Source organism: Rhopalosiphum padi, chromosome 3 (genome assembly GCF_020882245.1).
Source record: "Rhopalosiphum padi isolate XX-2018 chromosome 3, ASM2088224v1, whole genome shotgun sequence".
Lineage (NCBI taxonomy): Eukaryota > Metazoa > Arthropoda > Insecta > Hemiptera > Aphididae > Rhopalosiphum > Rhopalosiphum padi.
The window spans coordinates 46352142-46424230 of NC_083599.1; the positions used below are offsets into that span (position 1 = coordinate 46352142).

Genomic DNA, 72089 nt, shown 5'->3' on the forward strand with positions numbered 1-72089 from the left:
AAATAAATATACAATTTAACAGCTGGTGTATGTGAGTCGTTCGGTGATAGCAGCGCAAACAACATTTATAATTAAGTCTTAGTCAGTAGATGTAGTAACCTATAGGTTAGCCTATTATATTTTACAACCTATGTTTGAGATAGGATTAATGATAATTTTTATTTAATACCTATATATATATATATATATTTAATTGATATCTTTATAATTTTTTCTTTTAATTAATGCACATTAATTGCTATTGTATAAATTACATAATGTAATTCAAAACTAGTATTGTTGAATTTATGACGATTGTATAAGTATAAAAGTTAAATATACAATCGGAGACGCCTACACAGAACACAGAAGTAGCTCACTATAGGTGCAAAGTACTTTTAAAATCAAAAAAGACGTAAGCGCTTCGTACTTCACGCTCCCCTAACTAAATTAAAAACATCATTTTGTATAAATGATTAGTTTGACAAGATATATTAATAAATGATTGCTTTTATATTTATTTATTTTTGCAATGAGGTTAAATATGTCATACTTAACCTATAATTATTAACGCGTATAAAAATGAAAGGTAATCAGTAGCAAATATAATTACAAAATATGATATAACTAAGGTATAAATAAAAATAATTAATAAAATAAATCCTCATTTGGATTCTATAAGAAATATAAAATAATTATTCAGGCCGTTTTGACCCAACAGATAAAAATGATAATATAATAATTTAACAAATAATAATACTATTAATGCCAATGCGTAATAATTGATAAGTACAAGTATATAAAGAAATCACATTAATTTAACATAAAAGTATAAATAATAAAATTTTTGTAAATGCACGGCCTTGTAGTGATCCTATAGTCTATTTAAAATGAAATCAAATTGAAAGAGTACTGAGATGGCTGTATTGATTCTCCTGTTTTACTTTCTATGATTAACTTTAAAGTCCTTTGCTCTAATATCCGTCAAATTTATCCATTTTTATTCCAAAATGCAACACCAATTATGCTCAGAATCAGCCAATCCTTAGAATGATACGTATGGCAAATAGTGATCCTAGCAAATAGTGTTTCTAAGTATATGGTTGGCGCATTCAATTTTTTTTACCTCTATATTGTTAAGAACCACTGATTTAACTAGTATTTGTATATGTTAATATTATTGTATGTATATGTGTGAGCCGTCGTCGGGCTCAAGGAATGTGCTGATGAAGCCATCGAGACCCGACGACTGGCCTGGACGCCTCGCGCATAGAACGCGAGTGCGGCAGTCCAGGATTGGAGACAGAGCATTACGTTTGCACAGAGCATTCAGAACCTTATTTTTTCATTAATATAGTTGTATGTTTATTCTTAATTACAAATACAGAAAGTTAACTTGTCCGAAAGTGTTTGTGAATTTATTTGTGAGGACATCTCAGGATCGTCCATAACAATATCATACAGTGCATATGGGTTTGCCAAAATAATTTTTTTTAAAACACTTGAATCTCCGTCTCCTATGAGCTTGTGATAGACTAAATTATGCATAGCCATGCTTTGTCGAAAACCTTCTAAAATGATGTCCGAATCCATAAATGCACTGGTACTATCCCAATTTTTATAACAAACGTGTTCTGTAGGTTTTTTATTTATTGAAGAAGATTTCATACAAACTGATCAATATTTGTTACGAACTCCGATGAATAAGCCCTGTTTTGTCCGATAACCAACAACGCACGCCTAACTCAAATAATAAATATAAAATTATATAATATTGTCAATTTTTATAAAATAATTATTATATATTATTATAATTTTTATATATTTGTCAATTTTATTTTGTCATTTTAGATAAATTATTAAAATAATAGCTTACTACTCCAGATAATGCGTTATAATTATGTTTGTAGGATCTTTTTGACCAAGTATGCTTGACCATCTGCAACGACAGTTATCAAGGGTATACCGTCGCTATTTATATCACCATTTTCTATTGCTAGTCGAGCTTCTTCCTTACCAGCCGCTACAATTGATTCCCATACTATCATTTCTGTTTTATTTGCTACAAATTCATGCACTTTTTGGTATTTTGTAATAGACATACAAGGCATATTATCTAAAATTGCAGAAAATTGTTCCAATTGGGAGTGACCTTGTCCTGTATTTAATATAGCAGTAACAACTGCGTCATTATAACGGTTAATTTGTCATTTAAGGTTGGAGATTCGGAATAAATTATTTCTTTTTTATTACACATTGAACATTCAAAATAAAATTCAGACAAATATCCTTTGCAAATTTCATGTGTAAAAATTAGATCTTTAAATGAACAACTAAATGGTGTGTGGTAAACTGCTGAAATAGATTTAAAATGATAACTTATGTCGACTATTCTTGGACCACTTAATATGTTATCATTATTTTGAACTCTAAAATGTAATTAAATATTTAGATTACTGACTATAGTTACTTATAATATTAAACACACTATTTCATGTTTTATTTACCTCAAAGTCGAATCGTTTTTTGACATTACGGTATTTAGGCTGAATGTTGGTTTTAGTATACGTTGTGAAGCTTCTGGCGATAGTGGATAAAAGTGCATACTTATGCTATCAGAATTTACCCTTTAATTATCAAAAAATATTATTGGTAAAACGTATGCGGATGCCTAACATAATAAAATAAATGAAATCATTTTGTTTCATTTTTCAAACTATTTTAAACATAAGCAAAAAAGTTATTATTCATAAATCGTAACTAAACAATTGGTTACTTTAAAAAAATATAAAACTATAATTTATAAAAAAATTACCTACATTACGCTCAACTTGAGTTTTCACTAAGTAAAACTAATGATAATGTGGTAAATTTACAAACATATTGGCAAAAAGAATGATATTCACATAAATTATTCACAATACTTATTAATATTTGATAATTACTCAGTAATTGAAGATTCATCGAAGTGCATGTCATTTATCTGATTTTCGTCAATATTATTTTGATTTTCATTAGGAAAAGTTACAGAATCAGTGTTTTCCTACGAAAAAAACCATAAAAACACAAAAGTACATTTTTTCTGAATTGTACCGCATTATACAAATTTCAAACTATATCTGACTTACCGTTTGGTTTATACAATTTGTTCGCCATTTAGTAAGCGATTCAATAAATCCTTTATTCTTTTTGGCAATCTTATTTTTTTTTCTTGTCGATATGTCGTTCGTTTTTTAAAGCACGTATAATTGAAATATATAAAACAATAGCATGATAGTACAGAGCAAACGAATAAGTTGTAACTAATATAACATTATAAATCTGCAGTATTATATAGGATCATAGACAAGTAGGTAATATAATATACTAATAATATTATAATATACAATTAGATTGTAATCGTGAAATCGTAATCGTTATAGTTTATTATTGTAGGGCCGGTAGTAAATTTATAAATAGTTATTTCTATTATTACGGTGTTAGTAGAAATAAACACTCACGCACGCTCATAAACATGTCAACGTGTACAACATCGCGCGCGCGAGGAAATTAAATCGACCGTTTTTTTGACAAAAACATCCAATCTTTTGTCCATCATTCCGATGAACTTAATAATGCGATAATACTTTTAAAAACTGATTTTAATTCGTTATTATGTCTTCTTGAGATCGGCCGAGCCACTTTTTCGAATTTACAATTTTAATTCAGTGTAATTAAAACTTACAATTTTTTAAATTTCACAATTTCTAAATCCATATTATTAAGATAAGGGGCCGAAATTTTAAAAAGTGGCGTGGCCGATCTCAAGATGACATAATAACGAATTCAAATCAGTTTTTAAAAGTCTTATCGCATTATTAGGTCCATCGGACTGATGGACAAAAGATAGGTATGTTTTAGTCGAAAAAACGGTCGGTATTGAATCCCCTTAAATATACATATGGGACGCCCACATAGAAGCAGCTAACTATAGTCTATAGGTGACAATTGCTAACAAACATTGCATTCCGAACACAAATTTCATTTCATACACCATGAAATTAAAAAATTTAATCTTTATTTTGCATTTTTTTGCATGTTTAAGACTATTCCTTTCAGTCTCGTCATGTACGCCGTCAACGAAACACCGCTAATTCGTTGTTCCGCTTTTATTACCACTTGTGCGAGTTAACACCTCTGAATCTTTTCGTTGAAGTAACAAAATACTCGTCTTTTCTCAACCTCAAACAAAACATCTACTTACTTTGATCGAATCCGTGAAAACCCCGACACCAGCAAATTGGTATTATATTTATTTGCTTTTAACTCGGATGGCTTCTGCACGCTTGTCTCGCTTGTGTCTCCGGCCTACCGGCTTGTCGGTGTATTTACCAACCGTTGCTAGCTATCTCAAATCGACGATACCCGATTCAAGTTCAGCAGGTATTAATAAAAATTCCTTCTCGTACTAATGTTCTGATTCAAAATAATTCTAATCGGCCTCCCGAGCCGACCGATAAAAGCGTGAATAAGAAATTATACATTAATATGAACAGCGGCATACGTAATCACTAGGAAGGTTCCGACGACCAATTATGGTCGGTCTATTAACAAATCTAAACGCCTCTCCTCGCCAGGTTTTTCTACAAAATCTAAAGAGCAAAAAATCTCTAAAATAAAAACCTCCAACTTTTCCACGCCAAATCGCTACGAGGTACTTAAAAATGCGGATATTCCCGATACCATGGATACGACTGAACAAACTAACGAAATCTTTCCCCCAACTCCACCACCAATTTTCATCACTTTACCGGTAGATTTTTGCAAATCTATACTATCGATCACGGGCGCAAACAGTTTCGAATGCAAATCGTCTACCAAACACCTAAAACGCACTATGACCAAAATCAAATCCTACCGCCTAATTCTAAATCTGCTGAATGAAAAAAAATTAGAATATTATACTTACCAAGCCAAAGCTTCGATGTGAGAAACATTTCTAATATCCAGTCTGGACTATTAAAATCTCCTCTTCCGCTTTCTTTGTCGACCTAGACCCGGCTCTCGAAAACACAAATATCTTCAAACTTGCCTCACTTTGCTACACAAAAATTAAAATCAGAGAACCTCACTCACGGGGGGACCTTCCATAATGCCATAGATGTCAGGATTACGACCACACCAAAACTTATTGCAATCGCGATCCTCGTTGCGTCCGCTGCAGCCAAAGTCACCTCTATGGACTTTGCGAAAAATCAAAGGATACTCCTGCTTTCTGCGCTCTCTGTGGGGAAGCTCACCCTGCAAATTATAAGGGATGCATCAAACACAAAACACTATTGCGATCAAGAAACTCCAAACTTAAGATATACCAAGTATCTACCTGCATAGAATCAAAACTCTACTGCGCGGCTGTACTCCTTGACATGGCTCAGGCCTTCGATAGGGTAAGGCACGAAGGACATCCTCTTCAAAATCAAAAAAAAAATTGCTCACTGCCATTTACTACCTTCTTTTAAAATCATACTTTGAAAATCGCACCTTCTGTGTTCACATAAATAACAGCTACTAGTCAAATTTCCAAATACTAGCTGGATTCCCTCAAAGAAGTGATATAGCTCGCTTCCTATACTCTATATTCGCTCACGACACTTCGATTTCTCCACATACAACACTGGGTACTTACGTTGACGACACGATAATCTTGGCCTAATGGGCTAATGCCCATCGAAAAGGATATTTTGATTGACTCAGATGAATTGATTGATACAATTGCTAACTCATCTAGTCAACTAAAAAAATTATTGATATAAAGAAAATCAAATGCACAATTCATTTTGAATTTGAATCACATAAAAAAAATATATTAAGTTATGTATAATGTGAGAAGGTATTATTTATATTTTATATTATGTAATATGTATATAATTTTTTAGAATAATAAATTATTAAACTAACTTAATTCTTGACTTAATGGATGGTTTATTTTAAATATGGTACCTTTAAAAAATTATAATATTTTACGCTACTTCGAAGAAAAAATTTTATAATTTTATCAAAAAACATTTTTGGGGGCCCTTCTGAAGAAATGCATCCGGGGCGCTTTAGGTACCAGGCTGACACTGCTCGCTTCCTATACTCTATATTCGCTCACGACACTTCGATTTCTCCACATACAACACTGGGTACTTACGTTGACGACACGATAATCTTGGCATCCCATTATGACCCTCAGGTAGTGACTCAATGGTTACAAAATCATCTTAACTCGATTCAATCATTGTCAAACCACTGGAAAATTAAAATAAACGAAGTCAGATCATCCTTTATCACGTTATCTCTTAGACCAGGTGACTGCCCTTCTATATCGTTCAATAACAACCAAATTCCAATCACCCCGACAATAAAATACCTAGGTTTGACACTCGACAGATGCCTAACATGGGCTCAACACCTTAAAAACAAAAGAAAAACAGTCAACTCCTGACTCCACTTCCTCCGTCCACTTCTACGATCTGAGACAGTCCAACATGGGGCTCTGCTAAACCCTCCAACACAAGAACAATTCAGGCATTCCATTCAACCAGTCTGTAAAAAATGCCTTTGCTCCTTGGTACATCACATATAATAATCTCCACAAAGATCTAAATATTCCGCGTCTTAAACGTTCCTGGCCAAGAGATCACCTAATTTAATACGTCGGATGGCACTATTGCGAGTGCCCTCCCTTATCTGTCAGTCTCGCCATAAATATTTATATCAAAATGTATTTAATGTACAGAAATGTTGTATAGACTGTAATTATATTTTTTTAAATAAAAGAAAAAAGAAAAAAAAGACTATTCCTTTTAGAGCGGTTTTTGATATTTTTATGTTTTAAGTCATTTTTGTATCTTTGTACACATTTGACCTTATTTATTAATTATTTCTAATTTTGTTTAACTTTGAACCAGAAAATGTATATCTGTATATATAATACATCGTACCAACCTATATTTTCTATAGGTACTCAAAAGTCGTACAATTGTGACTATTTAACAGTAAATTACACCTGGACTGCAGTAAGGTTCTCATTTAAAACCGTTTTTAAAAAAGTAGCTAATCCCCTAATGGAAATTTATTGATTTATAATTAAATTTAGAAATGACAATAGTCTGATGGTTTAATGTTATACGAATGTTAATTTCGTTACTTAAATTAATACAGTGTACTCTCGGTTATCTGAGGAATAGGGTGGCAGAGCGTCCACGAATAATCCGATAAATTAAAATTACGAATTAAACGTATCAACAATTACCCAAAAATTATTAATATGTATTAAACAAGCGTATTTAATTTTACGTCGGTATACAATGATTGGCTATCACAACCCACTTAAACCGATAATTATGTTTATGTATAATATAAATATTTATTTTGTTTTGTATACATAAAGGTACATAGATGATTCTGCGGAAGACAACGGATATTTCACAACGCATCATCCAATGAACCAAAGTTTTTGCAAATATATTTTATTGGTGGTCACGTATGCGAAGTACGAAAGCGAATGGCAATAGACAACTATTTAACAACGATGATCGCAATATTAGTAGTAATGATATAATTAATCACCACACTGTGAGTGTGTAATTGTTAATAATATTAATCTAAGTTTTGACATTGGTGGTTCTGATAATAATATTAATAATCTTGATATTGTTAATAGTACCAATATACGTTTGGCGATGGTAGTGGTTATGCTAATAATATTAATGATGATAATTTAAATTTTGATTATATTTTTGAAAATAAAGATCTAGATGATTCCGATAGTGAAGAAAATGTTGTTCAATCGATCAATATCTGCTTTTCATTACTACAAATTGAATCTTTCTAGATTACGCGTTAACTCGAGTAAGTGAAATACATTGGTCATATGACGCATTGCAGTATCCCCTAATATTCTGTCGTGTTTAGAAAATGATTATTCAATTGACGTGTAACAATTCGATCCAGTAACACGATTCCTTTAAGAAAAACTGCCTTTTACTTGAAATAATTAATACATAAAAATCGAGTTCCTCAGTTTCCTTTTAATCTTAAAGAATTTAAAATACAATTAAAGGGTATTAATTAAATGAAATAACAATTGAACTATCCAGGTTCTATAGTATTCATGATACGGTGTATTTTATTCAGTCTCATTGGCCATTTGTTTTCTTTTTGCACCATTCTGTTGCAGTCAAATATCTCTTTTCTAAAAACAATGATAAAAAACTAGATTAGATCTTACATAACGCAAGGATGGGCAAATAAATGATTTTTTTTAACTCCTTAAATTAAGATATTTTAAAATAATGAAGTCAAGTTTAGTAAAGTTTCTCATAATTTTTTCATAAACTTTGAAAATAAAGTAACAACATAATTTATAATTAAAATTTTCTAATTTGCAAAAATAAAAATTCCAGACACATAATATTATTTTATAGTTTTTCTTTACGCACAAGAAAATTACTGGGAAATTTAAAATGATAAATCTAAGTACTATCTGGCTATCAAAAAAACTAATTTTCTAAAATAAATCGTAAATTTCTGCATTATTCTTTGGACGAAAATTAGCTTGATTAAGATACTTTTGAATAAAATTAACTCGAAGTTAACACATTAATTATAAAAATAAATAAACTTATTAAGTTAAAAGTTAATTTTAAAAAAAGGTAATGAGATAATTAACTTAACGTTTTATCTTAATTTTAAATTTTAATTCGTTAGTTACAAGCCTTGTGTAAAAGTATTTAAATATTTACTTTACAATATATATTGCCAGTTACATTATTTTGTGAAATATAATACTATTAAAAATAAATCAGTTTAATTGACTGATTAAATTATTGCATTGTTTTTTATTGGATCTAATGTTTTGATTTAGATATCAATGCAAAAGTATAGTATATATTAATTTAAATAAAGTTACAATTATTAGAATAGTCTATTCCATAATCAATGTTATAGAGTAATATTATATCGTTAATTTATTATTTATCTTAAAACTGATAACTACTATTAAGTATTATTATTGATTTGTATCAAAAATACGTACTTTTTTGCACTTTGCTAAGAATATCACTTAGATATATATAATAACTTTTTTGAACACCTAAAACACAGAATCATATAAATTAAAATATTTGTTGTACTTTAATTCGTGTAACTATACTGTTGCCGATTCGACTTTTTTTTTCAATAATTTATTAATATAATAAATAATAGTAATGAACCAAAAATAGAGGTTCTATAATTGTTAGTAGAATTATTTTAAAAATAGTTGAGAAAAATTTATTTTTTATGTTTAATATATTCTGCTTTAGACTTTAATTTGTTTTTACCATTACCATTTTGTATGAATTCACCACCTAATAATTGAAATAACAGCAAATTTAGTGATACATTTTTTCAATGTCTATATTAATGAACCTTAAGATTCAATATATGGTTATATCAGACATAAAAATAATATGTACAAGAAAAACTTTAAAGCTCAGATATTTGTAGTTTAATGAACGGTGGAGCAATTAGGATTTATAAATAAAACATTATTGTACAGCTTCAGAGAGAATGTTCATAAGATATGGAAGCAAAAAACACAGTTTAAGATTTGTGTCATTTTACTTAATATATCAACATACTTAATGGAAAAATATGTAATAAATTATACTTTATTTATTCCTCCTATATGGGCAGAATAATCCGATTCAATGTTAGTCGTGAAATATTTCAATCGAAACTTAATTCTTTATTTTATTCAAGCCATTATATTTTAATTTCCTAAAAAGATAAAGAAATTGCAATATGGTGTTTGTATTAAGATTAGAATATATGGTATTGGTCACATTATTACTAGTTTTTTAAATTTCTTATTCGTTTTAGTTAAACAAAACTCGTGTCCTGAAAAAAGCCTAGGGACACAACTCGTTTACAACCAAAAAAAGTTCATAAAAAATAAACCCTATGAAATTGTAAAAATAAAATGTAAAAAGACCGATTCAATAATACAATGATGAGAAAAATATCTAATCATTTTCCCGAGTATTTATTCAAATTCAATTTTTTTTTGTGGTTCATTCTCACCCACACACATACACAACATAGTATCATAACATTCTAACCACGGTCTGTGGTGGTTTGGATATACATATATACTTATCTATGGTAGGAGTCATCAAATGGCGTTCCACGAATTATAAACACTGTGTACTTTGAATTTTTATGGCACACAAGAATTTTCCAAATTCTTAATGTGGCCCGAGTAAAGTATTAATTGATAACCCCCTGCTCTATGCCATACAAATTCTCAGTAAAATCATATAGGAGAAATCAAAAACTTATACGAAGAAAATAATTTAGACTTATTTGGTTCTTTCTATATTTTTAATCATTTATTTTCTACAATTTCTGAGCTGTATTAATGATATATAAGTAAAACCTATACAATATTAATTAATCAATAATTTAAGTTACATATTATATTATATGATAATTTTCTTACGATTTTCATGTAATTTAATCATATTAGTGTATGGACTTTCAACTAAAAAATACATAATATTCATATTATACAGATATTTAATGACTTTTTTCAATATTATATATATTATATATGATGTTTTATTTAGATTAATCAAGGAATTTTTATCATACGACATAAATAATAAATAACTAAGTATTAAACTCACCAAAAAAATTATTTAATTGTATTGATGCTAAAAATGCATAATTTTACAATTGTTATGTTGTACACAAACGCCATTAAGTACTATACTAATGGTAATGAATAACAAATTTAATATAAAAGTTTATGTATTAGGCAGTTTGTTTATTATAAAAATATTTAGTAACATTGTTTGTCTTACTTTCACAATCTAAATGTATAAAATAATTGTAAATTAAATCACAATTTTCAGATTAATTGTATAGTAAATTACTACCATATCCACCATATCAGTGAATCATATACTAATTTTAAATTAGGTATAATAGCTAAAATAATATTAGTATATTATATTATTATATTAGATTAAATAAACGTAATTAATTGGTTATTATTATAAATCAAAAACTATTACAATTCTACAATAGTGTTATAATGGATAATTCACAGAACAAATATGATACTGTTATTTTATTTATAATATGTAGAACTATAATACATTTGTAGTAAATCTTTAAAGGGTTAAGTCTGGTCTGAGCAAAGAGCCCAATAATAGTTATCTAACCGTAGATCGCGTTCTTAGTATGGGTACATATCGTCGTTTCATTATGTTCATTGGTTTAAAAACAAATAAAAACTCTACACTGTAAACAATATTCTATTTTGTAGTGACTATAAGAAACTATTAGTTAATACTACTTATAATAAGTGGACTTACCCTCTCCTACTGTAAATTTATAAAGATATATATTTAATAAATATAAAATCAATTTAAATATTTTTAATGGTTATAGGTATTAAAATACCTCTATTTTAAATATAATCGATAATAAAATATGTCTTAAAGACTTAATTCAAGTTTACACAACCTTACATTACATCTTTATCTGTGTACTTTTTTAAACAATGTCACAATACCTACTACAAAGAAAATAAATATGATTTTGTTACTATCGAATTACAAGAAATGTGGCCATGCTATTTTTTTTTCAATTATCATACCTTTATAATGTAGTATCTAACAACTTTATATCGAAAAATACCAAATAGTATTAACTATTATACAACACAACAACAGTTGTGGTAATGACCGAATACATAAAAATTAATGAATTAATACATTTGTGCTATAATTATTGTCTAAACATTCTACGTGAATGCAATAAAATAGTATTATATAACTATTAAAAAATTAGATTAGAGAAAGTTGACATCCCATTGCCTAAAATTACGTTAAACGATGTATTAAATGTTAATAAATCGCTACTTTTTTTGTGTTGGGCAACCAATGTAGTTAGAAAATTTTATCGGGAAGATAAATGCATCCTAACATTCGCGTAGTTCACTTTATGTTGAAATTAACGAGGTAAAACATTTTTCCAATCAATAAAAATTTGGTAAAAATGTATTTATGACTTTGGTCGGACTAAATAAGTCCGAAATCTATATTGCCTCCTTAAGTAACTCTTATTAGAGACAGCTTTTATTATACTTTATGAATTATACTACAAATATCATATTTCCTATGTGCATAAAATATATTTCCATGAATTAAATTAATGCAAGTACTGAAAATGTATAGTTGATTAAATCTATATTATTGTAATTTAAAAATATAATAACAAAAATATTATTAACAATACCAGTTAATAATTTCAATCTTGTTGTTTGATCTATAAATGTAAATGTTTTATTTTTAAGTTTAATATAATGATTCGTAATAAATATTTTTCACTAAAATATATTATATTCTAAAAAGAAAATAAAACAAAATAAAATGTTCGTTTAACTCAACAGCATACGTTTATCTATCAGTGGCGTGCTGACGGAGGGATCAGGGTGTCTATCACCCACTTTGGATTTTTTTTTTGTAATGGTACATTATCTACATGAAAAAACAATTTAGGGTCTGTGACAAGTGAAAAATAAATATCCCCCCTCCTTTCAAAGAAGCTGAAAATGCCATTAGTATCTATAGATATTTTATCCAGGGTAACACTTGATAAAAACTGATTACACACTAACAAACCAAAATGACAGGTAGTAGATTTAAAAAAACTATGAGATCATAAAAACAAATAAATAGCAACCGATATAAAAAAAAAAAGCGTTTTAAAATACTCTACAGAGACGTAGAGTTACACTTGATACTTTTTTCAATTCCAATAATCACAGCAAATTAAAACGATATCAAGTTTAATTAATTACAATAAACAGACTGGGCACGTTTAATAATAATAGTCTGTGAGCTCGGTGAACGTGCTGACAGCAATGCCGGCGCCGCTAGGGGAAGACAAATGGGACAAATTTCCAGGGCCCCGCAATTTTTAATTATCATCTTAATACCGTGAGACACATTGATATTTTACATAATTACAATTTAAATTAACAAATTATAAGTCTGTAAATGTATTATTCTATACTACACATCACACATGTATAATATTATAATGGGGTACTCTGGAATACCTAATGGCTAATACCTTGTCCAGGGCCCCGCAATACTTAGCGCCGACACTATGTCAGCAGTAGGTATTGCTAGTAAATGGGTAAAGAAATGTATTCGAAGGATATGGACAGGACCGTTGAACAAAACATTACATGCGTGCTAATGTACAGTTGGGGTGTGTGTATGTATTGTGTATAAATAAAGGATAAAATATATGTAAATCTATAAAAAAGAAAAAATGTAAAGATATAATAACTACCTATAATAAATAAGTTATGGCCCTGTTCGCCAAGCAAGTTACATTTATAAGAAATAATATAAATAAACAATTGCCTATTTGACATGACATAAACAAATTTCATAAATAAACATCACAATAATAAAATGCTTGCCTGACATAGCCAAATTATATAAATTATAACAAACGACAAATTAATTAATAAAAACATTCTCAGTATTAGTATTCAATGGTCAGTATATGTTAGCAACGGCGTTTCGTTATTTTAATGAAAATTTACTTTACTTTACCAACACGAAAAAAAACTCATCCATTCGTGTGTGTGACAAAATATGTATGAAAAATAATGGCAATTAGTGGTTTAAAAATAAATCGAAAGCAGTGTCGATTTGCACCAGTATTATAATAAATCAAAAATAATTAATAAAATCACAAAGATAGATAATATTGTATTATAATATATTATAAATATTGTTCTGAATTGTGTGTGGCCAGTCGATGACAAAATATATAAGCCATACACCCATATGTCTTATTGTGCTATCGTCGTGGTGGTGTGAAGGTAATAATTAGGAGTTTCGTGATTTATATCATATTATTTATATTATTTTGTGTATAAGGCCTAATGCAACTGGCCAGTGGTCTGCCGACCAATACTGTGAATTATTATTTTATTATTTATTTATTTATTATTGTTTATATGTATAATTAGGTTTCTAAAAGCATACAGAAATTTAAAAATATTTTAACTAAAGTCATTATTGTATTTATAATTATTTAATGTTTAAATTTAATAATATTGGATCTATAATCGAAAAGTAACGAATGTTTTGCAAAAGATTTTTCTTTATTTTTTTTTTGTAAATTAAAAATTCTTAACCATAAAGATTTCATAATTTTCTATGAACAAGCATATTTTTAAAATATTTAGTTAAATATCGAGTTATAATTGTTGATTATCTTAGTTATAAAATAAAAAACGCTTTTCGAATATGTGGACTGTATAACGTATATTTTGCTTTTTACATAATTATAATATAAAATAGGATCGACCGACGGGGCGAATACGTGTTTGGTCGCAGGGTGCCACAATAGACTGCGTAATAATAACAAGTACAAGGTAATAAAAAATGACCAACTTGGTCTATCGATACGATCGACGCGACAGTGCTGCGGTGTGGGTCATCTCTCGTCATAACATTCAAGCACGTCTATCGTTAATGACATCGAATAATATAATAAAATAAAAATAGAACAATACCAAACAACAATAATATATTTTACATAAACCTTAGTAATTCGTTATAAAAAATTGTAATGTATCAGGATGCTTCTGAATTTATAAACTTTAAAATGTTATATTTCACGTTAATACCATTACTTACCGAGGTTATTGCAATACTGATATGGAGACATTGGAATATCTGTAAGAAAATGAAATATAAGTAAGGTTTTTTTATTGGGGGTTAGATACATTTTGTAAACAAAAACATTATAATTATACGGGAATCTCAAAATAATGCAATTACTAGGATGAATATAATGAATTTTGAATGTAAATAATTATAAAAACAATTACATTATTCATACTAACCACTCTCATCACATCCGTTTTGTTTAATATCTTCGAAGAAATCATATGTAACACCTAGTAAATAATTGTATTCATATTGTAATTACATTAAACATAAATTTTATATTAATACTATTATTTCTTAGTTGCAAAAAATATTATAGAACTAATATTGTAAACTATTTATTAGAAATGACTAATGAATCTAATATTCTAATCTAATATATAAATTGTTCTTTATAATTATAAAATAATTGTCTTAAATTGTCATATTAAATCGATAATTGTCTACACCAAATAGTTGTAGGTCAGGATGTATAAACATATTATTCAAGAAAATTTTTTTTTATAATAAAATATACAAAATAGTATGACTTATAAAAATTACTTAAATGATAATTGGTTATAGTTTTATTTTTTGGATTTCAAATTACAATAGGATATTGAAATAAAAAATTAAATAATTGATGAAAATAATTTTTTTTCAGATTAAACAAAGTACAAGTCGTTTGGAACAAACTCTCTATACAAATATTTTTTTATTTATGCTAAAATTTATTTAATAAAGCAAAAATACACTTAGAATATATTTTTTATAAATTTAAAGTCATTTTTATAATTATTTTTTTTTGTTTTTCGAGTCATTTTTAAATTTTGTTATGGCATTTGTTGAGATTTTTTAAAGAATTAAAAATCCCAGTCCGATCCATAATATACACATATTAATTTTGTTTTATTATACTTCCACGTTATTAAGTACAGAATTTTTATAAAGTATCCTCTCTAATCATCTCTCTTTCTTTTACTACATTATCTTAGAGTTTATTTAAATTTATAGTCACCACTATTATATAATAATAATAATAATAATATATGTGAATCTATATTAGAATATGGCATTGGCATGAAAAATCGAAAATTATTTAATTGTTAACGCATCTAACAATTCTAACACATTGCCAACTAAAATACATAGTTTACGATAATAAATGTAAAAACTTACGTAATTTGTTGGAATCCTGTGTATGATTAATTCTTACAAAGAAATCATATACCTCTAAAGATTCTGTTTTAAAATATATTAATCAGCACACGCAGAGTATCACATAATTTACGAAAAGAAATGTTTTTTGTAATGTATATATTGGTAAAGACGTGAATATATAAAGTTCCATTTTAATTTTAATTTATCGATGATTATCACTAAAAAACTCACCAAAATTCATAAAATAACAGTAGCTTAAAAATCCAATTTCAACTGTAAAAATAATAATACAATACACGTTATAACTAATGGTTAAGTTCATTAGATGATTTTTCTAAATTTGATTCAATCATTATAAAATAGTATAAATTTGAACTGATAACTAGTAATTTTAAAATTAGGTCCATAAAAGATTGTTGAAATCATAAACTTATTACTACTCACATTCAAACCCGACGGTTTTTAAAGCTTCTATTGTTAAAATACAAGCATTACAAATTTAATATCGATTAACATAATACTATTGAAAATAATGAGGTATATGAATTAGATAAATTAGATAATATTAATTTTCAAATAATTATTGCCAATGTGTGTTTTTAGAGAGCTAAAGGTTGTTAAATAGAGGATGCGATTTACAAATAATATAGGTAAAGTTGTATTTGGTTACATTATTCTTCAAGCAACTTAAAGTTATACCTAACAGTACAAAAATATTAATATTCAATTCCAGATTAGTCAATCGAATTACAGAGTTAAACTAGATGGGACGCAACAATTATTATGGGCCGTACAAGTCACTAAAATATAGTAACAGTTAAAATTCAAGAAGTGAAGATTTTATGTTGTATTTGCGTAGTTACATTGACCATAGTGCATGATTGTAGTTTGATAATATTATATATGGACAATATGGTATAATTACCCTAGGGGCGAAAAAGTAATGAAAATTGTATTTTGAAAAAATTGTAAAATATATTATTTACTAATATGATATGCCTTATTACCAATGCAGTCTAAAAAAAAAAAAAAACGAAAAGAAATTAATGTCACTAAAAAAACATAAATAAAAATTGTTCATATGTATTTGTAATTCTTTTATATTATCAAGGCTAGGCATTAACGAATAAAAGTTAAAATTATGTTTAAACTTTAAACTAATTAACTCATTGCTTTTTTCAAATGAACTTTTAACTTAATAAGTTACTTTCTTTGTTAATATCAACTTTCAAGTTAATTTTAAACAAAAATATCTAAATTAAGATAATTTGTGTCCGAAGAAAAATGCAAGATTTATTCGGAATTTTTTTTTAAAAAGTTAGTTTCTTGATATCTAGTTGGACTTTGATGTATCATTTTAAATTTCCCCAGTAACTTACTTAAGCGTCAAGAAAACCTTTCATATAAACAATATTATGATAACCTATAAGAAAACTTATATTTGGATTTTAATAAACGAATTAACTTTTTATATCTACTATTTTTATTGATTACCTACCAATAACTGTAACTTCTAACCACATACAAGCAGGAAAATATGTTTGGAGTTAAAAGTTGAAGAAGTGGTGAAAAAATATTGTACTTGCATAGTTACATACACCTTAGTACATCAGTACATGAACACATGATTGTATGTTATTGATATAAAATATAGACAATATGGTATGTGTACCCAGAGGGCAAAAATATAAAGTAAAGTTTGTTTGAAAAAATTGTAAAATATATTAATTATTAATATGATATGCCTTACTATTGTAGTCCTCTAAAAAAAAATTGTAAAATTACCATTTAAGATTTTAAAATTGTATAAATATATTGGCTTATTAATATCTAGGTAATATTTGTATTTAGATGACTTAATTGTAATCATATCTGTTCTGTATTATATTTTCAGCAAAATCACAATAATTGAATACATTTATATTTATAAGTATAAATCATTACTTCTATGATATAATGATACTTGTGTATTTCTTACTTAATATCTATTTTATCTTTTAATATTTTTTTATTTATAAAGTTATTTTTGTTACCTTCTTTGTTGGAATCACTATAGCTTATAATACTTATCGCTGTTAATATTATTGAAATTTTAGAAGAAATCATTATTATTGTTTAGATTATTATAAAGAACAAGAATATACTTTATTATTGAAAGTTTAAAGATGATGTGATTATTTTCTGAAAATATACGGCTGTTTATTAACGATTAAGTACACATTACAACCTTATGTTGTATTAAGCTTTAAAAAATACTTAACAGCAAACAACATTAAATTAAGCCAACAGATTTCCACACACATTTTTACATATTCCTTACACATTTAATATAAATAAAAACGATTTTTAACAGCACTAAAGAGAAATCCAAAAAATGAGGTCATATTTTTTGCTATATCGATGGCTGTTTTATTAATCTTTAAATCATTTTAATATTATATTAATAAGCGATACGAAATAGTATTACGTAAAAGCTATGTTAAGAAAGCAATTATGTTATAATTATACAAACATACGATTTTATAACTAATAACATGACAAAAAAATGATAAAAATAATATATTTGTTGTAAACTAAGTTAAGATGATGTTTCCGCAATATAATAAGTTATTAAACCAATAATTATAGACGTTCATTAAATATAAATAACATTTAAAATTAACTTGATTCTCAAAAATGTATATAGTATATACAATAATATGCATTATATTCAAAATATGCCTTTACAGAATACTATTAAAACATACTAATAAACATATCAACGAACACATTTGACCTTATTTCTATCATCATTACTATTACTAAATATATTGTTACGATAAATTCGTTTAAGTTATTTTTTAGACAATCTGAATTATATATAAAGTTAGGTATCAGTTATCGGCTTATAAAAATTAAAATGGGTACACATCAAATGATATTTATAAAATATTTTGTTTTTAAAGTTATTCCGTCATTCCAAAATGTATTACAATTCAAGACACAAATATAATTTTAACATAAAAAACCCATTGGTTTTAGTAATGTATATTGGATAAATTTGAAAATGTGTTAAGAAACAAATATAATATAAACTTCAAAAACCTATTGAAATCTATTATATGTTGTACAATACTCGCAAAATCAATAAATTATTGCTTTTGTAATAATTTTTTTTCAATGAGTTTAAATATGTCATACTTAATCTATAATTATTAACGCGAATAAAAAATAAAGGTAACTGAAAAATTCCTCGACCATTCTCTAGAAGGGATGTTAATTCTATATAACTATAAAATAAGTAACAATAAGTTATGGCCTAGTTATTAGTAAAGTTAAAGTAAAAGGTGTAAGTAATCAGTGTACATGATGATATATATTCAATAAAATTGTTTTTTATAATTTATAAATAAGAAACTAGAAAGACATATTCACTCTTTATGTGATTTACATACTAATTTAAATAAATAGATTAACTTTTTTTAAACTGAGTTAAGTTAACTTTTTTCTCTATTTTAGAGTTCAAAATAATGATAACATATTAAGTGATCCAAGAATAGTCGACATAAGTTATCTTTTTAAATCTATTTCAGCAGTTTACCACACACCATTTAGTTGTTCATTTAAAGATCTAATTTTTACACATGAAATTTGCAAAGGATATTTGTCTGAATTTTATTTTGAATGTTCAATGTGTAATAAAAAAGAAATAATTTATTCCGAATCTCCAACCTTAAATGACAAATTAACCGTTATAATGACGCAGTTGTTACTGCTATATTAAATACAGGACAAGGTCACTCCCAATTGGAACAATTTTCTGCAATTTTAGATATGCCTTGTATGTCTATTACAAAATACCAAAAAGTGCATGAATTTGTTGCAAATAAAACAGAAATGATAGTATGGGAATCAATTGTAGCGGCTGGTAAGGAAGAAGCTCGACTAGCAATAGAAAATGGTGATATAAATAGCGACGGTATACCCTTGATAACTGTCGTTGCAGATGGTGCTTGGTCAAAAAGATCCTACAAACATAATTATAACGCATTATCTGGAGTAGTAAGCTATTATTTTAATAATTTATCTAAAATGACAAAATAAAATTGACAAATATATAAAAATTATAACATTTTTGCTCTTAGATAATAGGTATTAAAGAAATATTAAAGCTATTAGACCTGTATTTTCGGATAATTAATATTAAATATAGAAAATGAAAGCGCTTTTGACTCATCGATAAAAATGTATAAGTATAATAGTGTATTAATAAAATAAATAACTATATAAAAAATAGCTCGCAGCTTTGTTGGTGCTCTACTAGGCTTGCAGCTGCTACCTATGCCTAAACGAAAAAAAACAGTGATTGCCGCAAGTGGTATAGAAATATTTATATTTACTTAAATTAATACTAACAGCCCTTTTGGTGTTTACGCGACATCGTAGAAAACCAGGATGACATAAGGCACCGATATGTAATTTGCATAATCCTTATATCTATAAGAGAACAGGTCTTTTTTATATTCCAATTTTGTGTCCAATTTTATTTTTTCACAAAGATGTTCCGAATACTCTTCTGAGTGTCACCAAGTCACCCGCTTTTTCATATTTTTTTCTCTGTGTGGTGGGGGGGATAAGGGAGATTGTATTTTTATATTCTAATTTGGTGACGATAGTATTTAACTTATTAGTGGTTACTTATAATAAAAAAAACAATTTATATACGAATCCACGAATCCTTTATTTAACAGACGAGCAAAACCGGGTTATTCAGCTAGTATATTATATATTTCATGAAAGACACAATTAAAATACAAAAATAAATATACAATTTAACAGCTGGTGTATGTGAGTCGTTCGGTGATAGCAGCGCAAACAACATTTATAATTAAGTCTTAGTCAGTAGATGTAGTAACCTATAGGTTAGCCTATTATATTTTACAACCTATGTTTGAGATAGGATTAATGATAATTTTTATTTAATACCTATATATATATATATATATTTAATTGATATCTTTATAATTTTTTCTTTTAATTAATGCACATTAATTGCTATTGTATAAATTACATAATGTAATTCAAAACTAGTATTGTTGAATTTATGACGATTGTATAAGTATAAAAGTTAAATATACAATCGGAGACGCCTACACAGAACACAGAAGTAGCTCACTATAGGTGCAAAGTACTTTTAAAATCAAAAAAGACGTAAGCGCTTCGTACTTCACGCTCCCCTAACTAAATTAAAAACATCATTTTGTATAAATGATTAGTTTGACAAGATATATTAATAAATGATTGCTTTTATATTTATTTATTTTTGCAATGAGGTTAAATATGTCATACTTAACCTATAATTATTAACGCGTATAAAAATGAAAGGTAATCAGTAGCAAATATAATTACAAAATATGATATAACTAAGGTATAAATAAAAATAATTAATAAAATAAATCCTCATTTGGATTCTATAAGAAATATAAAATAATTATTCAGGCCGTTTTGACCCAACAGATAAAAATGATAATATAATAATTTAACAAATAATAATACTATTAATGCCAATGCGTAATAATTGATAAGTACAAGTATATAAAGAAATCACATTAATTTAACATAAAAGTATAAATAATAAAATTTTGCAAATGCACGGCCTTGTAGTGATCCTATAGTCTATTTAAAATGAAATCAAATTGAAAGAGTACTGAGATGGCTGTATTGATTCTCCTGTTTTACTTTCCATGATTAACTTTAAAGTCCTTTGCTCTTCTATCCGTCAAATTTATCCATTTTTTATTCCAAAATGCAACACCAATTATGCTGAGAATCAGCCAATCCTTAGAATGATACGTATGGCAAATAGTGATCCATCATTGTTTAGTATTTTACCTTTTATTGTGTAATTCATGTTTTTTATTTAAGTATAATTAGAATTGTCACTATTGTTATTGTTGTTATTTATTATAAAAATTTTAATTAGTATTATATCATATTATGTATAATTGGACTCAGCCCATATTGTTATAATAAATAAATAAATAAACAAAATAAAATCGTTTTTAGACTCTCTTCATCTGTGAAAAGATTTTGGAGTGGTGAGACTTTGGATAATTTGATTTTAATGCTATAAAAACAAAAAAATGTCTTATCATCGCCTGTAGAAAACCGTCGGAGAACTTTTTCAAGGTTCAAACTTTTGAAAATGTTATAATATTATTCAAAATTCCATTTTTATAACATTTTTGCTCCTAGATAATATGTATTAAAGAAATATTAAAGCTATTAGACCTGTATTTTCGGATAATTAATATTAAATATAGAAAATGAAAGCGCTTTTGACTCATCGATAAAAATGTATAAGTATAATAGTGTATTAATAAAATAAATAACTATATAAAAAATAGCTCGTAGCTTTATTGGTGCACTGCTGGCCAACAACTGCTACCTATGCTAAACATTAAATAAAATTCACACACAATAAATATAATTCTAACGACATAAATGAATGATAATACGGTGACAAATATAGTACCGCCGAATATATAGAATAATTTAATATGAACGTGGCATAAAAAATAAAAAATAATGACAAAAATATGCGGTGATTAGCACCCACGCAGTGTAATGTAAAAATATTTATAAAAAAATAGATAAACCGAAAAAACAGCGATTCGCGCATGTAGTAGTGATAGAAATATAAATAACATTATTTACCAGAGCGCATTAGGGGCCGATACGTAATTATAGCATAATCCTTATATATATATAAAATAACAGGTGGCCAATTCTTGAAATGGTGATATAGTTTGTCGCATGCGATAAAAATTTTATCGCATAAAATTAATTAATTGGTATTCTTGAAAAGATGTATGGCTTTAGTCGAATGAAAAAACATTCGACTGTTTGTCGACTGGGTATAAGTCGGTGACAAACATTAGTCGCATGATAATTGATATTCATTTTCCGATAAATTCATTTTAAAATTACAAATAATAAAGTTTATGATAAATTAATAAACTTTCACCTTTGATTTTATAAAATGGCTAGCTTTGACGAAATGGCTATGTTGTTTGCAATTAATAATGTTGAAGATCATGAACACTTACTTAACGAACGACAAACGCGAATACCTGAGATGATTTCGGATCCATTTCTTCTAACAGATGGATTGTTTATAAAAAATGTCAGACTTTCTAATAATCTTGTTAGAAATATAATTGAACTTTTACAAACTGGTATAGTTTCAAAAAGCCGTTCTTGTGCAATTGATTTGAATACAAAAGTAAGTGAATAATATTTTTTTGTTCCAATTATTGTGAATAAACAATTTTTTTTCACAGAGATGTCTTAAATACTTCTGAATATCCAATTTATATACAAATCGATTATTTAACACGTGGGGGGGATTCGATACCGACCTGTTTTAAAGAGTTAAATATAGGCAATTTCTATAGTACGTGATTGCAAGACATGGTTATGTGTGTGTAGTAACTGATTATTAGTGTGAGTGACTCCCGCACCATCACTCATCTCATATAAGTGTATTGTGTATGCGGGTAATTACGACTGGTTATTATCGGCAACATGAGTAATTGGGTAGCCCGGCGCATACGAAACGATTGATGTCAATAATAATTTGATAATGAACCTGTTAAACATTACATTTGTTATAGCACACCTATAAAACAATAACATAAACAAAAGTCCATTTAATTATACCTCAACTTTAAACGCTTGTCTTTTAAAACTTTCCGTAAGACTCCAGGAACCACCCCCCCCCCCCTTGAACTTTTTCTTCTAGTCATTTCTACAATGCGATTAATATAGTTTCTAAGTATATGGTTGGCGCATTCAATTTTTTTTACCTCTATATTGTTAAGAACCACTGATTTAACTAGTATTTGTATATGTTAATATTATTGTATGTATATGTGTGAGCCGTCGTCGGGCTCAAGGAATGTGCTGATGAAGCCATCGAGACCCGACGACTGGCCTGGACGCCTCGCGCATAGAACGCGAGTGCGGCAGTCCAGGATTGGAGACAGAGCATTACGTTTGCACAGAGCATTCAGAACCTTATTTTTTCATTAATATAGTTGTATGTTTATTCTTAATTACAAATACAGAAAGTTAACTTGTCCGAAAGTGTTTGTGAATTTATTTGTGAGGACATCTCAGGATCGTCCATAACAATATCATACAGTGCATATGGGTTTGCCAAAATAATTTTTTTTAAAACACTTGAATCTCCGTCTTCTATGAGCTTGTGATAGACTAAATTATGCATAGCCATGCTTTGTCAAAAACCTTCTAAAATGATGTCCGAATCCATAGATGCACTGGTACTATCCCAATTTTTATAACAAACGTGTTCTGTAGGTTTTTTATTTATTGAAGAAGCTTTCATACAAGCTGATCAATATTTGTTTCGAAATCCGATGAATAAGCCCTGTTTTGTCCGATAACCAACAACGCACGCCTAACTAAAATAATAAATATAAAATTATATAATATTGTCAATTTTTATAAAATAATTAATATATATTATTATAATTTTTATATATTTGTCAATTTTATTTTGTCATTTTAGATAAATTATTAAAATAATAGCTTACTACTCCAGATAATGCGTTATAATTATGTTTGTAGGATCTTTTTGACCAAGCATGCTTGACCATCTGCAACGACAGTTATCAAGGGTATACCGTCGCTATTTATATCACCATTTTCTATTGCTAGTCGAGCTTCTTCCTTACCAGCCGCTACAATTGATTCCCATACTATCATTTCTGTTTTATTTGCAACAAATTCATGCACTTTTTGGTATTTTGTAATAGACATACAAGGCATATCTAAAATTGCAGAAAATTGTTCCAATTGGGAGTGACATTGTCCTGTATTTAATATAGCAGTAACAACTGCGTCATTATAACGGTTAATTTGTCATTTAAGGTTGGAGATTCGGAATAAATTATCTGTTGGCTTAATTTAATGTTGTTTGCTGTTAAGTATTTTCCACGAAAAAGAGCTAAAAATCCATAAAATTCGTTAAAAATCATTAAAAAATTTATTTATTTTATTAATACACTATTATACTTATACATTTTTATCGATGAGTCAAAAGCGCTTTCATTTTCTATATTTAATATTAATTATCCGAAAATACAGGTCTAATAGCTTTAATATTTCTTTAATACATATTATCTAGGAGCAAAAATGTTATAAAAATGGAATTTTGAATAATATTATAACATTTTCAAAAGTTTGAACCTTGAAAAAGTTCTCCGACGGTTTTCTACAGGCGATGATAAGACATTTTTTTGTTTTTATAGCATTAAAATCAAATTATCCAAAGTCTCACCACTCCAAAATCTTTTCACAGATGAAGAGAGTCTAAAAACGATTTTATTTTGTTTATTTATTTATTTATTATAACAATATGGGCTGAGTCCAATTATACATAATATGATATAATACTAATTAAAATTTTTATAATAAATAACAACAATAACAATAGTGACAATTCTAATTATACTTAAATAAAAAACATGAATTACACAATAAAAGGTAAAATACTAAACAATGATGGATCACTATTTGCCATACGTATCATTCTAAGGATTGGCTGATTCTCAGCATAATTGGTGTTGCATTTTGGAATAAAAAATGGATAAATTTGACGGATAGAAGAGCAAAGGACTTTAAAGTTAATCATGGAAAGTAAAACAGGAGAATCAATACAGCCATCTCAGTACTCTTTCAATTTGATTTCATTTTAAATAGACTATAGGATCACTACAAGGCCGTGCATTTGCAAAATTTTATTATTTATACTTTTATGTTAAATTAATGTGATTTCTTTATATACTTGTACTTATCAATTATTACGCATTGGCATTAATAGTATTATTATTTGTTAAATTATTATATTATCATTTTTATCTGTTGGGTCAAAACGGCCTGAATAATTATTTTATATTTCTTATAGAATCCAAATGAGGATTTATTTTATTAATTATTTTTATTTATACCTTAGTTATATCATATTTTGTAATTATATTTGCTACTGATTACCTTTCATTTTTATACGCGTTAATAATTATAGGTTAAGTATGACATATTTAACCTCATTGCAAAAATAAATAAATATAAAAGCAATCATTTATTAATATATCTTGTCAAACTAATCATTTATACAAAATGATGTTTTTAATTTAGTTAGGGGAGCGTGAAGTACGAAGCGCTTACGTCTTTTTTGATTTTAAAAGTACTTTGCACCTATAGTGAGCTACTTCTGTGTTCTGTGTAGGCGTCTCCGATTGTATATTTAACTTTTATACTTATACAATCGTCATAAATTCAACAATACTAGTTTTGAATTACATTATGTAATTTATACAATAGCAATTAATGTGCATTAATTAAAAGAAAAAATTATAAAGATATCAATTAAATATATATATATATATATAGGTATTAAATAAAAATTATCATTAATCCTATCTCAAACATAGGTTGTAAAATATAATAGGCTAACCTATAGGTTACTACATCTACTGACTAAGACTTAATTATAAATGTTGTTTGCGCTGCTATCACCGAACGACTCACATACACCAGCTGTTAAATTGTATATTTATTTTTGTATTTTAATTGTGTCTTTCATGAAATATATAATATACTAGCTGAATAACCCGGTTTTGCTCGTCTGTTAAATAAAGGATTCGTGGATTCGTATATAAATTGTTTTTTTTATTATAAGTAACCACTAATAAGTTAAATACTATCGTCACCAAATTAGAATATAAAAATACAATCTCCCTTATCCCCCCCACCACACAGAGAAAAAAATATGAAAAAGCGGGTGACTTGGTGACACTCAGAAGAGTATTCGGAACATCTTTGTGAAAAAATAAAATTGGACACAAAATTGGAATATAAAAAAGACCTGTTCTCTTATAGATATAAGGATTATGCAAATTACATATCGGTGCCTTATGTCATCCTGGTTTTCTACGATGTCGCGTAAACACCAAAAGGGCTGTTAGTATTAATTTAAGTAAATATAAATATTTCTATACCACTTGCGGCAATCACTGTTTTTTTTCGTTTAGGCATAGGTAGCAGCTGCAAGCCTAGTAGAGCACCAACAAAGCTGCGAGCTATTTTTTATATAGTTATTTATTTTATTAATACACTATTATACTTATACATTTTTATCGATGAGTCAAAAGCGCTTTCATTTTCTATATTTAATATTAATTATCCGAAAATACAGGTCTAATAGCTTTAATATTTCTTTAATACCTATTATCTAAGAGCAAAAATGTTATAATTTTTATATATTTGTCAATTTTATTTTGTCATTTTAGATAAATTATTAAAATAATAGCTTACTACTCCAGATAATGCGTTATAATTATGTTTGTAGGATCTTTTTGACCAAGCACCATCTGCAACGACAGTTATCAAGGGTATACCGTCGCTATTTATATCACCATTTTCTATTGCTAGTCGAGCTTCTTCCTTACCAGCCGCTACAATTGATTCCCATACTATCATTTCTGTTTTATTTGCAACAAATTCATGCACTTTTTGGTATTTTGTAATAGACATACAAGGCATATCTAAAATTGCAGAAAATTGTTCCAATTGGGAGTGACCTTGTCCTGTATTTAATATAGCAGTAACAACTGCGTCATTATAACGGTTAATTTGTCATTTAAGGTTGGAGATTCGGAATAAATTATTTCTTTTTTATTACACATTGAACATTCAAAATAAAATTCAGACAAATATCCTTTGCAAATTTCATGTGTAAAAATTAGATCTTTAAATGAACAACTAAATGGTGTGTGGTAAACTGCTGAAATAGATTTAAAAAGATAACTTATGTCGACTATTCTTGGATCACTTAATATGTTATCATTATTTTGAACTCTAAAATAGAGAAAAAAGTTAACTTAACTCAGTTTAAAAAAAGTTAATCTATTTATTTAAATTAGTATGTAAATCACATAAAGAGTGAATATGTCTTTCTAGTTTCTTATTTATAAATTATAAAAAACAATTTTATTGAATATATATCATCATGTACACTGATTACTTACACCTTTTACTTTAACTTTACTAATTACTAGGCCATAACTTATTGTTACTTATTTTATAGTTATATAGAATTAACATCCCTTCTAGAGAATGGTCGAGGAATTTTTCAGTTACCTTTATTTTTTATTCGCGTTAATAATTATAGATTAAGTATGACATATTTAAACTCATTGAAAAAAAATTATTACAAAAGCAATAATTTATTGATTTTGCGAGTATTGTACAACATATAATAGATTTCAATAGGTTTTTGAAGTTTATATTATATTTGTTTCTTAACACATTTTCAAATTTATCCAATATACATTACTAAAACCAATGGGTTTTTTATGTTAAAATTATATTTGTGTCTTGAATTGTAATACATTTTGGAATGACGGAATAACTTTAAAAACAAAATATTTTATAAATATCATATAAATAACGATAGAATTGATGTGTACCCATTTTAATTTTTATAAGCCGATAACTGATACCTAACTTTATATATAATTCAGATTGTCTAAAAAATAACTTAAACGAATTTATCGTAACAATATATTTAGTAATAGTAATGATGATAGAAATAAGGTCAAATGTGTTCGTTGATATGTTTATTAGTATGTTTTAATAGTATTCTGTAATGGCATAATTTGAATATAATGCATATTATTGTATATACTATATACATTTTTGAGTTTTATATACTAGTATAGTATACTAATATTACCTTAGGTATAGGTATAACCTATACCTAGGTTATATTATAACCTATATGGGTTTATATATAAACCCATATATACCTAAGGTATATTATACCCTTAGGTATAATAATACCTAGATATTAATAAGCCAATATATTTATACAATTTTAAAATCTTAAATGGTAATTTTAAAATTTTTTTTTAGAGGACTACAATAGTAAGGCATATCATATTAATAATTAACATATTTTACAATTTTTTCAAACAAAATTTACTTTATATTTTTGCCCTATGGGTACACATACCATATTGTCTATATTTTATATCAATAACATACAATCATGTGTTCATGTACTGATGTAATGGTGATATGGACTAGTGGAAATCATTAAAAATCGTCATTAACTACATTAAAATCGGTGAAAATTCATAAATTTCATCAATTAATCCACGAAAAAGAGCTAAAAATCCATAAAGTTCTTTAAAAATCATTAAAAATACTCAATTACTACATTAAAAACCGGTAAAAATCCATAAAATTCGTGAAAAATCATTAAAAATCGTCATTAACTACATTAAAAAATCGGTGAAAATTCATAAATATCATCAATTAATCCAAGAAAAAGCGCGAAAAATCCATAAAGTTCACAAAAATCATTAAAAATACTCAATTACTACATTAAAAACCGGTAAAAATCCATAAAATTCGTGAAAAATCGTCATTAACTACATTAAAAAATCGGTGAAAATTCATAAATATCATCAATTAATTCACGGAAAAGCGCTAAACATCCATAAAGTTTATTAAAAATCATTAAAATTACTAAAATTACTATATTAAAAACCGGTAAAAATCCATAAAGTTCGTTAATAATCATTAAAAATACTCTAATACTACATTGAAAAATGGTAAAAATACATTAAAATCCGTGAAAAATCATTAAAAATCGTCATTAACTACATTAAAAATCGGTGAAAATTCATAAATTTCATCAATTAATCCACGAAAAAGAGCTAAAAATCCATAAAGTTCTTTAAAAATCATTTAAAATACTCAATTACTACATTAAAAACCGGTAAAAATCCATAAAATTCGTGAATAATCATTAAAAATCGTCATTATTTACATAAAATATTGGTGAAAATTCATAAATTTCATCAATTAATTCACCGAAAAGCGCTTAAAATCCATAAAATTCGTTAAAAATCATTAAAAATACTCAATTACTACATTAAAAATTGTTGAAAATTCATAAATTTCATCAATTAATCCACGAAAAAGAGCTAAAAATCCATAAAGTTCATTAAAAATCATTAAAAATACTCAAGTTACATTTGTTATTTTTTTTTATCCCAGATTATATTATATTATATTATTTTCAGTGAATCTTATAAACTGGGTCAAATTCCGATTGCTACTCAATCACATCGAGTTTTCACTTTTTCCAGCAGGTATCAATAATCCCCAAAAAAAGTACAACCCGTAGTTTTCGCTTTTTTTTATGTGGCATTTCTTAACCCATAAACAATTTGACGCCGATTGTTGCAATTCATAGAATGCTACAATAGGTTTATACAAGAATACGAGTATACACACATATACTCGTATATATATAAATAATATTAATAATATATAAGAATTTTATGAACACATGGTTGTACACCATTATATATTGTATATGCGATTTCTTATTTATTTTCATTACTTTGTGTTTTACACTGTTGGTTACTACATTGTAGATGGTAGGTACATTACCTGGAATATCTGCAATAACTCAATAGATATTAACAGCCCGTCTCAGTGACGCCGAAATAGGGTAGGAGTCGTCTATATAAAATGAAAAAATCACTTTCGGATGTTTTACTATTTACTTGGCAAAAACGTGTGTACAGTGAAACCTGTATATAACGGACAGTCACAGGAACAAAATAATTGTCCGTTATAGACAGGTGTCCGTTGTAGACATGTTGTAGACATTTTCGTTGTATCGACGTAAAATATTTTCTTTATTCTTTAAAACTTCGGCCACTTGCGTTTTACCAATGCCAAATTTGTCAGCAAGTTTACGAATAGACCAACCTCCGTTAGAGTCTTTAAAACGAATAATATCCACCTTTTGTTTTAAATTTAAAGCTTTACTCGGCACGGGAGGTGGCATTGCTAAATAATACAAAAAATAATTACATTGTTTTACAATAATAATAGCACACTCTGATTTTTTTGCAAATTTCAATGATAATATTATCAATAATACAGAATACAATGTTATGAAATGTTACGTTTTCTAGTTAGATAAGATTTCTAGATAGATTGGAAAACAAAATTATGCGCTCAATCATACGATGGTGCTGCAGCTATGCAAGGGGAGTACTCAGGACTACGCACATATATTCAGAATGAAAACCCCAAAGCAATTTATGTGTGGTGTTTCGCACACTTACTTAACCTAGTTATTGTCGATACATTGGATTCTACAACTGATACAAAAATATTTTTTGGGGATTTGCATGGAATTGTAACATTTATGCGAGCCAGAAAAAGAACTGCTTCATTTTATGAATGCCAAAAAAAATTAAATATTGGATCTAAAGCTAAAGATAGAATTCGAAAAATCAAAAATTTTTCAGATACACGGTGGACGTCTCATGATCTTGTTATAACAGTAATACATGATAAGTATGAAGCTTTAAAAAAGACTTTAGAATTGCTATCGGAATCCACAGACAGAGTAACTGCTTCAAATGCAAAATCATTTTTATTAATAATTTCTTCGTTTCATTTTGTATTGGTTCTTAAGCTAATGAAAAGTATATTTGCAATAACTACACCGACTTCATGTTATCTGCAATCAAAAAGCATTGATTTTATACAAGCCATTAAATTGGTAGATGAAACTAAAAAAAGATTATTAGAATTGCGTTCCGACAAATATTTTCAAGAACTTGTACAAAATACAAAACAATTTTCCAATGACCAGAATCTCTGTGAAAATGATTTTAAAAAACTCAGAACGAGGAAAATCAAAAGAATGCCTGGAGAAAATGTACAAGATGAAATCAGTTGCTCAGCATCAGACAGGTTGGTAAATTATTTAGCATTAAATAATACTATCAATAAATACTTGTGTTTTAAATATGTAACTTTTATTATAGGTTTAGAGTGAACACATATTACAAATGTTTGGACCAAATAATTTCATCTATAGACAATAGATTTAATAATGCTAGAGACATACTTAAAGATCTTGCATTACTATCCCCAGAGCGGTTAATTGAAGCTAAACATAAATCTGAAATGGATCTTCCAGATAAATGCTTTTTAGATTTGTCTACATGGATTGCTGATATTAATCCATATCAACTTAAAACTGAGTATTTATTATTTAGTAAAAGCTTAAAAGAATTGATTATTGGAATGGAATTCCCAGATAATCAATCTAATAAATCATCTGATATTAACTCTGATTTGAAAATTGATTTGAATTGGAAGATGAACAGCTAAATATTATGAGTGAACCAAAACAGAACATAACACTTGCAAGTATAATAAATGTTCTCTCAAGTTTTGACATTATGAGTGCCTTTCCAAATTTGTATTGTGCTTATAAAGCATTATGTACAATTCCAGCTTCGTCAGCTTCAGCTGAAAGAAGCTTTTCAAAGGTATAATAATTGCATTATAATTTTTTCTATTAACTGGTAATATTGAAATTCTAACTTTGTTCCATTTAGGTTAAATTGATCAAAACTAGACTTAGGTCGACAATTTCCCAACAAAGGTTGGAGAGTTTGATGTTGATCTCTTGTGAAAGAGACATACCAATCGATATTAATGAAGTTATAAACAAATTTGGATTGTCATCAAGTGTATTGAAAAAAGAATTAATGTTTGGATAATTTTAATAAAACAGTATTTATATAATTAATAAAAGTTATTTTTATTGTAGTTCCTGTAAGATGAATTTTTAGAAAGATAAATTGGCTATAGAATTATATTGGGGGGTGTGGGGGGCGTAGCCCCCCACGGCTCTGTACAAATTTAATAGGTGGGTCGTGTGTTCTGCAGCTAACATTTTCTTGCCTCACTGTCGAAAAAGTTCGCGCCGCCACTGCTAGTTTATACGTATGCGATGCGCCGCTACGTGCAGTCTATGCCCTATTATATAGATTATTAAAGAGCACTACAAAAAACAGGTTAGGATTTCGAGCCTAGTTTTTAAAATATATTATACTAGTCACTTTAACCAATAATAAATTGATCGATAAATAAGTTTTGATTTTCAAAATTTTAGTAAGTGTTTTACAAGCGCAATTGATTTACTGACCTTAAAATATAAGGTGCGCAATTGGTACACTGACCTTAAAATATAAGGAGTGCAATTGGTATACTGACCCTACTCAAAAATTTTATGTTAGGCGCAACTGGTCTATGCCCATTTTTATCAACTTTTACTTTTGTAAATATAGGTGTCTTTTAATTTTCATATCATATTTAAAGTACAGCCTAAATAGGTACCTATTATATTATATTATTAATAATTTTTTGTTAATATTTGTTTAGATTGTTTAGAATAAACCGAGACTATAATCTGAATTCCCTAAATTCTTTGTTACATTTGAATGAAATAATTTGTAAAGTACTTCAGAAAGAACTAACTGAATCAAGTAAATCGTCAAAATTCAATCAGTAAGTTTTATTGAATATTATTAATGTTTGGACGTGAGTCCAAACATTGATCTTTGATTTTAAAAGGATTTTAAGTGCAGCACACATTCAAGCTTCATAGGAACAATTTATATCGGTGGAGAACGATTCCGCAAATTTTGCGGGTAAAGATACGATTACAAAAGATATCCGATGAATTAGTCACGAATACAAAAAAAAAATTAAAATAGTAAATACCTAAACAATAAATTGAATAAATAGTCAACAACAACATACATGAGTACAATTTATTAGCACCAGCCTACTACAGTACAGGACACACATAAAACTGTTTAGTTGTTTTAACCACCAAATAAGTCAATTCCGTGCACATTCGAGCGTTAGATTTCGCCTAAGGATGAAGGAGTGTTAATTTGACTACGCTATGTAGTTAATAGTAACCACTTGGTTTAATAATCTATGTTAGTTAATACAACGCCAGTTTCAGTTCTAATTTACTTCATAAAAAGTATCGGTATAACTACATCAATAATGTTATCTCAACTATTTTAAGGAGTTAAAATTAATATTACTTTTATCCATCTATTGCAAAAAATTTTAAGAACTGTCAAGGATTCGAACTTCGATTGGGGAAATATCTAAGTTTTTCTAACTTAACGCCTAACTTACTGAGCCACTACCTATCTTAATATTAGTTGTGGAAACACTGTTATCTAAATAAAGTCATATCTACAATTTACCTGTGTAATTATAAGATATTATAAAAAAAATTGTTGTAGGTAATTAACTAATGAACATACGCAGATATTTGATCACATTTTGGGGGGCTTAACATGTTTGTCTGATCCATGTAAACATATATTTTTAAACTCTTCAACCATGCGGTGTGGCTTGATTACATTTTGAGAAGGATTAAGCCCCCAATATTCACCTATGCTAATGAAGCAAAATAAAACGAATACGAATTGCCTCTCAATATATAATAGGTACCTTAAATTGTATCGTTCGCAACACGAATAATTAAGATATACAGGATACGAAATGAAATAATTAAAAATTATTTTTATTTAAAAAAAATAAATGCAGATAAAAAATTTAATTTAATTTAATGTTACAAATTAAGTTAAATAACAAATAACAAGCTTAATATAATATAACAGGTATCTTTCATTGCATACTTTTTTATGCGATTAGATTCAAATAAAACAAACATTGAAAACAACTTAAAAGTTAAAAAAAATAAACATTGAGAACAACTTAAATTAGTGCACTATCAATTATCATATCAACTAGGCTAGTCACAACAACGTGCATCGATGTTTATTTTAAGAGTAAAAATAATTCAGAATAACTCATTAACTTGTAGTCATTTTAATCCTCAAAACATGTTAAATTAAATAACCTGGATTCTCAAAATAACAATTTTTACGAGTTATTTCAATACCTTCAAATAGTTGAAATATTATACTTAGATTAACGCTCTATTGCAGTTGATTTAACCTACAAATGCAGTTTACTTCAATTATAATGCTTGACAGTTGACAACATAGTATGTAGTTAAAACAACTGTCCCATTTCTATGTGTGTAGGTACGCGACTACTCTTATCACTGTTTCAATAGTTAATAAAACTAGTAGGTAGGTACTAGGTACATACGTATTATAAAATAGTACTGGCCCAATTCGTTTATAGTCTATTAATAATTAAATTTATTTTTATATATATTTATTGCATTTTTTTTTTGTCCACATTAAGTTATTTTTTTAATGCATATTTTTCAAATAATAAGATGATGATTATTATTTAAATATATGTAATAAATAAATAATTTCAATAATAATAGTATACCATTAACAACATCTATCTATTGGTATTTGTTAAGAATTTAGTTTTATTAGTCAACATCAACCGTTAATTTCTATTCTATTCTATATATTGTATAATATTAGCAAATTAAATAATTATTTATGTATCCATTTTTTTTTATTGAGGTTAATAATATCATAACTAATTATAAATAACGATTTATACTAAAAATGCTTAATACATTAGAAGTGAGTTCCTCAGTTTTATTTTAATACTATAGATTTTAAAATACAATTAAATGGTGATAATTATAAATATGATAGCAATTATTCAACTATCTAGGTTTTGTAATAGGTACTCATGATATGGTGCTCAACGTGTTTTTATTTCTTTATTTCTGTCTCAGGATCATATTTGTTTTTGCACCATTGTGTTGAAGTCAAATATTGTTTTTCTAAAAACATTAATACAAAACAGTTTTACATTTTATGCCTTGTATTTTTTTAAAACATATCATTTAATTTAATTATTAATATAATATTTAGCAATTTGTTAAGATTTTTGTTATCAATGAATTTAATAAAACACTATATAGATACGGCCGTGAATGTTATAGCTCAAATAAAAAAAGAAATTAAGAAACAGCTCAAAAATACTAAAGGAATAAGAACAATATTCAAAAATATAACCATCAAGATTCATTAGAGTCAATTCAAACCTTATATTTTTCTGATGGACTACAACAGAATTATTTATTTTTATGCATTTTGAATTTGAATGGGATCTAAACTAGGGTAACACAAAAATAAAATAGAATAAAATGGGAAATATTAGTTACCCAACTATGTATAGAAATAAAAAAAATTTCAATTATGTTTTGATGCAGCTGATAATGTTGTTTTATATCTGAACGTCTACCATGTTCTATAAAAAATACGGATTCTCATGTTGTATATATTATTTATTATAGTAAATATATATACGTATATTATATACGTTTTATTACCTTTACGTAATAAAAAAGATATTATTTATCATTAACTTATTTTAATTTCTTAGTTTTTAAATCAAAATTATAGCATATATTTTTAATTTCATATTCCAAATCTAAGGTACAATAATAACCAGAAACCTGAGTATTTGTTTATGTAATATATATGATATAAATATTAAAAGTTTTGTTTAAATATGATATTTGTTAAAATTTAATTTTGATGCATCTAATCATCTAAATACTTTGAATAGTACGTACTTTTTTTCATATTTTGAAGAATATTGTTATGATAGTTGAAGAATTCTTTTTGAAGACCTGAAATATAGAGTTTATGTAAATTGTTGGAGCATACTATTTGCCTCCCAAAATATACCTATCAATTGCCTCCCATCCTTATCATAAGTAAAATGGTTAATCTACACTATATTTGCCTCTGATGATCAGGTAGTTAAAAATTATATACGATTTTCCTCACAATAATTTAAACACTGGTTGCCTCCCGTATAGACGTAGGTAGTGGTTCATAAATTATTATAGTCATTTATTGTAGTAACATAATATAAAGATATTTAGAATAAATAAATAATTGTTCTATTATTAATTAAAAAAAATCTTAGATAATAGGTACACAATACTATAATTAATCAATAAAAAAGATATTTTATAGTTTATTCTGTTATAACTTATAATATAAGATAAAACAGATAAGTCATACACTCATACTTATATGTAATAATTATAAATTGTTTTATATTAAATCATTTTAAGTCATAACTCATTAAGTCTGTAGTTACAAATATATAGAACAATTAAAACATTGCATATAATTAATATAAAATAATAAGTAGGTAAGCTAATACAAAACATGTGGTAGTTCATAAAAAAAATATAGGTAATATATATTAAATTATCTGTAAAATATTTGTATAAAAAATTTTTTGTTATAACATTGTTAGATTTATATTCATTAGCCAATATTTATAGGTACTCAAAATTTGATATATTTTTTTCATTCAACTTTTTTATTTGAGTATCAATGAAAATGATTTTGTTTCTAATTTGTAATTTGTACTGTGGTTTAGGCTTACTTTAACTTTGTCTTAATATTACTGTGTCGATCTAAATTAATTTTAAGACTTCGATAAATTTTAATATACCTATTAGGATTATTAGATTCAAAATAGCTATTAAATTTGTTATGAAAAGATTTACATGCATTGGTTGTGCGCTGAATGCTTGAACTTTTTGCAGCCCATAAACCATGAGGAACAATTAAATCCTCTGATATATATGTATCCATGGCCGTATTCAGGGGGGGGGTTTCAGGGTTCAAACCCCCCCCCCCCCGAAATGTCATCAAAAATATTTTTATTGACTTTCCTCGATAATCCTAAACATCGCGTAAATTAAAAAAAATATATTTTCATCTATATATATATTTTTAATTTTAAAACCAAAAATAGAATGTAATTATAATAAATATGTGACGTTATCGTATCGCCAACTGAGGTTTATAAACACAACAATGAATGAATGTTTCGTGACAAGTGTAATTTCGTTATTTTTAGTATTCTTTTATTTCGTTTGTGTAACTTATCAGAAGACGTTCGTTGATAATTTTTAATTCTAACTGGTAGACGGGCGTATTATTTCTTCATTTGGATTCCTGACATCACTGTACACGGCGAAAATCAGTAAGTGTTTCTACTACTATTATACTATTTTCTACTATTGGAAACCGACTATTTTTATTTTGTTTTTGGCGTTTTTGCGTACGAAACAAGCACCGTGTTTAATGTGGTTATTATAATATTAATATCAATAATAATAATTATTACTATTATTTGTTTTTTGTTATTATTATACAGTACTATGTTTAGTATATTATTACGTTGAGGACGAGCATCGTCTTTAGAACGTGATATACAAAAATTTGCTTTAGAACATCGATATATTGTCGAAATGACCGTCTGTATTTGTTCAATAATCGTACGGCGTTAAACGCGATGTTCGTCCCCGACGTAATCACATGCTATAAATAGTGTACTATGATCTTAATATTAAAACAGAGACCTTATCTAAAATTGCATTTGTCTCCAATGTGTTTTAATGATAAAAATGTTATTTTATTAGAATAAACCAGTTTTTATGGGCCATAGATTTAACTATGTTAGTATAATATTATAAATATAATATAAGTAGATAAAATGGAACATTTTTGGATTTGATGATAAACATGTTTTTCAATCAATTATTTTTAAGTATATTTTTTTAGTACACATTTTTTTTAGTTTATTTTTGGATCTAAAAATCTCATATTTAATCCTATCTAAACTGTTTTTTTAATAATTGATAACTTAAAAATAAAATTTTAAATCCTTTTTTTTAATAGTTGATGTAAAATATTTTTTTTTAGTATTTATTAACTGAGAATTTATGTATGAAAATGAAACGAGTTCAAAAACAGTTGAGTATTTCAGCATTTACCCAAATAAAAAGAAATAAAACAGACAATCCTACTTCTGAAAATGTATCAATTGACCAAGCTAACTTATCAGAACTACCTTCAATTAGTAACAATGATACTGATAATCACAACATTGCTTTGACTCCTAATTCTAATAATAGTATGTCTAATGATTCTGATAAGACTCTCACAGCTGGGGAAAATGATATTGGTAATTATGTGCATAATTTAGAAATTGATGATTTAAAAAAAGAAGAACTTTTAAAAACTCCATGGGTACCGCATTCGACGTATATTTTCCCTGTTAAAACCAAAAGAAATTTACGATTTCAATTATCTTGGATAAAACGATTTCCATGGCTAAGTTATTCACAAATTTTCGAATGAGCATTTTGTAGACCATGCGTTTTGTTCGCTCGAGAAAAAGGAGGTAAAGGTGGCCATCAACAATTAGGCGCACTTGTTTCTAAAGAGTATGCTAAATGGAAAAATGCTCTGCAAGATTTTCAATTACATGCTAGTACGTCATATCACAAATTGTGTGTTGAAAAATCTGATAGTTTTTTAAAAGTGAATAAAGGAAGATCTAAAAACATAACTGAACAACTCAGTATTGAACGTTCTAGACAAATAGAACAAAATAGAAACATTTTACTTTCTGTTATAAAAACAATAATTCTTTGTAGTATGCAAGAAATTGCTCTCCGAGGTTCAAACGATTTTGGAAATGTAATGAACATAAATTCTTTTAACGACGGAAATTTCAGAGCACTTTTACGCTTTCGCGTTGATTCTGGTGACACTATTTTAGAAGAACATTTGAAAAATGGTCCAAAAAATTCATTGTATACTAGTCCTAGAATTCAAAATGAGATTATTTCGATTTGTGGTGATATAATTAAGTCAAAAATAATCCAAAGAGTTAATGCTGCCGAGTGCTTTTCTGTGTTAGCAGACGAAACTACAGACATTGGAAGAATTGAGCAAATGTCTGTATGTTTGCGTTATTATGATCAAGGCGATAAAAAAATACGTGAAGACTTTTTAGAATTTACACCTGCTGTCGATCTTACTGGAAAAGGACTAGCAACTTTAATAAAAAGTAGTTTGCAAAATAACGGCATTAACTGCCAGTTTCTAGTTGATCAAGGCTACGACGGTGCCTCTGCAATGAGTGGTTATTTACATGGTGCTCAAGAATACATAAAAAAAGACTTCCCCATGGCTCTTTATGTACACTGCAGTGCTCATTCACTCAATCTTGCGTTGGCAAACGCCAGCTCATTGCCCACAATAAGGAACTGTATAAGCACCATTCAAACTGTCGGAACATTTTTTCGCTCTTCTGCTCAACGTAGTGAAGTATTGAGAATATCTATCATCGAAACTCTTCCACAGGCAAGACATAGCACGTTAGTGGCATTATGTGAAACACGCTGGGTTTACAAGCATGAAAGTGTCTTGCGGTTCAAAGAACTATATCCAGCTATTATTGTTGCATTAGAAAAATTAGAATCTTCAATAAATAAAGAAACAGCTCAAAAGTCTTGTCAGTTATTAAGTTCAATTAAAGACGCTAAATTTGTTATACCTCTCATAATAATTGAAAATATTTTTTCCTATACGTTAACATTGTGTAAACAATTACAGACAATAAATGCTGATTTGGTTGAAGCATGTAATCATGTAGATGATGTGTTAGCAATTTTGGACGAAATGAGAGAAAATAACAATAAACATTTTTCAGACATGTTTTCCGTTGCTGCATTAATGATGAATAAAAATAAAAAAGAAATAGATTTTCCTCGTTTTGCTAATAGACAAACACAGCGTAATAATGTACCCGCTAATAGCTCTGAAGAATATTACAAACTTAACATTTTTTTGCCATTTCTTGACCATATAACAATACAGCTTTCTGATAGATTTCAGAAACACAAATTTTTAATAAAATCATTACAAAAAATTATTCCGAGTAAATGTATACATTCCACTAGTGAAGAAATGAATGACTGTGTACAGTTTTATTCCCAGATATTGACAGAACCTACTGTTTTCAAAGCTGAATTTTCAATATGGAAATCAAAGTGGCTTAAAGAAGAGTCACGCCCTAATACAGCAATTGAAGGGCTTGACAATTGTAACATACTTTTGTTTCCAAACATATGGAAACTCTTACAAGTCTTAGCAACTATACCTATGTCAACGGCGACACCAGAAAGAACATTTTCTTCTTTAAAAAGATTGAAAACGTATCTTAGGAATTCGACTGGTGAAACTCGTCTCAACGGATTAGCATTAATGTCAATACACAGAGAAATAAATGTTGATCCAGAAGAGGTACTAAGTCGGTTTGCAAAACAGTCGAGGAGAATGATGTTACTCTAAAAATTTTGGTTTGTTATAAATTTAATAAAAAAAAATGTTGTTAAAATATACAATATAAATAAAAATAAAAACTTATGTATTTGGAATAATGAAGTTAATTTATTCTTGTATTATTGGTACCTTAAACAATGATAGGTGGTTATATTAAATTAAAATTCTTAAAAATGATGTTATAGTTTTATATTATAATGAAACCCCCCCCCCCCCCCCAAAAAAAATTAATCCTGGATACGGCCATGTATGTATCTACCAAATAATCTGCATATTATGTTATTTTATAAAGGCTGTATGGCTGCAAGTTCCACTGAATTCATATCTCCGGCTTGTAAAAATAAAATCGTACAACGATAACACGAGACACGAGTGTTGGAAATCAACTAAAGATAATAAACTCAATAGCTTATAGTTATATCAGTCTGGCTCAAGTCGGGTTTTTATTATATCTTATCACTTATCAGTTATCATTACACAAAATAGTATAATATTATCTTAATGAAAGTCGTATAGACTATACGTCTATAGGTATGAATCACTGTAATGCACAAAAGTCGTATAGACTATACGTCTATAGGTATGAATCACTGTAATGCACAAAAGTCATAAATTACGACTTCCAAATATCTAACTTATTTTGATAAATGAAGTTTGAAAATGTTTGGAACCACTTATACATTTATAACCTGCTCGTTGGGAGGCAATCAGTACTATATTTTTTTCGATTACGATAAAATTTAGGGAACGTTGGGAGGCAACTGGTATAATTGGTATATAGTCGGGAGGCAATTCGTATTAAAATTATTGACCTTTTTGACTTCGGGAGGCAACTAGTGTGTCCTCTAAATTGTTGTCTTTGGATAACAAATTTTGGCATAACAAAATAAAGTAGGTAAGTACATTAAATGTATCACATCAAATGCAACTTGTTTACAGAGTGCCGGGTGCTGGGTTTCTACCCCTACTTGGGATTTATGCCAAGTACGTGGGGTTTTTTGCAAGTAATTGGGGTTTATGCTAAGTACCTGAAGTTTATGCCAAAACTATAAAACTATAAAACTATAAAACTATAAATCTATTTATTATAATATTAAAAATTATAGTATTCTGTATGATATTCAATTTTCAATTCTATAAAGTAATATTTTTAAATATTATACCTGTAAGTTCTTTTACAATTTTCAATTTTGATTCTGTTATACGTAATTATAAAATAAGTTATTAATTGAGCTAATTGGAACTATAATATTTATTAAGCTTTTATCATGATTTTAAATTAGTGTTAAGTTTTATTTATTTATATTATAAATTTCGATTTTATTTTGTTATTACTGTTTTCTTTTATATTTTCAGGCCCTAAAAAATTATATAACAATACATTTAGTTATAGATTTTGTCAAAGTATAATTTAGTTGGTCTTAAGATTCAAAGTACAGTCTTATAAAACTTATTAAGAGCCACGAGGATTTTATACCTGCACATGTTGTCTATGTCTTACTAACGTACATTATAGGAAATTTGCATTCAGCAGAAACATTTTGTGATGTTAGCTTTAATATAAATAAAGTAAATTTACGTATCATCAAATGTAAAGGTAAGAATATTATCTAGGAAATTTTATATTATGCTTTTCTTAATATTATCATTTTTAAGTGAGTTAAAGGTATGTAATATCTTACAACTTTAAAATGTTCATAACTTACATTGAAATGATAATATTAATTAAGTCCTAGATATGACATTTCCTAGATGATATTCTTACCTTTACATTTGATGATAAGAAAATTTACTCTAATATTAAAGCTAACATCACAATATAAATTCTGTTGAACGAAAATTGTCCCTATTGTATATTTGTATGTAATAAGACAGTGACACATACCGCTTCTGCTAGATCATCAACCGATATCTAATCGATATTTATTACCAATAAATAAACTTAATTCCAGAACAATCAAAGACTAATCGCTAATAGTAATAATAATAATAATAATAATAATGATAATTTGTATACACTTTGAAAGTGGTATAAGTTTAAAGTTGAGTCCTGGGTATAAAAATAAGCACTCACGAATTACCTCCCATCTGACCCTCGAATTACCTACCATGAATTTTTTTTAAAAAGATTACTCGAGTTAGCTCATATTTTAAGTAGTAGTTTTTAAATTGTAGTTTCTATTGTGAGCGCGGCTCCTTTGATAATAACCGACGACGCCCTTGGGATCTGCGACGCACAGGTTGAAAACCACTGATATAGAAGAAATCAAAAACTTATACGAAAACAATTATATAGATTTATTTAGTGTTTTTCATATTTAATTATTTATTTTCTACAATATCTGAGCTATATTAATGGTATTTAAGTGAAACATATAAAATATTAATGTATCAATTAAAGTTACATATTATTATATTTAATGATAATATACTTACGATAATTATACGATTTAATGATATTAGTGTATGCATTGTCATCTGAAATAAACATAATATTCTTATTATATAGTATTTTACAGTTAGTCAATTGATTTTCTCTTGTAACAATAGTTTATTTGGACTAAATAAAGAATTTTTATCATAAATAATAATTATAAACTAGATCCTAAATATTACACTCACTATAAAATTCTTTTGATTTTATTGATACTAAAAATTTTAAATTTTACAATAATTATGTTTTCCAAAAGTTAAATTACGCACTATACTTATGGTATTTATGGTATTTAATAGCAATTTCAATAATAAAAAGGTCTGTATTAGGTAGTTAGTTTTATTGTAAATTGTATTTATAAAATATTTAAAGTAACATCGATTAGCTTACCTTCACACTCTAAACGTATAAAAGAATTTTTAATTAAATCAAAATACTCTAATGAATTATATAGTATCTACTAATCTAGTTCAATGTATGACTTTAAGTTTAACTTAGCTGCTTTGGATAATGTTGATTATTATATAATTTTGTATTCATAAACTTTTAATTTAATATTATTTTATTGTTTACCGAATAACATTAAATTAAATATAAATATGATTAAAATATTTATTATAAATTAGGAAGGTATATAAAAGATAAAATATTATTAGCATATTATACTATTATTAACTTACTTTCAACACCTGTGAATTTTTAAGCTTAATTAATTAAATAATGTTACGAATCACAAACTATTACAATACTACAGTAATTTCATAATGGATAATTTACAGGATAAATGTTATGATGTTGTTTGATTTATAAAATGTTGAACAAAAATATATTTATATTAAAAATGCTAAATGTGTAATAAGAATATAGTCGTGTAAGCGTAACTCATGTTCGTAGTATAATAAACATAAACCTAAGTCTTATGTATATTGGTTTTTCATAAGAAATACAGATTTTTAAAATTAATAATTTGTACAACAATAAAAAGGCACAATACTAAATGATATTCTATTTTGTAATATATAAAAATCTATGAATTTATTTATGAGGCCGTACTATTTCATTCAATAATTGTATATTATTAAATGTAAGTAATATACTAATATGTGATAAAAATAATATATTTTGTAATACCTAATAGGTAATACATATATTTTAATAATTAGTATCTAACGCAACAGTAGTGGCACGAACCTAGGTTAAATAAAAATTGTAGCCACTAAGGTATGAAAAGAAACCGAGTTGATCCATTAAAAAACCGTGCTAATTTGTGTTAATCCATCGGCCATCTCTACAGGGCAAGCGACTGAGCAAATAAAGTCATATAAGGTATCGATCGATCAGAAATATTGTGCAGACGAGAACAGAAGAATTCGCAAGTTGATTGGTTAGATGCCTTAAACATTATAACCTTATAACCAAAAATGTTTAAGTACTTTTAAGACCAATTTTTGATACACAACAAATATCGTAAAATATAATGCTTCCGCTCTGCAGCTTAACAATCAACCTACTCACATTGCTGCGGCGACAAAGGCCCGTTTACCGTATCGCCATTATAATAATAATATTATTAATTTATTACTACCTATAATAAATAATAAAATATAAAATTGATTAAAGTTAAGTTAGAAAAAAATTCCTGTAGTGACATTACTTTTAGTAGGTAATGATTAAACCTTTAAAATATGTGATATAATATGGAAAATATGTAAAATGCCATTTTTATTATTACAAATAGATATAACTATAACGGGGGTTTCCGTTATCCGCCAAAATGACCCTCGCCCGTATTCACCACGGCCGATTAATTAATTATTTAAGATATTTTTTTAATCTAATTTGTTAAATAGTAATAATTATGCATCTCATTTTGTTTTTTAGATGTTGATCATAATCAGCTATTATCTGTATCCCATCTTACTGTTAATTACTTTATGTACCTAAACATTTTTGCAACCGAGTAATGACATTTTGGGATGTACCTATAGGTACGCATGATAAATCTAAAATTGTTGTTTATTAGCCTAATACGTCCACATTTATTTGATATCACTTCAATTTTCAATAATCTCTGATAATATAGAAATTTTTTTTTAATTTTTTGTTTACGTTGTCACAGACCGTGGTTTAAACTTTAAATTGAAAGGTTCAGACTGATAAAAAAAAACAATAGGTAACTCGTAAATTATCCACGGATAACGTAGCAATGAAATTAATAACTTAGTAGTAATCATAATAACTCTCTATCTCCATCACAAAGCTGTATAAGCTTACTAGAGATAGTTTGATCAATTCTGTAACTAATCATATCATAATATCTAATGTGTAATAATTTATGTATGATTTTTCAATACAAAAAGATAAATAAATAACGCATGATATACACCATACCATATGGTTCTCAAAAAGAATCTTAAATATATTATTTTTTTGACGGAAAACCGTTAGGTCCCCTATGACGACAAATAAGATTAATTATAAACTTAAACACTTTACATAGTCGACATATTGGGGAATTTGCTGTTTGCGTTCCGAAATATGGTATCACCTGAGTGCGTTCAAAGAAATTATTGCGTTCCAGTTCTTTTAGAGAGGTATCCAATTATTAACGAAGTTAAAATGAAAAGCGATTACCCCACCGAAGTAAGTGCTTCACTTCACGCTTCACAACATAGCTGAAAAAATTAAAACAATTAAGCATCTATAAATTTATAGTTTTTTAGTTATTGTAGTTTTAGATTTGAATGGACCAATTGCGCAAAAAACCAAGTTTGAACATAAACATTATAAACACTAAAATACTTGAAAATTAAAAATGTATTTATTGATCAATTGATATTACTGGTTTTAGTGACTGGTTATAATATATATTATAACAGTATTTGGAATTTTATAAAACGTCATTACTATTACGCAAGTGCCAAGTAAAGTAGCTCGTGTAATTTGAAAAATAATTTATTTATTTATTTATTTATATTATGTCCAAATAATTTGTTGATATAACTGAGGACGCACTCGGGATATCCGTATTGTTTACCTACTTGGCAGGACGTGTATGTATATTTAAATAAATACAAATAAGTAACCGCCATAAGTTTTGTAAATTTATTATATTTAGGTACAATTTATAAACAATACGTTGAATAAGTGTTTATAACTTACAATTGATCTTATTTGTCGTCATAGGTATTTGTAATATTAAAAATAGCATTTTAATTAGTTTCCATATAATACCACGTCATTTAAAGGTTTAATCATTACCTACTAAATATAGCTAATGTCACTATTGGAATTTTTTTTAACTTACCTTTTTTTACACGGAGTTATAACGAATTGTTTTTGATGTGATATAATAATTAATAATAACTTACCAATCCAGTCTGTAAATTTATAAACATAAATATTTGATAAATATAATTACTTAAAATTATGTATTTGATAATAATTAAAATATATGATTTCAATACTGAATGTACGGTTAATCAATTACTAATGTGATTTTACGTAGATCGATGATTTTAATTACAATTTACACTGAATAAATATGCATTTATATTCAACTTCGAGGGTGTTTTCTAGTAGCAAATTGGGTGGTTCAAACGAAATTATTAGATATTTGCATTTGTTTTTTAAATATTTTTATCGCTTAGTATTTTCTTAATTCGATTTAATTTTCAATATATTCTATTGTAAAAAAAATATTTTTTTAAAATAATTTATTCAATGGTTGTTAGAGCAAGTTCAATCCAAGTGCAATTCGACCATTTCTTTGTATGTAATAAGTGCAACTCGACTATCCCGGACGGTGCTAATATTTTCCCCTCTCCCGTTGGATGTGATTTCGGCTCGCAACAATGGTAATATAAACGTTGAAGTAAAAGGTTAAACTACTAAAAATACATTCATTGATTGCATATCTATCATAGTTATCTATGTATTAACTATTAGGAAACTGATGTAGTAATGACCGAATAAATAAAAATGAATGAATATATAATTGTGTGTTCTTACCTTTGCGAAATAGAACTTCATGAATCCAATAAAATGATTAATGTAAATAAATTAATACAAGTTTTATAAATTTCGAATAATAGTTAAATTGGATTACAAACATATATTATTTTTTATTTATTAAAGTTGTATACGATTTTACAGTTGAAAAATACTATAATTTACCTCAAAGAGCTACAATACCGTGGTCAGTTTCTGTGCACGATATTGGCAATCGGTGTGACTAACAGTCGCATAGCATGTATTTTGTTAAAACATTGTTTCAGGCAATCAAATTTTGGTTAAAAGATATTTGTGACTGTAGTTAGAAAAAATGGGGCCAAAATCTATTGCCACCATACGTATAACTCTTATTAGAGACAGTTTATATAATTTTTTATGAAATATACTATGAACATTGAACAGTGTACTCCCCATATACATTGTTGATATTGATATTTATTTTAGGTAGTCATCAATCACCAATAATTAACATAAATTCTTGAAAATAATTAATGATATATTACAGCAGTTTAAAATATAATAATAATAATAATAATACCAGCAATTCCACACCATTTAAATCTTTCCATAATCTTTAAATCTATAAATTTAAATAATTGATTTTGTAAGTATAGTTATATTATGATTTGTAACAAATATTATTCATAAAAATATATTATTTTCTAAAAAAAAAATTAATAATGAATAAATCATTGAATTAAAAAAAAATAAAATAAAAATATTTAGATAGTTTTTTAAACTTTTTTTCGTTTATTTTTAGTTTGTACAATCTGTATAAAAAATTTTTCGATAAGTACAATAGATGGATAATTAAATATTTAAAAGGCTTGACTGACTTGATTGAACAAACTATTCAATAATAGTACTTTGTGGCAAGGGTGGGAGTGGTTAGTCTAGTAAGTCGGGATAACAGCTACGCTTTAGACGTCAGCCAGGGTAACCTGGGATTATTCGGGAAGAGAGATTTTGGATAAGAGGGTTTTGGTGATTTGCTAATTTAAGGTGGAAGCGTTTGTATAGGGTTTTAGCAACATTTTTTACTGTCGGAATGAGGAGGTTCCTGTAGAGAGTATCATTCGAGACATAGAAGGGAGCTTTAGTTATCAGCCGGAGGCATTTGTATTAAAATGTTTGGGTTTTTTTATATTGGTGTCTTTGGCTAACTCCCAGAATTGAATTCCATAGGACCAGATATGTATGAGGAGTAGTTTGTATATAAGGATTTAGTTATGCAAAGTGACATGTTTGGAGGACAGGAGCGGGCGAAGCTATATTTGGTGATTGTTGAGGACTAGTCGTTTATTGCATATGTGGGTAGCCCATGTGAGACGTCGATCGAGGTAACGATCATTTTTGGTAGTTGGGAAAGGTTGGTTGTTGAGTATGATAGGGCGGCAGGTTATGGGTCTTAGTGTAAATGTGCAGTGGATGGATTTGGATTCGTTGAGTTTGAATCCCCATTCTTTGTACCAAGACGAGAGCATGTCAAGGTGGGTTTGGATTCTATTGGATGCCACAAGACTGAAGACCTAGAATGGCTTTATCATAAGTGAAGTCACCTGTGGTGGTGAAGTTAATGGTGGGTTGTTCCGAGGTACAGATTGAACAAGAGAGGTGCCGCTACAGCTCCTTGTGGTAATCCACCTCTAATTAATGATATGTCAGATACGGTAGATCCATATCGTACAGAAAAGGGTCTGTCTTCTAAATACTTAAACTTGTACTAAATTGTAGATTAAGTAGATGCTGGGGGGAAATATTGACTTAGTTTTTCAAATACTATGCAAAAGAAAGGCAGGAGACTAATAATTCTATACGAACTGGGAGAGTCAGGAGGCTTCACAGGTTTGGGTATCATAATTATGATTAAAAATTTCCAAAGCAGAAGGAAGTATGAGAGTCTGAGCATAGCGTTTTATATGCGTGTGAATGATAAAATAGCTTTTTTAGGAAGTTGAGAGGCGACTTCTGATGTAAATCTCACTTTTATGAGATTTGCGAATTAGATACTCAATTTCGCTGGGTCTAATGTGGTTTGGTGGAAAGGTAAGAGGTAGAGGCCTAGATAAGAATTGATTTATACTTTATTTCATCTGTTTTGTTGTGTGGTATGATTTCATTATGTGGTTGGAATTTTGAATGTAATGATGGCGGAAAACGTTCGCTTTTTCTAAGTCGCTGATAATCTATGTACCGTCGGCCTCTGTCAGAGGAGTTATTGGACATTGTGAGCGGAAAATTTTCTTAGTGTTTGGCCAAAGAGAGTTGTCGGTAGTGGATAGGGATGCAAGATGTTTTGTTAAATTATCGGATTTTATTTTAGCCAAGATTCTTTTGAGTTTATTGGTTAGGTGGTTAAATAGTCGTTTGTCAGTGGGATATTAAGTTATTTGCCACGCAGCACGGGCTTTCCTTTTCTCCGAAATTAGGGTTCTGAGTTTTTTAACTTAACAAAATAAAAAATAAAAATAAATTTAAAAATATTTAAATTAATGTCATTATTATTGTATAATTATTTCAAGTTCAAATTTAATAATATTGGATCTACAATCGTAAAATAACGATGTTTTTACAAAAGATTTTTCTTTGTTTTTTATTTTAATTTAAAAATTCTTAATTGTAGAGATTTTAAACTTTTTATTACTATATTATTTTCTATAAACAAACATATTTTTGAAATATTTAGATATTTAGACTATTTAGATTAATATATTGAGGTATTTTCATGCGGGTACCTTGAATGTATTCATATCATTCTACCTTACCTACTACCTATACATAATATATTTTCCATAAAGCTGACAAGGTACGCAACGGTTAACGGTATAAAGTCTATTAGTCGTAAGACCGCATAAAACATAATTTTGTATTCTCTTTTACGTCGTCAACATCTGAGATAGTGACATTTGACAACTAGCTACTGTGTACTGTTGTTTATCATCAATAAAAATACATCGTAGGAGGTAGGTATAAATAGTGAAATTCGTATTGTTCTCTGACCGGCTTACCGTGGACTTACCGAGCACCTACCGCCGTAACCGTGTCAAAGCTTAGATATTTGTCATGAAATATTGTATTATATCAGATACTTTGAAGATAACTTTGAAATTTTATCTTTAACCTTAATACAATTACTTACCGATGTGTTTACAAAATTCTTCTGGAGTCATTGGAGTATCTGTAAGGAAACATAAAAAAGGATGGTTTTTTGTTGAGTTACAAACTTACAAATTGAAAACAAAACATGTTATAATTTTACGAACACCTCTAATAATGCAATTATTGGGATGAATACAATGCATTGTTAATGTAAATAATTATAAAAAAACAATTAAAATATTAATACATACCACTGTTATTAACATATTTTACTTTCATTACACTGTAGAATTCATATGGAAAATCTAAAAAGTATAAAATGTGATAAAATATTAATAGAACTGAATAATTAGTTTAATGTATAATTTGTAGTTTGTACTATCAAAATACTAAAATTATTTTTCTAAATTATTTTGTCAAATCGATGCTTATATAATTATATTATAATTATGTTTAATCAGATATTTGTGGGTCAAGAAAGAAGTATAGAATATATAGACATTTTATTCAAAATTTAAAATAAAACCTTACAGTTATTTAGCTTTTGTTTAACTTTGAAGAAATTATATTGAAAACACTCTAAACATCATGAATAAAATGTGTTATAATACAAGCGTAGTATACAATTGTTTGGTGAAAACGTGGTAATTTTGATAACGGATATTTGTTAGGTTTCGTTAGGAAAGGCCACCTTTTGATGGAAACTGGTATCGCTCTTTCTAATTAGGTGATAAATTAAAAATTAGATACAACTCTTAGTTGTACCTATACAATTTGATGCCTGTAGTATAGAAGGGTTCGAAGTTCATTATCTAGGTATTAAAAAAACGGTCTAAAACACTGTGTGTTAATTTGTTTATATTAAGAAGCAATAAAGGCTGTTAATTTATATTTATTTAAGAGCAATAAAATAATGATTATTTTAATTTAATGAGTTTTAATTAAAAAAACCATGTTCGTAGAATCTTGTGAATATTTTTAATGCGTGTAATCTGGGTTTAAAATCAATGTTTTTCATATCACATTAAAATATCATAAATCATAATTCATCATAATATGCTCAAAATTGATAATAAAATTATTCCTAAATTGATTAGTTATAATTTATTATTTTACTTTGTATTTTATCCAACAAATTTGCTTCAGAAGCTTTAGTATCTGATAAGTCTGATTGTTGAATTGGTGAACCTGAAAAAACATTAATATTTGATTCAAAACAAATTAGTTTTGCATAGTGCAACTGTCAAAATGTTGAACCAAATCGAAGTTCATTATCTAGGTATTAAAAAAACGGTCTAAAACACTGTGTGTTAATTTGTTTATATTAAGAAGCAATAAAGGCTGTTAATTTATATTTATTTAAGAGCAATAAAATAATGATTATTTTAATTTAATGAGTTTTAATTAAAAAAACCATGTTCGTAGAATCTTGTGAATATTTTTAATGCGTGTAATCTGGGTTTAAAATCAATGTTTTTCATATCACATTAAAATATCATAAATCATAATTCATCATAATATGCTCAAAATTGACAATAAAATTATTCCTAAATTGATTAGTTATAATTTACTATTTTACTTTGTATTTTATCCAACAAATTTGCTTCAGAAGCTTTAGTATCTGATAAGTCTGATTGTTGAATTGGTGAACCTGAAAAAACATTAATATTTGATTCAAAACAAATTAGTTTTGCATAGTGCAACTGTCAAAATGTTGAACCAATTAAACGTATAAGATCGCCTACTAATATATCACCTCGTACAAAAAAAATAAATTAACTAAAACTTTTATTTCTCTTTATCGCTGCTCCCTAATTGTTCCATCGCGGACGATTATAGTATCATGGACACTGAAAATAACGTCGAAATCAAGGATCCACTTCCATCTTTGCCAATTTACATAACATCTACAGTTAACTACGTTGACATATGTAGGAAGTAGGTGCTTAAGACAAATAAGAAAAATCAAAGTTTTCCGTGCAAATCCACATGAAGAATTCCAAAATAAATTTTCATTTTTCCAACTTTTATCGTGTCATTATAAAGCTGTTTAATGAAAACTGCTCTAATACCACACGCACTAGACACATGAGGATAAACCATACAAACTCGTTATCCTTATCAGTTAAGTTAATTAAATTATCACTCAATCCCTACTGACTTTATCAAAGAACAAATAGAATCAAATCTGGTAAAAAATGTCATTAACATACTAAAAGCACAAACTAAAAAGCTCCTTCCCATTCTTTGTAGGCTTTAATCCCTCATCATATAATATCTTCAAGTAATAGTTCATATTATACGTATGAATACATTTTCCAACACTTATTGGTGTACAAAATCATTCATAATATACATTATAACTTACATTAATTTTATTTTATTATATTTACGTTGTTAGGTACTAGTTTATAAAAAATATCTTTCCTAATCATCCCATTTGTATTCTACTACATTCTTCCGGGAGCTTGGAGATAATATACATTTATAGTCACCACAATCATACGAAAATATAATATATATGTTGGCACATATGTTTATTTGGTATTGGCTATATATGGTGTAGCGTTGGTCAAGATGAAAAATTAAAAATATATAATTGTTAAATTAAAATATAATAAATGTAAAAACTTACTTGATGAGGTTTCTAAATCCCATGAATTTCTTTTGTTTATAAATGTTTTATAAGATTTAAGATCTTCTGTAATAGTTAATTTTTAAATTATAATCATCCGCACACACGGAGTATCGCATTATTCATGAATAGAAATTTTTTTCATAATGTATAAATAAGTATAGACATATAAAACATATAGCATATAAAACTTTTTGTACATTTATAATTTAATGGATTCTGCACTTTACTTGTCTGTAATAACTTTATGTGTGATAATCCGAAATATACTTTCAATAATTATTTAGTAAATAAAATGTAAACATTTTTTTAATTGCGTTTTTTTATATTTAATATTTACTAATAAAGTACATGATTACTTTTAATTAAGAGTTTAATATTTTCATATTCTTTCATTCAAAAAAAAAATTGAAATTATTAATAAGAGACAAAAAAGGGTCATCATGTGCAAAAATTTGTTGAATTTATCATCAAATTATTAGATTATTATCACTAAAAAAACTCACCAAATTGCATAGCAATACAGTAGTTTAAAAATCCATATTCATCTATAAAAATGATAGTATATTATATGTTAATTTATACTTAAGTTGAACATTAATTTGTTTGTCTAAAGCGTAAATTTAATACTAATTTATAAATTTTATTCAACCATTATAAAATTGTTTATATTAGTACTCAATTTTAACTAATAATTCGTAATTTTAATAATAAATAGGTCCATAAACAATTGTTAATATCATAAACTATAATAACTACTCACATGAATATCCAGCAAAATTTAAAACATCTATTGGTTAAATGCCAGCATTATAAAAATAGTATTTATAAACTTAAATATGATTGAAAAAAATTGAGGTATGAAAATTTTAATTATATAAATTAGATAATATTAATCTTCAAATGATTATTGTTTAGATGTGTTTTTAGAGAAAAAAGGTTGTTAAATAGAAGAAGCGAGTTACTAATAGGGAGTTGAATTTTGTTACATAATTAACATTGAAATTATTCTCTTAATATCATAAAGGTATGCCCGGTATATAAAATGCAAAAATAATGATGTTCAGGGTCGGATTGACTCGTTGCAGAGTTATGGAGTAAAACTCGGTGGGACACGATAATGTTGAGCTAGTAGGTACAAGTAATGAAGTGTGACTGAAAGAAAATATGTTAAGAGTTAAAAGTTGAAGAAGTGGAGACTAAATGTATGACTTTCACTGAACATAGTATATGGTTGTAGGTTATTGATATTAAATATAGAATATATGGTATAAGTACCCGATGGGCCGAAAATTACGTAAAGTAAATATTGTATAAAAAAACTTGTAAAATATATTATATACTAATATGATATGACTTACCAATGCATTCTAAAATAATTAAAAATTAAAAAGAAATATAATGTCATTAAAAATACTTATAAATAAAAACTATTCTTATGTATTTTCCTTAGATAATGATACACAATGGAAGAGCTATGGCTAAATATTTGAAGTAATGACTAAGGGAGAATTGTGGCATTTTATTTCATCGATATTTATAGATATAATATTAAATAAAATTTCAATAAATAGCTCAAAAAGATTAGAAAATGACACCACATATTATAGGCAATGATAATATGATTATTATTTGGTAAATTACCATTCATTTATCTGAAATTTAAAAAAGACACTCACGGGATTGTTGAAAATGTATTTATTACAGGAACGGCTAAATGGCCTAAGACTTATGCTAGCTTATAGAAATATCTAATCCCAGCAGAATTTTAGACTAACTAGCAAAATAAAAAGAGAAAACTAGATTTGTTAATTTATTTATTATCTATTTTATTTATACATTTAATGATGCAGCATTTTATATACAAAAGTTTTGACTTTATGGAGTATTGGAGTGGATAATCTTCTATATTGTGTTTAATGTGAATTTTGAGTCAATTTAAATTATATTCATTGTTTCTCATTTGTTCCTATATTTTACTACCAAAGTAAAAAGTTTTGAAAGAGCAGATGATTTTTCAATTTTCCCCTTCTATTTATACATAAAAAATTTACAAATTAAAACTAGAAATGTAATAATGCATTAATATTTAATCTACCTCATTAAGCAGTTTTTGTGGTGAGGTTTTTGATCCCCTGCCCTATTTAGAAATCACGTCTACGCATATTCACACATATTGCGTTTACACATATTCAATATAAACATTTTTTCCAGGTCATATTCTAATATTGATCACATGATATTATATTTTCTGTAATTTTTCAAAACATTGTTTTTGCATATTAAGCAAGATAAATAAGTAGCTCAGTTACATTAATAAACGTGGATTCATTGTTATTAAATAATTAAATACATTAACCCAAGAGCACATGCTTCGCGGTCAAAAATACCGGACTTTTAGAATTTTGTTCATTGCTTAAAAAATGAAAATATTAATCAAACCCAACCTAGGTAACTATTAACTTTTAATGGGCGTAACACGTTCTCGCCAAAAGTGGATCTTTACCTTTTCCACCAAATGAGATCCACCTAACTTAACAAAGGTTTTACCAAAACATTTTGTAGACTACGCTTATATCAAACCTTTAATATAGTAATAAGTTTATTTAACATACTAATGCTGGGTTAAAAAATGATATATCATGATATATTTAGATAGGTACTTTATTGGATAATATATTTTTTTAATTGTAGAATATACTTTTCGTGAGTTTTTTGGATTGATGTAAAATGTATATATACACATAATATAATCAATGTACCTATATGGTATATTGTACATTTATCGTATTTGATTGTATGTTAAACCGTTACCTGTACTTATTACCATTTATGTTTATTTACTAAGATAATATAAAACGGGAAAATATTTTATGAACAAGTGAAAAAGTTGCACAGTTAGATTGTGCATTACAACGGTATATGTTAAAATAAAATGTGCTATAATACAAGCGTAGTATACAATTATTTGGTGAAAACGTGGTAATTTTGATAACGGATATTTGTTAGGTTTCGTTAGGAAAGGCCCACTTTTGATGGAAACTGGTATCGCTCTTTCTAATTAGGTGATAAATTAAAAATTAGATACAACTCTTAGTTGTACCTATACAATTTGATGCCTGTAGTATAGAAGGGTTCGAAGTTCATTATCTAGGTATTAAAAAAACGGTCTAAAACACTGTGTGTTAATTTGTTTATATTAAGAAGCAATAAAGGCTGTTAATTTATATTTATTTAAGAGCAATAAAATAATGATTATTTTAATTTAATGAGTTTTAATTAAAAAAACCATGTTCGTAGAATCTTGTGAATATTTTTAATGCGTGTAATCTGGGTTTAAAATCAATGTTTTTCATATCACATTAAAATATCATAAATCATAATTCATCATAATATGCTCAAAATTGATAATAAAATTATTCCTAAATTGATTAGTTATAATTTATTATTTTACTTTGTATTTTATCCAACAAATTTGCTTCAGAAGCTTTAGTATCTGATAAGTCTGATTGTTGAATTGGTGAACCTGAAAAAACATTAATATTTGATTCAAAACAAATTAGTTTTGCATAGTGCAACTGTCAAAATGTTGAACCAAATCGAAGTTCATTATCTAGGTATTAAAAAAACGGTCTAAAACACTGTGTGTTAATTTGTTTATATTAAGAAGCAATAAAGGCTGTTAATTTATATTTATTTAAGAGCAATAAAATAATGATTATTTTAATTTAATGAGTTTTAATTAAAAAAACCATGTTCGTAGAATCTTGTGAATATTTTTAATGCGTGTAATCTGGGTTTAAAATCAATGTTTTTCATATCACATTAAAATATCATAAATCATAATTCATCATAATATGCTCAAAATTGACAATAAAATTATTCCTAAATTGATTAGTTATAATTTACTATTTTACTTTGTATTTTATCCAACAAATTTGCTTCAGAAGCTTTAGTATCTGATAAGTCTGATTGTTGAATTGGTGAACCTGAAAAAACATTAATATTTGATTCAAAACAAATTAGTTTTGCATAGTGCAACTGTCAAAATGTTGAACCAATTAAACGTATAAGATCGCCTACTAATATATCACCTCGTACAAAAAAAATAAATTAACTAAAACTTTTATTTCTCTTTATCGCTGCTCCCTAATTGTTCCATCGCGGACGATTATAGTATCATGGACACTGAAAATAACGTCGAAATCAAGGATCCACTTCCATCTTTGCCAATTTACATAACATCTACAGTTAACTACGTTGACATATGTAGGAAGTAGGTGCTTAAGACAAATAAGAAAAATCAAAGTTTTCCGTGCAAATCCACATGAAGAATTCCAAAATAAATTTTTATTTTTCCAACTTTTATCGTGTCATTATAAAGCTGTTTAATGAAAACTGCTCTAATACCACACGCACTAGACACATGAGGATAAACCATACAAACTCGTTATCCTTATCAGTTAAGTTAATTAAATTATCACTCAATCCCTACTAACTTTATCAAAGAACAAATAGAATCTATTCTGGTAAAAAATGTCATTAACATACTAAAAGCACAAACTAAAAAGCTCCTTCCCATTCTTTGTAGGCTTTAATCCCTCATTAAACAATTAAAATATCTTCAAACTAAAAACTATTTGTTTCATCTAAATAAAATCAGGTGTGATCTAGTTCGATGCCATCGTTGCCAATAGTAAGGTTATTCTAAATCATACTGCATCCGCCAACCGAAATGTGTGAACGAATGCGGTGAAACCATAACTTCGAATAATGCTCCAAATCCAAGGACTTACCTGAAAATGTGCAGGATAATGTAATTCTCAATCGGTATACTACACTACAAAGTTTGTACGATCCACAAAGATCTCCAACGTAGGTTAGGTTAAATAACACCATCCGAAAACCTACTCGAAAGAAAAATAAAAAGAGTACTTCATACCTAAAAGCCAACCCAGCTGTCGACCTCATTAGAAAGAAACACATCAAAATAATGTACCATCAATCACTCATAATGAATCAAACGACAACTAGCACATGTTTTTCCTACAAGAAGTCAAAAGTAAATCAAATAAATTAAAACTAAAAATCTCTAATGACGCACAAACCAAACAATTAATAACAAGCCAACTTACATCATTCATTTTCGAGTTCAAATCACTTAAATTTCCACTTATCACTCTTCTTACTCCTCCAATATCCCTTCTCAAATCGGTTTAAGAAATAAACACGTCTTCCTTCGTCAAATTCATAGAATAGTCAATATAACCGCATCCATAAAAGAAAAAAAAATTCTGCTCAAGTGTTTTCCTTAGATGTCTACCAAATATTCGATCGAGTCTGGTACGAAGGCCTCTTACACAAACTTTGATTTATACCTATTCCACTGTACCTTCTCCTCAAATCCTTTCTCACCCATTGTTCATCTATAATACACTATAATGTAAAACTACCCCAAAGAAGTAGATGCACCGCAAGCATCCTTGCCTTTACATTATAAAACATTTACACTGCCGATATTTCCCATACTAAAAAAAATCTTGCCTATATATATATATAAGGTATAATTTCTTCCAACTTAGATATAAACATAACGATACAAAACCTCCAAGACCACTTACTAAACCTCCAAAATTGGTTTAAAATAGGGGGAATAAAAATAAATGAGAACAAATTTACATAGTACATACATCACCTTTACTCTTCGTCCAAAAATTCTAACCCAGCCAACACACATAAAAACCAATAGAAAATTCTTAAACCTCAAACTTCACAAATTTAGGCAACTTCTTAGATCAAACATTTCACTCGAAAACAAACTACTCATGTACAAACAAATTATTCGCCCTACCATGAACTAACTATAGGGCGTTGCCAAAATATTAAAATTCTTGTCAGCATCTACTCTCCTAACTTACAACAACACACACACACACTCAAAGCCAACCTAGCCCATCAATATCTAATTTTGCCTAGTTCTATTCTATCATGTTATGTCGCTTCATTACCAGATTTTGATTTTTGTATCATATTGAATACAGATTTTAATTGCTTCTATTTTTCTAATAGAAAAAAATGCCTATTTCTATAATAGAAATAGCTTAAAAATGAACTATGCAAAAATTGAATTTTAATTTGATTATTATAATTCATGCAAAAATATTTTGTAGAAATTTGAACCATAAAAAAAAAAATATTGTTACGTATTTTTGCCATTTTTGGTATTTATATTTGCAGTATTAACAACTTAAAAAGAACCACTTATACCTATTCAATTTCAAGGATTATTAATTAAAAAACAAAAATGTTATTATACAATATACGTAAATAAAATAAAAAAACATGTCAATTAGAAATATTTATTAATTTTACAAGAAGAGACAAAATATTGTAAAATTATTTCATGTATTGCAATTTCAATTAAAATATTTGTTGAAAATTTTAAGTTTCTACAATAATTAATTGATGAATTATAACTACCACAAAAAAAAAATTATTTCGTCGAAAACTATTTTTCCTTAGTTTCCATATTGATTTTCTTTTGATAAGTACTGAGCATTTTCCTGTTAAAAATATCAACTAGTTCCAATTTGTGACCATAAACTCAAAAGTTTAAAATCCAATCATTTTTTGTAGTACACATAGTCACATAGAGTATGACGTTAGAGTTAGACGTGGTAAAATAAATTAAAATTATCATCGCTGTGAAAACAAAACATTCATTGTTCTGCTCTGAATATAAAACTGTTATTTGTGTACATATTGTTATTGTACGTGAAAAAATAACATTGATATTAAATTATGTAAATCCATTTAACGTAATTTAAAAGAAAAATCATTGTTAGTAAATAAGGTGTTCATTTTAACGTTTGAAATACTTTATTGTTAATGGTAAATTAATAAAATCAAAATGTATTACATTTTATTTAAGGATTGATTAATGTCTAATTATTATATTATTTCAAAATAGAATTATCATTTACCATAAAAATATTTTATGATTTTAAAATTTTATAAATATTTTGCCTGATTAATACCTATGTAATATTTTTGTATAAATAACTTATAATCATATCTTTTTTGTGTTATATTTTTAGCAAAATCACAAAAATTGAAAAATAATATTTATAATTTACTAGTATATCTTTAAAATATAAACCATCACTATTTATAATGTTATTTGTGTTGTTTCTTACTTGTAGCAATTTTATATTTTAACAAATATGTAAATAAAATGATTTTTGTTACCTTCATTTTCGGATTCACTGTAGCTTATAATACTTATCACTGTTAATGTTATTAGAGTTTTAGAAAAAGTCATTATTATTGTCTAAATTATTACAAAGAACAAGTATATATTTTTGTTAAAAGTTTAAAATTTTATGTCATTATTTTCTGAAAAGATATAGCTATTGCCTATTGATTCACGATTAACTACACATTGCAACCATAAAACATAAAACATGTATTAAGCATTAAAATGTGTATAGATTAAATAAACTAGCAATACGAAATAGTATTATGTAAAAACTATATTAAGAAAGCAATTATGATATAATTAAACAAACACACGATTGTATAACTAAGTTAAGGTAACATTATAAAAATAATATATTTGTCCAAAACTAGGTTAAGATAACGTTGACGTAATATAATAATAATAAGTATGATTTTACCTATAGTCAGTAAGTAGGATTAATCAAATAAAGATGAATTCATCCGCATTCCGCATATAAAACACATAAATATAATAAAAATAATATAAGTAGATAGGTACTAAATCAACGTCCGTGTTGTAAGACATACCTATAGTAAATAAGGTACACATATTATGAAATATATTTTATTTTAAAATCATACATATCAACGAACACATTTGACCTTATTTCTATCATCAATATTCAATATACTGTTACGATAAACTCGTTTAAGTCAATTTTTTTTAACAATTTGAATTATTTACAGTTTTCAGTTAAATAAAATAGATAAAAATCGTATTACGTATTTATAGTAGCGGACCGGCCCCCCTTGGTTCGTGTATTATACATATTATAATAGTATAACACAATACTACTCAATACTCGTATTATACTAAGTATATAATGTATGATTAAATAATGATTTGATATGAAAACCAAAATAAAAATAGTAAAATGTAAATGCGATACCTAGCAAAAGATAAAATACATAATACATTATCGTACCTAGACTAGACCGTTTTTCTAGAACCGTTCGGACATACGTCGATACCGTACACGTTGCTCGGTTGCTGTTTAATTGCCAATAAAATGCATAAGTCTAATCGTGTAGTTGTCAACAACAGTGGTGTTCCCATTAATTTTTTGAGAGTATACTATATCATCAAATACGCATGTAATATGGGTATACGCAGTATACCCATAATATTGAGAAAAAAATCTTCAGAGTATACGGCGTATATGTAATATGTATAGTATAGGTACCCTTATGGGAACACCCCTGGTCAACAACGTATTATTTTACTTATCAATGCATTTTTTATAACTTAATTATCTACTTGTGTATATACTTTAATATTTGTATTAATTGACAACCAAATTTAAAAATATGCAACAAAATAAACGAACATCGAAGATAACTATAATTTCTTTAACAACACAACAAAAAATTAAAATAGAAACCAACGACGTCGCGTGGATGACGGACAGCAGCAGTCACAGTCTGACTTACAGAGTCATATACGTACTTAAATTGTTACATCTTAATTAAATATTAAATATATTATACAATATACTAAAATGTATGATTTTGGTGTTATATCTAACGGGTAATTGGAAAAAAAAGCCCCGTATCAACTAAATACATTATTTGTTAATTTATTATGATTTACATAATTAAATATAATCATTACATTTATCAATGTAACATTTCTTTGACATATAACTGAAATATAACTGCAATCAGTATTTAACATTGTCATTTGTACCGGCATAATTTAAAAATATTTAAGGGTAAAAAATTAAAATAATTAAAAATAATTAATTATCATTTGTATATAATTTAAATAATTTATTTAACATTTTTTTAAATACATATATCATATATATAAACGACAAATTACAATTATTTTAAATTTTTACCCTTAAATATTTTTTTAAAATATGTATGTATAAATGACAAATAACAATTATTGACAATGTTAAGTACAGATTACAGCTATACTTAAATATATATTAGAAAGGGTTACATAGATAAATGTAATGATTATATTTAATTATGTAAATCATGATAAAATAACGAATAATGTATTTAGTTGGTACGGGGCTTTTTTTTCTAGATTCATCTGGTGGGCCCCTCCCTTGAGAGATTTCTGGCTACGCCACTGCAAAGCGTGGTTATTCTGCATATTACCCACTTTAATTAGAATAAAATACATTATTTGTTAATTTATTATGATTTACATAATTAAATATAATCATTAATCAATAATCATTACATTTATTTATGTAACATTTCTTTGACATATCTAAAAGTATAACTGCAATCTGTATTTAACATTGTCATTTATACCTACATAATTTAAAAAATGTTTATGGGTAAAAATTTAAAATAATTAATTAGTTATCATTTGTATATAATTTAAATAATTTATTTAACATTATTTTAAATACACACATAATATATATATATATATATATATACGAAAAATTACAATTATTTTAAATTTTTACCCTTAAATATTTTTTTAAATATGTATGTATAAATGACAAGTAACAATTATTGGAAATGTTAAGTACAGATTTCAGCTATACTTATAAATATGTTAAGAAGGGTTACATAGTTAAATGCAATGATTATATTTAATTATTACACCATATAAGAGCAATATTGATGTATATTAAATAGTATGTATGAAAGGAATATTAATATGTATAAATAAAATAAAATAAATTAAATTGTGTAACAAAATTTCTAAAAAATCAATTACAGTTGTCTACAGAACAGAATCCATAAAGCATATTTAACAATGCATTGATCTCAAACTGTTCTAGTAGAATTATCTCTGTATGGTACACCGATACACGTCATTTAAGAATAATTCCATAATTTTACAATTGATGGGAGAGTAGTTACCTTCATCATTCGATTTTATCAGAATGTTCATTTAAAAAAAAAAGAAATAAAAAAGAATAACCATATTAAACTATCTATATTTCATACTAATTCCGTGCGCCCAACTTAAAACTTACAATTGATGAACTTACCAACCAATTCTGTACATTTAGAAATATAAATATTTAATAAATATAATTATTTAAAATAATGCATTTGATGATAATTAAAATATATGATTTCAATACGGAAAATACGGTTAATCAGTTACTAATGTGATTTTACGTAGATCAATTAATTTAATAACAATAATTTACTGTACAAAATAAATATGCATTTATATTCAACTTAGAGGGTGTTTTCTAGTAGCAAATTGAGTGATTCAAACGAAAATATAAGATATTTGTATTTGTTTTTTTTAAATATTTTTATCGCTTAGTATTTTCTTAATGTGATTTAATTTTCAATTTAAAGTATATTCAATTCTAAAACAAATATATATTATATATAACACCATAATTTACATGTTTTTCTTTGTAAAATGTATAACTTTAATACACAATTAAGTCACGACATCAATTACGATTAATAATTTTTTAATTGTTCATATTTACACGTCGATGTAAAAATGTGTACTAATTATGGTTTACGCATAGGTCTAAATTATAGGTTCTTAACCGGGGTCCGTAGATGATTATTGATTACTCGGGGTTTCGCGGAGTGGCTGTGACTGTGATTTTTTTTTAATAACCCTGTTTTCGCCGATGCCGATCCTACGATTACGGCGGTTGTCGGCAACGACTCGCGAATTATGTTGAGGACGGGAGCGGGAGGGGTTACCCACACAAGTGTACAAAAGTATAAGATTGTAATTTTTAAGATATTACGATCGGTGACCGTTTGGTATAATATATATATATAAATTATTATAATATGCGGGCGCCCAAAACATTAACAAAATGTGAAATATAAATATAATTTAATCCAGAGTACAACGACCTCACTTGCCGTAACGTATAAAAAAAAATATATAATAATAAAGTTTGGAATATTTGAATACAAAGGTCGCAACAACAATTACAACTAAGATTGACAGTTGCCAATTATTTGGCCACTGACAACGAGTGGGCAAAATATAAAAAAATGTATGAAATGACCTGAAGGCGACAGCAATGATGGCCAAGGTGACAATGTGGAAGGACAGCCGCGGGTAATGAAGATCCTCTTGCATATGTCAAGGTTTAGTATATGAGTCAACCCGATCACGGTGACATCAATCACACCTCGTGTTCACACGAGGGTTTTTTTGCAACACGCAAAGACGGTGAACGAGCACGACGTTGTGCTCAGTTCGACCATTGGCAAAAGACAAAATAGAATCGTGGAAGCCTGGCTGGCCGTCGGCTGGCGAAAAATGTCACCGGATAGTGGAGAGGGTAGCTTTGTCGGACACTTTATCTCCTTGCCGGACATCTTATCTCTACCACATCTGTGCTAACCCGAGCATATAAAAATAGGTGACCAGAAAAACCGTTCCGCGATCGAACATCCTCCCCGCCGTGAGAGTCATCTCACACAAGAACCGATTGGAGAGCCGGAACGGATGTCCTTGATGACGTCTGAAGTGTAGCCGCTCGCAACAGAATTTATAATTTAACCCAGGTCGTGTCAGTGACTTACATTTTTTTTTTTTTTTTTTTTTTTAATGCAACCATTAGCCTTAATAAATAATTATAAATAGATATGTACTCAAAATAGAGGAAAGAGAAAAAAAAATTATAATTCAGTGAACATATGGTTCGTCATAGTAAAATAAATAAATAAATAACAATAATAATAATTTAATGACATAATATAATAAACAGCATCACATAAAGTAACATAAAACAAACATAGTATAATTTATTGTGTAACCCCAGACAGCCGTCTACCGTCACTATATATATAAAATAAATTATGTGTACATGACACAAAATAGCGAAGTGATAGGAAAGTGGGAACGCCCCGGGTGAGGCGGGACCCCGTCCGGGAACACAGTGCTGAGATTATGTTAGGTTTGGACCTTTGCAGGTAATGGTACCAGTTTTACTACCGGGCGCGTGACTATACCAGCGCGCGTTAGCACCCTGGCGACTCGAACGTGACCATCTGCCCCAGGTAATAACTCAATCACGCGGCCGAGGCGCCACAACAGCGGGGGACTCTGATTGTCGATCACAACTACCATCTCATTCACCTTCAGGTTGGGGACACCCTCAATCCATTTGGGCCTACTTTGTAAAGTGGTCAAGTACTCTGACGACCAACGTCGCCAAAAGGCGCGATGACACTGGTCCATGAGTTTTCACCTATCGGAAAGGGCACGAGATGCCTCGGGGCCTGATCGCGGCGGCACGGCGAGTAACGGTTGGCCAATTAAGAAATGTCCCGGTGTCAGGCATTCCAGGTCGTGTGGATCGGTCGAGGCGGGCGTCAAAGGACGTGAATTTAATATCGCTTCTATGCGGGTCAACACGGTAGTAAACTCCTCATACGTGAACACGTGTGTACCTATTACGCGGACCAATAGGCGTTTGGTAGACCGGACGGCCGCCTCCCACAAGCCCCCAAAGTGCGGTGCGCTAGGAGGATTAAAATGCCAAACACACATAGCACGACAATTAGCGATGGTACTTTGACCTACAGGGCTCTGAATTAATTCGCGTAATTTTTTATCGGCACCTACAAAGTTTGTGCCGCAATCCGAGTATACGTCAGCTGGTAACCCCCGGCGAGCGACAAAACGGTCGAAAGCAGCTAAAAAGGCGTCGGTAGATAGTTCCGTCACCACCTCTAAATGCACTGCCTTGGTCGTAAAACAAATAAATACAGCGATATAAATTTTAAATATGCGGGACTTGCGTAATTGCGACTCTTTTAGTTGTAACGGGCCCGCATAATCGACGCCTACTTGATCGAACGGTCGTCGCGGTTGTATACGTGCGCGCGGTAAATCGGCCATAAACGGGTGGGTCGGTTTCGCATCAAGTCTCACACATACGGTACAATTTATCAAAACACGGTGTAAAACTGACCGAAGGGATATCACCCAATATTGACGTGCAATCATTGCCGTTAAAACACGCGGACCGGCGTGGCCCGTAAGTAAATGCCATCGGCGGCATAACAACAAGGCATAATGCGACCGTTTAGATAGCAGTATAGGGTGTTTGCAATCGTAATTTAATAACGAATGTCGTAATCGTCCGCCTACGCGGATCACGCCGTCAGAGTCTATGAACGGAGCTAACCGCGCAACCGGTTTCGAGGATATGCGACTACCCGCCGCCAACTCACGCAACAATTTTGAAAAATGTACGCGTTGCGATTCCGCAGCCAGCGCGCGCGCGGTATTATCTAATTCAATTTTTTGTAAAAATGCAGGACCGATCGGATCCGGACTCAGTGGTACCGACGGCCGTGACACTCCACTCCGCCTTAAAGTGACACGTTGCCGACAAGCTTGTACGAAGCGGCGCATGTACGTAACCACACGTAACATGCGGTCAAAATTAGAAAATCGTGTGAACCACTCCTCTACCCTGTCATCGACAAGCGCAGCACACGACACGACCCGTAACTCGGATACTTCACACACAGGCAACAGTAGACTACAGTTATCCCACTCCGACGGCTCGCTGTATGCGGTCGGAGGGCCGCGCCAATATAAATCCAGCTGTGCGAGCGCCATCGGCGTTACGCCACGAGAAGCGCTATCCGCGGGATTTTCTGCCGACACAATGTGTTGCCAGGGACAATTAGGTAATAATAGATGGATTTGATGTATCCGATTTGATACATATACTTTAAATGATTCGTGGGGGACTGTTAACCACGACAGCACGATGGTCGAATCTGACCAGGCCCGTAAACCGACGATGTCAAGTTGTGGTGCTAATATATTTTTAATACGGTTTAACCAACGTGCTAATAATAGCGCGGCGTTCAGCTCTAGACGTGGGACGGTCAATGATTTCGTCGGAGCTAATTTGGTCTTAGTACCAATTAAAAAGACGGACCGATCGGTCTCAGCGTTTAGCATGCGTATATATACAACGGCCGCATAACCGGTTTGCGATGCGTCGCAAAATCCTAATAGATAACACGGCGCGCCTTGGTGTGCGTTGATATGTCGCGGTACACGGATATTTAATAGGGACGGTAATTCCGAAACAAACGCAGTCCAATCGGCATGAATATCGGCCGGTAGTGGATCGTCCCACGCGATGTTATTTCGCCACGTCCGCTGCATTATGGATTTTGCCAGAAACACTACGGGACCAAAAACACCTAACGGGTCGAAAATGCGTGCGACAAGAGATAAGATTCCGCGTTTTGTAAAAACGGGTGACGGTTCGAGACTTAGGGCACAACAGAAATAATCACTGTCAGGGTGCCAAGCTAGGCCTAAAACTTTAGTGCCGTAACCGTCGTCATCCCCGAACGTCATAGGTGCGCCCACGCAATCGGCGGCTGGTACAGCCTGCAACACGGCCCGCGTGTTTGACGCCCACTTTTTAAGTTCTAGCCCCGACTTACCCAAAACTGAAATTAAATCCGACTGAAGTTTCAGTACGTCGGGTATCGTATCGGCCCCGTCACAAATATCGTCGACGTAAGTTTGATATTCGAGCGCGTTACGTACCCGGTCAAACCCGTCGCAGTCGGTAGACGCAATTACTTTAAGAACGCGTAATGCGAGATACGGGGCACAGTTAACGCCGTACGTGACGGTGTGTAGCTCATACTCACGCAATTCATCGTGAGGCGATGCGCGCCACAACACATGTTGGAACTTTCGATACTTGGGTAGAATTAAGATTTGTCGGTACATCTTACAGATGTCCGTGGTAAAGGTGTACTTATGTACGCGAAAACGTGTCAAGACGTCCACAATGTCCTGCTGCAATTTAGGACCAGACCACAAACATTCATTTAACGACTTTCCGCGGAAGCCCCGGGCTGATGCGTCAAACACAACTCGAATTTTATTAAGATCAACTTCCGGGCGATAGACAGCATGATGAGGGATTATATATCGCCCCGGAGATGTTGTCACCGACATATGTCCTAACGCGATATACTCGGACATAAACTTTACATACAATGATTTCAACAATGGATTCGCGGACAATTTGCGCTCAAGCGCTTCGAAACGCCGCACGGCTACCTCGCGAGACCCCACGTATGTGTCTGCCGGTCCACGAAATGGTAATGGGACCGCAAAGCGACCCGATGGCATGCGCGTCATTTCATCGCGAAATATTTGTTCACAACACCCTTCATTTGTGAACGTGACGGGCGCTATTTCGGGTTCCTCGACGTGCCAAAAGCGCTCCATTATCCCCTCAATAGACGCGGTCATACAGATAGGTAACGACTGATAAGAATAGTTAACCGGGTCAACGACCGGACCGATAAGTATCCAGCCAAACACCGAACTAAATGCTGTCGGTAATGTGTCGTCGATCGACACTTTCCGCCCGTCCATTATAGACCCGTATACGTCCCCTCCTAATAATAAGTCAATGGGCGAAGTTAAATAAAATGATGGATCCGCGAGTGCTAGGTTAGAATACCGGTCTTTCACACACGCGGCTAACGATTTTTGCGGTAAGTCGCTCGTTATGGTAGGCAACACCCAAGCCTGAACAGGCAGCACCGGATCGGACGCAAACCTAGGTTGCACTATACATTCTACACGCCCTTGAACTTCGGCGACAGTTGTTCCAGACAAACCGCTTATCGGTGCCGTCCAACGCGCCGGTTTCAATCCTAATCGCTTAACACACGCGGCAGTGATTATGCTAACTTGCGACGCGCTATCAACCAGCGCCCGCATTGTTTGCACCGCGCCGGACCTATCCCGTATATGCACGAGCGCGGTACCCAAAATAATGGCATTAGATGTATGGGGGGACGGGGGCCTCACCACAGACGCACACACAGACGAATCGACCCGTACCGGCGGTTCCTCCTCACCCTCTCGCTCGTCGGACGGTAAATGTAGAAGTGTGTGATGTTTACGCGAACATTCTTGGCAATTAGGTTTTACCTTGCATTTCGGGACCCAGTGACCAACGCTCAAACAATTAAAACAAACGCGATTCTCTCGCGCCCACCGCGTTCGGTTTCCGGCCGCCCATGACTTAAATCTCATACACGCGGTTAACGAATGTGCACCGGCACAACACGGACAATTTCCGTCTTCTTTCGCTGTCACAAATGAAACCGGACGGGACCCTTTTGATTTCCCGTAGTGATCCCCATTCTTACGGAACGTACTTGGTGGCTTTTCCACCTTAACATGCGCGGCCATGTTACGAATTGTTCCCGCGTTAGCGACGTTCTCCAATATAGACACGCGTGCGCGAACGAATTTTAATAAATCAACTATAGACGGATAATCTGTCGAGCTACCTGACTCGAATAATTTGCGTGTAGCAACAGGTAAACATCTAAAAACAATTGTAAATAAAATGAAGGACCCCAAATTCGGTACTTTTAGTGCTTCCAATAGCGAAATACTTTCGTTAACTGTACCTACAAAATTATTAAGATCCTGCAACGACTCCTGCGACATGGTCGGCGCGCTTAGCAATCGATCAAGTAACGACGTGGCGACTAGTCGTGGTCGATAAAATCGCTCGGACAGGAGGGACAATGCAAGAACATAATTGTCCCCGGATACCGGAACACCACGTATTGCGTCAGCTGCTTCACCCGTAAGACACCTGATTAAATAATACATCTTATCAATGTTGGAAAGCTCGAGTCGCGCGTCTACTTGTTCTTTAAATCTATCGCGGAAAGTGGGCCACAAACGGAAATCCCCGTCGAACTCGGGAAGCGGAATTGCCGGTAGTCGTGATAACGGATTTTGGTCACTTTCCTGAGTAGAATTGGACGATCCTAACTTAGCATGAAGGTACGACATGTCGATAGCCTCAACACCCTTAGGAACTAATTTCGCCGCCGCGACCTTGCAATCACTAATACATTTACGGATTTCAGCTGTCAAACCGATATCATACTCGGACAATCTATCTAACTCGGTTAAGCCGTCTAACACCGCATCATCTTCAAGCCTAAACTGCGTCCACAAAGAATCTAAATCGGCGGTTAAATGTGTAAATGTCGGACCTAGGTCGGGTTCATCTACAACTCGTAACGCTAGCTCATGCACGGCCTTAATCTGTGCTATTACATTCGAACGCCTGAGTTTAACGCGCTCTAAACGCCGAGCGCCGCGCACGCTGTCATTATCCGTCCCGCTAGCCATGATAAAAATAAAAGCAATAACCACACTATTTTCGGTAAGGATAATAAATATAAAATAACTAACCTTTTAACCAAAGCACTATGCGCCCACGTGAGCCACGCAAGACCACGGCAACCAACACCACCGAACCAACACAAAACGCTGCTGAACCTCCCTATAAGGTCAGAACCACGCTCTGCTACCAAATGTTTTCGCCGATGCCGATCCTACGATTACGGCGGTTGTCGGCAACGACTCGCGAATTATGTTGAGGACGGGAGCGGGAGGGGTTACCCACACAAGTGTACAAAAGTATAAGATTGTAATTTTTAAGATATTACGATCGGTGACCGTTTGGTATAATATATATATATAAATTATTATAATATGCGGGCGCCCAAAACATTAACAAAATGTGAAATATAAATATAATTTAATCCAGAGTACAACGACCTCACTTGCCGTAACGTATAAAAAAAAATATATAATAATAAAGTTTGGAATATTTGAATACAAAGGTCGCAACAACAATTACAACTAAGATTGACAGTTGCCAATTATTTGGCCACTGACAACGAGTGGGCAAAATATAAAAAAATGTATGAAATGACCTGAAGGCGACAGCAATGATGGCCAAGGTGACAATGTGGAAGGACAGCCGCGGGTAATGAAGATCCTCTTGCATATGTCAAGGTTTAGTATATGAGTCAACCCGATCACGGTGACATCAATCACACCTCGTGTTCACACGAGGGTTTTTTTTGCAACACGCAAAGACGGTGAACGAGCACGACGTTGTGCTCAGTTCGACCATTGGCAAAAGACAAAATAGAATCGTGGAAGCCTGGCTGGCCGTCGGCTGGCGAAAAATGTCACCGGATAGTGGAGAGGGTAGCTTTGTCGGACACTTTATCTCCTTGCCGGACATCTTATCTCTACCACATCTGTGCTAACCCGAGCATATAAAAATAGGTGACCAGAAAAACCGTTCCGCGATCGAACAAACCCAAAAATAAATACGGTCCAAGATTTCAAGGCAATATTAGAATCAAAACAACAGTAAATGTCACATTAAAATTTGTTTTTGACTATAAGAAAATGTGATTATTCACAATGACTTAATATAGTATTTGACATTTGTAGTATAACGTCTTAGATTTACCATTAAAATCAATTTAAAATAAAAATTATATCTGTTATTTTATATATTTATACATTAATTATAAAGGTTAAGAATATATTGTCCAAATAGTACACACTATAAAATATAAGTATTAATTAATATAAGTAGTAAATATAAGTAATCTTATATTATTTTTGTTGATAACTATGTATTATCCAGTTAGGTTAGATTCTTGTGTCAATATTTTTGGCGACAATAATAAATTATCTGCGTTATCTAAATGGCATTAACGAACTCATATATAAATTATATATTATACGTATAATATAATGATACTAGTCTAAATAAAGGTAGCCGTAGCATTCGTAAATATAAGATTCGTAATATATTATATAATTATAATAACGGGTTTGT

At 29.1% G+C, this 72089-nt stretch overlaps 4 protein-coding genes across 4 annotated transcripts; 3 read left to right on the plus strand and 1 right to left on the minus strand.

The window, feature by feature from the left end:
- Positions 1-30976: 30976 nt before the first annotated feature.
- On the plus strand, positions 30977-32168 carry LOC132925134 (zinc finger MYM-type protein 1-like). The gene is made up of 2 exons (XM_060989555.1): positions 30977-31745; positions 31820-32168. The coding sequence occupies exons 1-2, from the start codon at positions 31024-31026 to the stop codon at positions 32166-32168; spliced, it is 1071 nt and encodes a 356-aa protein (XP_060845538.1). The 5' UTR covers positions 30977-31023.
- LOC132926445 (52 kDa repressor of the inhibitor of the protein kinase-like) lies at positions 32155-32586 on the plus strand. The gene is made up of 2 exons (XM_060990802.1): positions 32155-32329; positions 32399-32586. The coding sequence occupies exons 1-2, from the start codon at positions 32174-32176 to the stop codon at positions 32561-32563; spliced, it is 321 nt and encodes a 106-aa protein (XP_060846785.1). The 5' UTR covers positions 32155-32173; the 3' UTR covers positions 32564-32586.
- A 5992-nt stretch (positions 32587-38578) lies between these two features.
- LOC132925135 (52 kDa repressor of the inhibitor of the protein kinase-like) lies at positions 38579-40987 on the plus strand. Its single transcript, XM_060989556.1, has 2 exons — positions 38579-38889; positions 38998-40987. Exons 1-2 carry the CDS (start codon positions 38579-38581, stop codon positions 40985-40987), a joined length of 2301 nt encoding a protein of 766 aa, XP_060845539.1.
- Positions 40988-65596: 24609 nt separating this feature from the next.
- Positions 65597-70573, minus strand: LOC132925136 (uncharacterized). The gene is made up of 2 exons (XM_060989557.1): positions 66506-70573; positions 65597-66097 (listed from the first exon to the last, which is right to left on the minus strand). The coding sequence occupies exons 1-2, from the start codon at positions 70571-70573 to the stop codon at positions 65597-65599; spliced, it is 4569 nt and encodes a 1522-aa protein (XP_060845540.1).
- Between the last annotated feature and the right edge of the window lie 1516 nt (positions 70574-72089).

Bases quoted from the DNA above. Each gene is read 5' to 3' on its own strand.
- LOC132925134 (XM_060989555.1), top strand. From the start codon at position 31,024: ATGCAAGGGGAGTACTCAGGACTACGCACATATATTCAGAATGAAAAC. The intron at 31,746-31,819 runs GTTGGTAAATTA...CTTTTATTATAG, and splicing joins AGTTGCTCAGCATCAGACAG to GTTTAGAGTGAACACATATT.
- LOC132926445 (XM_060990802.1), top strand. From the start codon at position 32,174: ATGAGTGAACCAAAACAGAACATAACACTTGCAAGTATAATAAATGTT. The intron at 32,330-32,398 runs GTATAATAATTG...TGTTCCATTTAG, and splicing joins CTGAAAGAAGCTTTTCAAAG to GTTAAATTGATCAAAACTAG.
- LOC132925135 (XM_060989556.1), top strand. From the start codon at position 38,579: ATGAAACGAGTTCAAAAACAGTTGAGTATTTCAGCATTTACCCAAATA. The intron at 38,890-38,997 runs GTATATTTTCCC...AGCATTTTGTAG, and splicing joins CCATGGGTACCGCATTCGAC to ACCATGCGTTTTGTTCGCTC.
- LOC132925136 (XM_060989557.1), bottom strand. From the start codon at position 70,573: ATGGCTAGCGGGACGGATAATGACAGCGTGCGCGGCGCTCGGCGTTTA. The intron at 66,098-66,505 runs GTAGGCGGACGA...TTTACGACCAAG, and splicing joins ACTCTGACGGCGTGATCCGC to GCAGTGCATTTAGAGGTGGT.